Genomic DNA, 72,089 nt, shown 5'->3' on the forward strand with positions numbered 1-72,089 from the left:
AAAAGAGCCTACATTTTACAGCATGGCAAACAAAACATATTCATCTATCGATTTAAGCCTTGCATCTAGCACGCTCGTACCATACCTAGAGTGGAACGTGATTAAGAATCCATATGGGAGCGACCATTTTCCCATTGTCATAAAATTAACAAAAGCAGATGAGTGCTCTCCACGGGTCCCCCATTGGAAAGTCGAGTCAGCCGACTGGAAGCGTTATAAAGAACTCACGCGCATGAACTGGGAAGACATCTCTACACTTCCTATCGATGATGCAGTGGCGTATTTGACAGCGTTTATTGTTGATGCGGCGTCAATATGTATCCCCGAAACAAATGGATCGCCTTCTAAACGACGTGTTCCCTGGTGGAATGATGAATGTAGAGAAGCACGAAAAAAACAAAATAAGGCTTGGAATCACCTCCGTGACTCTCCGACTACAGAGAATCTTATCAGCTTCAAGAAAATAAAATCTGAAGGAAGAAGAACACGCCGCCGTGCCAAAAGGGAAAGCTGGCAGAGATACATCTCTAGCATAAATTCTTATACAGATGAAAGAAAAGCTTGGACAAGGGTAAACAAGATAAAAGGTCGTGAAACTCATCCTCTACCATTAGTGAATACACAAGAAGACACTCTTGAGGCCCAAGCTGATTCTCTAGGGGAACATTTTGAATACATTTCCAGTTCATCCCATTATTCAGATACATTCCTGAGACACAAGCGACAAGCAGAGCGACTGCCTCTGGATCGGAAAGGAGAAAGAAATGAACCTTACAACCGTCCGTTTAACATGGCAGAATTTCAGGCTGCACTAAATTGTTGTAATAAATCGGCCCCCGGAAACGATCGAATAGTTTACGAGATGATAAAACACTTACACCCCGAAGCACACAAAACACTCCTATCGCTTTTCAACGCCATTTTCTCTGCCAGCTATATTCCGTCCGCCTGGAAGGAAGCAATCATAATACCTATTCTTAAAGAAGGCAAGGACCCGTGTTCGGCCAGCAGCTATAGGCCTATAGCCCTGACAAGCTGCTTATGCAAACTCTTTGAGAAAATGGTAAATCGACGCCTGATCCATTATCTTGAAATCAACAAAATAATAGACCCCTTGCTGTGCGGTTTTAGGGAGGGTAGATCCACAACTGATCACCTTGTCCGCATCGAGGCGAATATCCGAGATGCCTTCGTGCACAAACAGTTTTTATTATCGGTATTTTTAGATATGGAGAAGGCATATGACACAACTTGGCGTTTTGGAATTCTCCTTGATCTGGCTGGAATAGGGAGTCCGAGGCAACCTGTTGAACGTGATTCAAAGCTATCTATCTAACCGCACGTTCCGTGTTAGGGTTGGCAATATCCTATCTCGTCCATTTACTCAAGAAACAGGTGTACCTCAAGGTGGTGTGCTGAGCTGTACTCTCTTCGTTGTGAAAATGAACTCGCTCCACACTGTCGTACCTCGTACAATGTTTTATTCCGTGTATGTGGATGACGTGCAAATAGGTTTTAGATCATGTAACATTTCTATCTGTGAGCGACATGTTCAGCTTGGGTTAAACAAAGTATGTAAATGGGCTGACGAGAATGGATTTAAACTGAACCCTCAAAAAAGCACTTGCGTTCTTTTCTCGAACAAGAGAGGTATACTACCTGACCCCTGTATTCATCTTAATGGACAGCGGCTATCTGTGAGCCATGAACATAAATTTTTAGGCCTCATTTTAGATTCTAAATTAACATTTATCCCCCATTTGAAATATCTGAAAGCGAAGTGTTTGAAGACAATGAATCTACTGAAGCTATTGTCCCGGACATCATGGGGAAGCGATAGATGCCTTTTGAGCCTCTACAAAAGTCTCATAAGGTCGCGCCTCGACTACGGAGCTATAGTATATAATTCCGCTGCACCCAGTGCTTTGAAGATGCTAGATTCCGTTCACCACTTAGGCATCCGTCTTGCTACAGGTGCCTTCAGGACTAGTCCTGTAGAAAGCCTGTACGTTGAATCAAACGAGTGGTCACTACATCTCCAAAGGACTTACTTAAGTTTTGCCTACGCCCTGAAGGTTGAATCAGATAGCCAGCATCCATGTCATTCTACCATTCGCGACTTGTCCACGGCCAGGCTGTTCCGTAACCGCCCGGCCACTAGGCCTCCTCTGTCACACCGGTTGGAAGCACTTTCAGAAGAAACAGGCGTCCCTCTTCTAAAGAATGTCCTAATGCCTCCTACTAGGCTTCCACCACCTTGGGAGTGGCAGACCATCCAGTACGATATCTCTTTCGTAGAAATATCAAAATGGGCACCTGAAGCACACATACATTCGCATTTTCTTGGACTTCGGGAGAAGTATTCTTGCAGTGAATTTTATACGGACGCCTCCAAATCGTTTACTGGTGTTGCTTACGCAGCTTTGGGACCAGTCTCTTTCAGTGTCCGGGGCACTAAATCCACATACAAGTATTTTTACAGCAGAAGCATACGCAATCCTTTCAGCAGTCAAACACATAAAACAAATGAATATTACAAAAGCAATTGTGTTCACAGACTCATTGAGCGTCGTTAGAGCTCTAATGAGTCTACGAAAACACAAGAATTCAGTTTATAACGAACTGTACAGCTTGATATGCTCAGCTTACAAGGACAACCAAGTAATCATAATATGCTGGGTACCTGGCCATAGAGGCATTAAAGGCAACGTAGCTGCAGACGAAAGTGCCACTTCAGTAGTCCTTGAACATACGAATAGAAACATAGCCATCCCTTCCACTGACCTAAAGCCTTTCTTGCGCCATGAATTACGAAAATATTGGCAAAGGCAGTGGGATAATCAAGTGCAAAATAAGCTACATGAAATCAAGCCAAGAATTGGGAGATGGATATCTCAGAAAACAACAAGACACAAGGAAGTGCTTCTTTGCAGGTTAAGGATAGGACATACCTATGGAACACACTCGTATCTCCTTACAGGAAGTGATCCTCCGACATGTGATAGGTGTGGCGACATACTTACAGTTCTCCATGTCCTTATCCAGTGCCCAGAAATAGAAGCTCAACGTAAAAAGTACTTTTATCCCGCGTATCGTGAGTACATCCCCCTTCACCCAGCATTCTTTCTTAGCCATGAGCCGCTTTTTGATTTTAATGCCGTCTTAAAGTTTTTAGCAGATGTAAACACGTTACAAGTCATCTGGCCAGGGTATCTGTAGCGCAGTCTCGACTTGCAGGCTGCAGCTGCAGTGCAAAAACATTTTACAGCACGTGCCTCTCAGTCCTTGATTTCAAGGACCTCGTGAGGCAATAGTGCTATTGCATATACTTTATTATGTCACCGCTTTGTAACGAAACCTTTACGCTCATACCTCACATCATTAGTTTTTGTCATTATTTTAACGCTCATATATTTTACGCAATTTATAGCGATTTGTTTTAGGCCTCTTTACAGCCACCTTTTATGTACCATTTGCATCCTACTGTCCACTCCATCCATAATGCATTCAGAACCCATCACCATGTGTCATGGCGCTCTTTGGCCATAGCTGGCCCTTGCGCCATTAAACACTACACATCATCATGAGTCTCTTGAACACACAGCACCTTTGGATTGTATCTATGGAGGAGTTCTTTGATATCGTCTAGGTTATGGAGAAGTCCTCTAACGTTCCATTGGAGTATTTGTGTTTGCATAATAAGAAACGTGTTAATTGTGCTGTGCGTTGAAGAGACGAAAATTAGCTCATGGGGCCTTTCCCAGGCGCCATGACACGAAGCTTGTCTTTTTTAGAGTGGTCGATAGAATCGCGCCGCTCCTTAGGCGCTGGATGCGCCGTCACGGTCGGTGTTACGTCCATCGCCTCTTGCGAGCCGCTGGACGTACGCTCTTGCGAGCGCTGAGTTTGACGAGAGGGCTTCGTCTCAAGAGACGATACCCTTGAGGCCATCAGCCCAGAGGTCGATGGCCCCTTCTTCTGAGGCGGCGGAGCAGTGCTGGCTGCAGCCGCCAAGGGGGCAGGTGGCATCACCGCCGGCTCACTCTGCGTGGGCCGGACGGCCGCCGGGAGCCGTTGTGGCGCTGCCCCCTGACGCGCCACTTCGGCAAAGCTGTTCTTTGGCAGGTAGGGTACCCGCCTGCGTGCTTCTTTAAATGAAATATTCTCTTTCACTTTCATGGTTACGATTTCTTTTTCTTTTTTCCATGATGGGCACGACCGCGAGTACGCGGCGTGCTCTCCATCACAGTTCACACAGTGAAGGGTGTTTTCACTTGACTCGGCGAGGTGTTCAGTAGCACTGCATTTTGCACAAGTTTGCCGACCTCGGCAGTTCTGTGAGCTGTGCCCGAATCGCTGGCACTTAAAGCATCGCAGAGGGTTCGGTATGTACGGTTTGACCCGGAGCTTGACATATCCTGCCTCGATTGTCTCGGGGAGGACGCTTGAGCCGAAGGTGACAATAAGGTGCTTTGTTTGAATTTCTTTCCCATCGCGTCTTATCGTAATCCGTTTCACATTAATCACATTTTGCTCTTTCCATCCTTCTAAAAGTTCGGCCTCGGTTAGCTCCATCATGTCTTCATCTGAAATAACGCCGCGGATAGTGTTCATAGTTCGGTGTGGGGTCACGGTCACTGGAATGTTCCCAAAAGAGACAAGGTTCTGTAGCTTTTCATATTGCTTCTTATCATGCACTTCCAAAAGGAGGTCACCACTAGCTAGCTTCGTGGCCTTGTAACCGGGGCCTATAGAATCGCACAGACATTTCGCTACAAGGAAAGGTGAGATGACTCTGACGTTCTTTTCTGGTTTTTCAGAATGTATCACATGATACTTTGGAAAGCTTTTCACGTTGAAGGCCATAAAACTGGAATACTTCGGTGCGCCCTCGCTTATGAGGGCGATCAGGGAGTTTCGGGAAACAATTCTCCATAGAAAGTAGTCAGTTTTCGGCAGCAACGCCAGTCACCCACCGTGGAGCCCAACAAGGGGACGCCGCAGGTCTTATAAAAAAAAAACCAGCGGTCGCCAACTGTACGTTGCCGCTATAACCAAATATGTACAGCCAAGGTTGGTTGTACCACACAAGGTTAACCCTCGCTGCCAAGAATACCAGAAGTAAAAGAAGTGAGGAGGTGACAGGAAAGATTGAAAGTGAGAGGGAAAAACGAAGATTGCAGAGAGAGAGAAAGACAGGAAAAGGCAACTACCGATTTCCCCAGGGTGGGTCAGTCCGGGGGTGCCGTCTACGTGAAGCAGAGGCCAAAGAGGTGTGTTGCCTCCGCCGGGGGGCCGTAAAGGTCCAAGCACCCGGCATCGGCTCAACCCCCAGGATCCCCCTTTCCCCGGACACGGCTAAGCCACGTACGGTTAAACGCGGGAGGGGCCAACCCTCATGTGCTCGGGTCCGTGGTGTCGCAACACACCAAACGCCTGCTGACGCAGACGCCCCTGCGGGGGCCTAGATGCTTTGTAGCCTGGTCCAAAAATATCAGTCAAAGACTTTGAAACAAGGAAAGGTGACATTGATCGTACCGATTTGTCTGAGGTTTCAGAGTGAATAACATGAAATCGGGGGAAATTCTGTGTTTGTCGTCCAAAAAACTGGAACACATCTTCGGTGCGCCCTCTTTTCAGACGGCGATCAGGGAGTAGGGGGAATTGTTCAGCCATAGGTATGGAGTTTTTCGGCAGCGACGCCAGCCACCCACCAAGGAGCCCAACGAGGGGACGCTGCAGGACCTGGAGAAGACAGGTCCTGCAAAACGCCAGCTGTACGCCACTACTATAACCAAATACGTATAACCAAGGGTGGTTATAACACACAAGGTAACCCTCGCCACCAGGAATGTTGGAAGTAAATGGAAGAGAAAAGACGACAGGAAAGATTAAAGGTGAACGAGAAAGACGAAGATTGAAGAGAAGGACAGGAAAAGGCGACTGCCGATTTCCCCCGGGTGGGTCAGTCCGAGGGTGCCGTCTACGTGAAGCCGAGGCCGAAGAGGTGTGTTGCTTCCACCGGGGGGCCATAAAGGTCCGAACATCCGGCATCGGCTCAACCCCCAGGATCCCCTTTTCCCCGGACACGGCTAAGCCGCGCACGGCTACACGCGGGAGGGTCCAACCCTCATGTGCTCGGGTCCGTGGTGGCACAACTCACCAAACGCCTGCTTGCGCAGACGCCCCTGCGGGGCCGTGTGTTTCCTGAACACACAGCACCCTGGGACTAAACTTGCGGAGGAGTTCTTTAACGTCATCAAGATTTTGGAGGAGACCTCTGACGTTCCAGTGAACTATTTGAGTGCCCATATTAAAAGGAGTGTTGTGCTGTGTGTTTAGGACAAGAAAGTTAGCTTACAGAACCCTTTAGAGGCCCTGTAATGCGGGGTTTCTCTTTTTTGGAGCGGTCGAGAGATTCTCGCCGCTCCTTAGGCGCTGGCTGCGCCGTCTGGCTAGAAGATGTGTCCATCGGCTCTTGCGGCGCGCTGGACACCCGCTCTTGAGAGCGGTTTGTTCGTGTTGAAGGCCTCGTCTCGAGGGACGAGACCCTGGAGGCCACCAGCCCGGAGGTCGATGGCCCCTTTTTCTGAGACGGCGGAGCAGCACTAGCTGCAGCCGCCGAGGGGGCGGATGGCGTCACCGCTGGCTCACTACGCGTGTGCCAGACAGCCGCCGAAAGCCGTTGTGGCGCAGCCCCCTGACGCACCACTTCGGCAAAGCTGGTTTTTGGCAAGTAGGACACCTGCCTTCGTGCCTCTTTAAACGAAATGTTTTGTTTGACTTTAATTGTAACAATTTCCTTTTCTTTTTTCCAGGATGGGCAGGACCGCGAGTATGCGGCATGTTCCCCATCACAGTTTACACAGTGGAGAGAGTTTTCACAAGATTCAGAAGTGTGTTCGTGTGCACTGCATTTCGCACAAGTTTGGCGGCCTCGGCAGTTTTGCGAACTGTGGCCGAATCGCTATCATTTGAAACATCTGAGGGGATTTGGCACGTATGGTCTAACACGAAGTTTAATGTACCCGGCCTCGATGGAGTCGGGCAGATCACATGAACCAAAAGTGAGCACAAGGTGCTTAGTCTGAATTTCCTTGCCGTCTCGTCTCATCTTAATCCGTTTAACATTGATGACATTCTGCTCACTGAAGCCCTCCAAGAGTTCAGCCTCAGTCAGCTCCATCAAATCTTCGTCTGAAACAACTCCGTGGGTGGTGTTCATAGTACGGTGCTGAGTTACTGTTACTTGGACGTCCCCAAAGGACACTAGATTCGGCAGCTTTTCATATTGTTTGCGATCGTGGAGCTCCAAGAGGAGATCACCACTTGCCATCCTCGTTGCCTTATAGCCTGGTCCTAGAGCCTGAGTTAGAGATTTCGAAACAAGAAAAGGGGAGATTGTTCGAACTTGTTTTTCTGGTTTTTCTGAGTGGATGACATGAAATCGTGGGAAATCTTGTCTTTGACGTCCAAAGAACTGGAATACATCTTCGGTGCGCCCTCTTTTTTGACGGCGATCAGGGAGTGGTGGAAAAGGGCTAGCCATAAGAATATCTGGGTTTTCGGCAGCAACGCCAGCCACCCACTATGGAGCCCAACAAGGGGACGCTGCAGGGCCTGTGAACACAAGACCTGCAGACGCCAGCTGTACGTCACTACTATAACCAAATATGGAATACCCAAGGTTGGCTACCCACACAAGGTTAACCCTTGCCGCCCAGAAAATCAGAAGTAAAAGGAAGCGAGTAGGAGACAGGAAAGATTGAAAGTCAGAGAGAAAGACGAAGATAGAGGAGGAGGACAGGAAAGGGCGACTGCCGATTTCCCCCGGGTGGGTCAGTCCGAGGGTGCCGTCTACGTGAAGCAGAGGCCAAAGGAGTGTGTTGCCTCCGCCGGGGGGCCGTATAGGTCCAAGCACCCGGCATCGGCTCAACTCCCAGGATCCCCCTTTCCCCGGACACGGCTAAGCCGCGCACGGCTACACGCGGGAGGGTCCAACCCTCGTGTGCTCGGGTACGTGGTGGCGCAACTCACCAAACGCCTGCTTGCGCAGACGCCCCTGCGGGGGATGCGGGGTCCTTGCCTTGTTTATAAATTGGGATGATAATGGCTTCTTTCCATGAGGATGGAATATGTCCAGATGACCACATGGTATTGTAAAGACACAGAAGCGTGTTTAATGTTTCCGAGTGCAGGTTCTTGATCATTTCGTATATTATACGGTCACCACCTGGTGCTGAGTTGCTGCAAGAACTGAGAGAAGCCTTGAGTTTTGCAAGACTGAACGGACGGTTGTATGGCACTTCTGTTGCGCACTTTCGTTTGAGGCGCTCCCGCTCTGCATGTTCCTTGAACTTTAAGAAAGTAGGCTCATAGTGGGATGTACTAGAAATGCTTTCAAAATGCTCGCCCAGAAAATCGGCCTGATCTTTAATACTGTCACCTTGAGTGTTTACTAAGGGAAGTGGTTGTGTTTCCCGGCCTTTTAATTTGTTAACTCTGTTCCACACCTTACTCTCATCCTTGTAAGAATTGATGCTACTTATGTACCTTTCCCAACTGGCCCGCTTAGCACGTCGACGTATTCTCCTGCCCTGTGATTTTGCCTGCTTGAAATTAGTGAGATTCTCCGCAGTTGGAGAGTCGCGGAGCAGGCCCCAAGCTTTATTTTGTTTTTTCCTTGCCTCTTTACATTCGTTGTTCCACCAAGGCATACGACGCTTACTAGCAAGTCCGTTAGTTTGTTTTATGCATTTTTCAGCAGCGTCAATTATAAAACCTGTAATATATGCCACAGCATCGTCTATATTAAAAGAAACTAAAGCATCCCACTGTAAGTACGTAATCTTTTTAAACAGTTCCCAGTTCGACGAGTCGGTTTTCCATCGAGGAACCTGTGGAGGGCAGCCAGCTTGCTTTGTTAGATTTAAAACAATAGGGAAGTGGTCACTTCCGTAAGGGTTTTTTATGACCTTCCAGTCAAGGTATGGCATTAGTGTCGGAGAGGATATGGTTAGGTCTATTGATGAGTATGACTTATGTGTGGCGCTATAAAAGGTGGGTTCTTTTTTATTCAGCAGAACCGCACCAGAACATAAAAAGAAGTCTTCTACAGTACGCCCTCTTGCATCGCAGCGCGAGTCGCCCCACAGCATATTATGGGCGTTCAGGTCACCTGTTATTATGAATGGCTCAGGGAGCTGATTGACAAGCGTATGAAGTTCCGTAAGTGCCAAACGATGTTCGGGTGGTACGTACAGTGAACAGACTGTCACCAACCTGTCAAACAGTATTGCCCTAACAGCTACTGCCTCTAGATTTGTTTGAAGGTGGAGGTGTCGGCAAGCAACTGACCTCTGAGCTATGATGGCCACACCGCCAGACGCGGTCTGGCCATCATCGCGATCTTTGCGAAATACTGTTGTGATGTCAGGTTCTTCGGGAGTGAATTGTTACACTGAGGCAGAGCCTCCGTTCAGGAAAGACAAAGCCATTTTCTTTTTCAAAACAAACTTAATATTCAAAGCAAGGAAAGGTAGGAAACTTAATATTCAAAGCAAGGAAAGGGAGGAAAAGAAAAGAACACTAACCAGAACACAGAAAGTACATAAAAACCAAAAGTACAATTAACCCCGTTAGTCCACGCGAGAAGAGTCTCAATCAAAACAAAGAAACAAAAATCATCGAGTCTTAGTTACTCGGGCACTTGCGTTGACGGCGTGCACTAGCACTTGCGTTGACGGCAGTAGTGACGTGGCGGGCAGTGGCATGCGAGGGACGCGGACGCACGGTAGAGCCAACCCGGACGTCCGAGTCCAAGGTTGTCGGAGTCGAAGACCGACCAAGTCCGACCGCTACAGCTGAGCGGCGCCCGTACCGGTTCCCTGGTTCGCGGCTTCGCCCTGGCGCCTCTCGTCAGCGTCGTTCCAGGCCTCTGGTCACCCCCAGGTGACCTCTGCTCTCCGCACGGCAGCTCAGGACCAGCAACAGGAACGCCAACCGGAACAGGCACGCCAGCAAGAACAGCAACAGGAACGCCAACCGGAACAGGCACGCCAGCAAGAACAGCAAGAGGAGCAGGAACGCCAGCAGGAACACGAACGCCGGCAGCAGCAGCTTCCGCAGGAATAACCGGGCCTTACGCTCGGTGGATCCCTCCAGGGACAACCGGGGCCATGCTGGTTCTGTTGAGGCTCTCGGGTTCGGGTCTGGACCCCGACGACACCGACCTCGACACCAGCGATCCTTGCACCCCGTCTCCGAGCGATCTCTCTTCGAGCGTCCCAGTCTCTTCTTCTTCTTCCTCGTTCCTCGTACCACAGCCTGTGGTTTCGTGTCGACCCCTGATTGGTCGATTCTCTTTCTCCCTCGTCTGGTCGCTCGTGCCACCACCCGCCAACATCGTCGTCTTTGTCGGCGACTCGATGGTGTTTAATTGGAGCAGACGCTCCTACACAGTGCGTTGACGCTGTCTACTCACTCATGACAAAGAGTCCCCCCCGCGATAAGTTTTTTTTTCATAAAAAAAACGCAGTACAGAGTGAGGGGTATAGCGACACATGTACAATGAAGTTGCAAAGCGACACATGCACAATAAACACACACAGTAAAAAGGGTAGACCAGCTACGCTTGCAGTCTACTCAAAAAATCTGCGCCTACATTCTCAGAACCTTTTATGTGTTCTACTTTAAAAGAGTACTCTTGTAGGACTAGGCTCCACCGCAACACTCTACTATTTAGGTGTTTAGCGTGGGACAAGTACATCAAGGGTTGGTGGTCTGTTTGAATTATAAATTGAGTGCCATAAAGAAAAATATGAAATTTCTCGACTGCCCACACTAGTGCCAGGCATTCGCGCTCAATTGCGGAATACCGAGTTTCACGAGGAACCAACTGTCTACTTGCATAGCAAATAGGGTGTAGAACCCCGTTGTGCTCTTGCATGAGCACAGCTCCTATGCCTTTGTCGGACGCGTCAGAGCGGAGTAGGAATACCTTATTGATGTCGGGCGCCTTGACGCTAGGTTTGGAAGCCAGCGCGCTCTTAATAGTTTCAAACGATGCTTATTGATCGTTCCAGAGTCCTTCTCTAGTCTTAAACCTAGGAATTGGATTATCCGTTTCTTCCTCTTTAAGCACAATGAATGTCGATGCTTGGACTGTCTCTAATGGTTTGAGTTCTTCGTAGCGTTTCAACATATTGATGTGAAACAACTTCCTGCTGTTGCCAAGGTCCAACCAATAGTTGAAGTCATTTTTCTTTCCCGTGACGACAAAGGGTCCTTTCCAGTGCATCAGCAATTTGTTATGTTCTGTTGGGAGCAGTAGCAATGCTCGCTCCCCAACCTTCAGCTGTCTGCGACAACTCTTTCTGTCGTAATATTTCTTTTGTGATGCTTGTGCCTTGGCAAGGTTTTCATGCGCTAGTTTTAGCGTTTTTTCCAATCGTTCCCTTAGATCCAGTACATATCCGTAAGTGGTCTTCGCTTCCTCATCGAGTTCATCTTTAGTCCACAGCTCCTTCAGGACGCTCAATGGCCCTCTTGCCTGATGACCATATATCAGTTCGAAGGGTGAGAACCCGAGACTTGTCTGCGGCACTTCTCTGTATGCGAAGAGAAGAGGCGCAAGGTATCGGTCCCACATCTTCGGTTGCTCTTGACATAGCTTGCGCAGCATTCCCTTTAGAGTGCCGTTAAACCGTTCAACCAAACCGTTGCACATTGGATGGTAAGGAGTAGAGCTGAGGTGTTTAATAGCAAGCAGTTCATTCACTTCTTTCATTAAAGATGACGTAAAACAGGAAGCCTTATCGCACAGGATTTCTCGTGGAAACCCGATCCTAGAGAACATTTCTAGCAAACCTTCAGCTACTGTAGCTGAATCAATAGCCGCTAGCGGTACAGCGTCAGGGTACCTCGTGGCGAAGTCTACCAACGTTAATATATAACGATTGCCTTTACTAGAAGTTGGCGACAAAGGACCTATGATGTCCACTGCCACTCGCTCGAATGGTGTATCGATGAGCGGCAAGCGACCGAGTGGGGCTTTGCCGAGTTTCTCTTTGGGAAACGTCCTTTGGCAGGAGTCGCAAGATCGAACATATCTTTTGATATCTGCTTGAACGCCGGGCCAGAAGAATGCACCAAGTACTTTCTCCGTGGTCTTCTTAATTCCTCCATGTCCGGACAATGCATTTTCATGCGCGAGTACCAAAACTTGGCTACGAAGTTTCTTTGGGACCACAGCTTGTTGTACCGTCTTTCCGGGACAAAACTGGTAATCGCGATACAAGATCCCTTTATCCATGTAAAACGACTGTGCCGTTGATCCCACGCCAGGAAACGTTTTGCCGACCTTCTTCCTGCAGACGTCTAAACTCGCATCTTGTTCTTGTTCCTTTTGGAACACCTGCCTGGATACTTGAAGCAAGTCCAAGACGGTCGTGCGCTGCTCAGTCGCGACTTTCGCTCCCACCATAACTGGGTTGTGCTTTTCTCCACAGTCCGTCCTTCTACTTCCAGGGAGGTTACTGGTGCTGCTAGGAGGCTTCCAGGCTGGGTCGGGATCTGTCGGGTCCCGTGATCCTGTAACATTCCCGACTATCACGTCGTATAGTGGGGTTCTCAAACATTTCACGATGGCAAGACCTGAAAAATATGGCGAAGAGATGTGAACCTTCGCTTCCGGCACTTCAATGGTACTTCCATCAGCGAGCAGCAGCGTTGCCTTGGTGCCGATCATCGCGTCATCCGGCACAAGAGACCGGCGTACGACGAGACTGTTGCTGCCCGTGTCGCGTAGTACCGATACCGTTTTTCCATATACTTCTCCTGGCAAAACAGGTAAGTTGTAGAGTCCCGTCGGTTGATTTGGAGACACTTCTGTCGCGTCTTCCCTGTCAAACTTAGGCTCTTCTTTCTTGCAATGAACTTCGACAGGTGAAGAAAGACAAGCCGATGCTTCTTTTGCATTGCCCCCTTTTCGTTTGCAGGACTGGACGTCATGTCCCGTTTTTTTTCGGCAGTACCCGCAATAGGGCTGGTTGACCCTTACGCGGCAATCTGATGCTTTGTGTCCTGATTTTCCACAAACAAAACATTTTATGCTCGACCTCACAGTTTGACCAGCGTCCTTTTCTTTGCTTTCATCTTGTTTCTCCCGGAAAACAAGCAAGTTGCTTTGTCGCTGGGCTTCCATGAAGTGGTCAGCCGCTTCTGCGATTTTCTCAACCGTCTGACAGTTCCGCTCACGAAGAAACAGTGAAAGACGACTATGGCAATTATTCAAAAGCTGTTCAGCGACTATTAAGTCCCGAATAGCGTCAAAAGATTTCCCCTGGACACTCATCTCTACCCATCTGTCGAAAAAACTGAAAAGCCTAGTAGCGTACTGCTTAGCAGTCTCATTATCGTAGGGCTTACTCCGACGAAATTTTTCTCGATAGCCTTCGGCAGTACAACGAAAGCGCTGGAGCAATGCCATTTTGACCTTGTCATAGTCCATCGACTCCTCAGGCGACAAGCGGCCAAACACTTTCAATGCTTCGCCATCCAGACACAAACTCAGTGCCGTGGCCCATTTCTCTTTAGGCCATTCCTGCCCATTGGCGACACGCTCAAATCTATTTAGATAAGCGTCTAAGTCGTCTCGATTCTCATTAAACACAGGAATTAAGTTGTGAGGGTTCACAAAAGATAAGCGACTTCTTTCCGACTCGCGGCTAGGAGTTGCCAATTCTGTGCCACCTCCTGCCTCGGCTAACTTAAGGCGTTGCTCCAGTGCCCTCTGTTCAAGCTCTAAACGCTGCTTGGTTGCCTCGCGCTCCGCGAGCCGTTCCTCACGTGCTTTGGCAGCCTCCTCCTGCGCCCTGTCGGCTTTCTCATCTACCCACTTTCGCAACTCCGCGCCCTGCAGACCCATACGCTCGCCCAACGCCGTAAGCTCTGACAAACTCATCTCGATGACTACACGGTAATGATAACTGGAAGAAATGGCTTTGTCTTGTCCTGTCCTAGCGGACGCCAATTTTGTGATGTCAGGTTCTTCGGGAGTGAATTGTTACACTGAGGCAGAGCCTCCGTTCAGGAAAGACAAAGCCATTTTCTTTTTCAAAACAAACTTAATATTCAAAGCAAGGAAAGGTAGGAAACTTAATATTCAAAGCAAGGAAAGGGAGGAAAAGAAAAGAACACTAACCAGAACACAGAAAGTACATAAAAACCAAAAGTACAATTAACCCCGTTAGTCCACGCGAGAAGAGTCTCAATCAAAACAAAGAAACAAAAATCATCGAGTCTTAGTTACTCGGGCACTTGCGTTGACGGCGTGCACTAGCACTTGCGTTGACGGCAGTAGTGACGTGGCGGGCAGTGGCATGCGAGGGACGCGGACGCACGGTAGAGCCAACCCGGACGTCCGAGTCCAAGGTTGTGGGAGTCGAAGACCGACCAAGTCCGACCGCTACAGCTGAGCGGCGCCCGTACCGGTTCCCTGGTTCGCGGCTTCGCCCTGGCGCCTCTCGTCAGCGTCGTTCCAGGCCTCTGGTCACCCCCAGGTGACCTCTGCTCTCCGCACGGCAGCTCAGGACCAGCAACAGGAACGCCAACCGGAACAGGCACGCCAGCAAGAACGGCAACAGGAACGCCAACCGGAACAGGCACGCCAGCAAGAACAGCAACAGGAACGCCAACCGGAACAGGCACGCCAGCAAGAACAGCAAGAGGAGCAGGAACGCCAGCAGGAACACGAACGCCGGCAGCAGCAGCTTCCGCAGGAATAACCGGGCCTTACGCTCGGTGGATCCCTCCAGGGACAACCGGGGCCATGCTGGTTCTGTTGAGGCTCTCGGGTTCGGGTCTGGACCCCGACGACACCGACCTCGACACCAGCGATCCTTGCACCCCGTCTCCGAGCGATCTCTCTTCGAGCGTCCCAGTCTCTTCTTCTTCTTCCTCGTTCCTCGTACCACAGCCTGTGGTTTCGTGTCGACCCCTGATTGGTCGATTCTCTTTCTCCCTCGTCTGGTCGCTCGTGCCACCACCCGCCAACATCGTCGTCTTTGTCGGCGACTCGATGGTGTTTAATTGGAGCAGACGCTCCTACGCAGTGCGTTGACGCTGTCTACTCACTCATGACAACTGTATAGTGTGTTAGGAAATTTGTATTTGATGTTTTTAAGTGTGTTTCCTGAACACAGAACAGCCTAGGATTAAATTCTTGTATTATTTCCATGATGTCGTCTAAGTTGTTTAGAATGCCACGGGCATTCCAATGAATAATTTGTACCGCCATCTTATTGAAGAGAGGAGTGTTCTGTGTTCAGGTGTGTAGTGTCTTAGGTAACAGGACCGTCGTCCGGCCCTGTTATGGGTTTTTTGTTTGTTTTGGCGCGCTCGACAGATCCACGCCGGTTCTTCGGCACCAAAGGTACCGGTGTTGTTTCCATCGCCTGCTGGGAGGCACTGGATGCCCGCACGTAAGGGCTGCTTGTTCGTTTTTCGGACCTCGCCTGATGAGGCTTGGTCTTGAGACCCGACGTACCTGGGGTAGCGGGTCTCTGTGGCTGGGTGGGTGGAGCAGATTGGACTGCTGCCATCACCGGGGCGGGGGGCGCCACAGCCGACCGCTCGCTGTGCGCGGGCCGGACAAGTGGCGGAGGCCGGTGCGACGCTGCCCCCTGACGCGTCGCATCGGCATACGTTGTGCTGTGGAATGGTGAGCACCTTTTACGCGCTTCTTTGAAAGAGATGTTCTCGCGCACTTTGAGAGTGATAATTTCTTTTTCTTTTTTCCAGTTAGGACAGGATCTGAAGTAAGCTGGATGTTCACCATCACAGTTTACACAGTGAGGTGTCGCTTCGCAGTTATCTGAGGCGTGACCTTGGACTCCACATTTCGCGCATGTAAGTCTACCACGGCAGCTCTGCGAGCCGTGGCCAAATCTTTGACATTGGAAGCATCGTCTTGGATTAGGTATGTTTGGTCTGACAGCTATCTTAGTGTATCCGGTTTCTATTGTTTGTGGCAGATCGCAAGTGGCAAAGGTCAGGATCAGGTGTTTTGTAGGAATTTCTTTATTGTCTCGTCGGATAATAATACGCTGTACGTTGGTTACATTTTGCTCTTTCCAGCCCTCCAATAGTTCGGTTTCGGACAAGTCAATGAGATCTGCATCAGAAACTACTCCGCGTGCTGTATTCATAGAACGGTGAGGTGAAACGGTAACAGGAATGTCTCCAAATGCCACAAGCTTGTTGAGTTTATTGTGCTGCTCTTTATCACAGATCTCAAGCAGGAGGTCCCCGCTCGCCATTTTGGTGACTTTGTAACCTGGGCCAAGGGCGTCAGTCAAGCCTTTTGCGACTAGAAAAGGGGATACGGTTCTTGCTGGTTTTTCGGTCTTCTCACTGTGAACTACTTGGTAACGGGGAAAAATTTCTCTTGGTCTGAATAAGCTTAATAGTTCTTCGGTGCGTCCCCTCTTGTGAGGGTGACGATCAAGTAAACGGGGAAATGCAGGCGTTCCCATACTGGTTTGGTTTATTTCGGCGGCAATGGCGGCCACCCACCACGGAGCCCAACTAGGGGACGCTGCAGCACTTAACGCGTAAGGCTGCAGGCGCCAACCGTACATTGCCACTATAACCTAATATATTATACCCAAGGGAGGGCACATACACAAGGTTAACCCAAGCCGCCTGTGAAAATTAGGAAGTGACGGAAGAGAAGAGATGATAGGAGGTAAAGAAAGGAGATAGGAAATGATGATGATGTATGGTGTTTAATGGCGCAAGGGCCAAGTATGGCCAAAGAGCGCCATGCCAGTGTTTGTGAGTTTGCAGTGGAGCGATGAATTCTGAGAAATAGATGAGGCGTGGCTGTAAAGAGGCCTAAAATAGTCGCTGTAAAGTGCGTAAAACATACATGTATTAAGATCATGGCAATGGCTAATGAGGTGTGCTATGAAAATGAAGAATGCATTGAGGGAGAATGATACGATTTACAAAATATAACAGATGCAAGAATTGGCCAGAAGCACAATTGCCTAAACAAAGCCCTTGAAACACAAGGGCCTGAAGGCACGTGCTATAAAAATAAACTATCACAGCAGCATCCTCTGGAGAGAGGATGCGCTATGAACTTATTGGGCTAATAACGTGTAGTACAACATCGTTGTACTACACGTAGTACTGCCGTGAAGATACTCTGCCGTGAAGATACTGGTTTCAGGATGTAAAACGTCATATTCAGAAAACGATGGGCCAACAGCCGCGTAAGAGACGCCGGCTTGTGATTTCGACGCATCCGTGTAAAACTCTGGGCAGGTGTACTTCGACTGAAGCTCTCGAAAGTGCATATGTATGTGCGCCTCTGGGGCGTGTTTTGTTACATCTACAAATGATGTGTCGCATTCAACGATTTGCCATTGCCACGGCGGCAACAGCTTTACTGGAGCCATCAGGCAATTTTCGAGGATTGGGACATTCATTTCATCGAAAAGTTTTCTGACCCGCATTGAGAAAGGCTCTCTCACTGAGGGTCGATTATGGAATAGTGCAGCAGATGCCATATCGTTAAGATGTTTGTAGCAAGGATGTCGAGGGTTAGACTGTACTTTGAAGAAATATGTGAAACTGCTGTATGTTCTTTGTAGGTGAAGGGACCACTCATTTGATTCTACGTATAGACTCTCAATAGGGCTTGTTCTGAAGGCGCCTGTGGCTAATCGGATACCCAGATGGTGGACGGGATCCAGTATTTTTAGCGCGCTTGGCGCGGCTGAGTGGTATACCATGGCACCATAATCCAAACGTGATCGAACAAGGCTCTTATAGAGGTTAATTAGGCACTTCCTATCACTTCCCCATGTTGTATGAGAGAGAATTTTCATTAAGTTCATTCTTTTTAGGCATTTTGCCTTCAGATATTTGATGTGCGGAATGAAGGTCAATTTTGCATCAAGTACAATACCTAAAAACTTGTGCTCCTTGTTCACAGGTATTCGTTGCCCAGACACTTCGATACTGGGATCTGGGACTAGTCCTCGCTTTCTTGTGAAAAGGACACAGGAACTTTTCTGGGGGTTAAGGTTAAATCCGTTTTCGTCTGCCCATTTAGACACTTTGTTTAGGCCTTGCTGTATCTGTCGTTCACAAACTGCGAGGTTACAGGATTTAAAGCCTAATTGCACATCGTCTACATAGACAGAATATATGATTGCTGGAGGTAGTGATGCACGGAGCGAGGTCATCTTAACAATGAACAACGTGCAACTGAGCACTCCTCCTTGAGGTACACCAGTTTCTTGTGTAAATGGGCGGGACAATACGTTGCCAATTCTGACTCGAAAAGTACGGTTAGACAGGTAGCTTTCTATAGTGCTAAGCATATTACCTCGAATGCCCATGTGCGACAGGTCTCGTAAGATACCGTACCGCCATGTCGTATCGTACGCCTTTGCCATATCGAGAAATATAGACAAGAAATACTGATTGTGTACAAAAGCATCACGGATATTTGCTTCGATGCGAACGAGGTGGTCGGTTGTAGATCGGCCTTCCCTAAAGCCACATTGAAATGGGTCAAGCATTTTGTTAGACTCTAAGAAATGTACAAGACGGCGATTGATCATTTTCTCAAAAAGTTTGCAAAGGCAGCTCGTAAGTGCTATAGGCCGGTAGCTGGTCACCAATGATGTATCATTACCGTGCTTTAAAATTGGGATGACAATAGCTTCTTTCCATTTAGCTGGAAAGAAGCTATTGAACCCAGCGGCCCAGATAGTATTAAAAAGTGTGAGTAGTGTGATTTCCGTGTCGGGGTGCAAGTGCTTAATCATATCGTACATGATTCGATCCGGACCCGGTGCAGAGCTCTGACATGCTGACAAGGCAGCTTTAAGTTCGGCAACGCCAAAAGGACGATTATAAGGGTTATTTGGGCTGCATTTTCGGTTTAGTGGCTTACATTCTTCTATTGCTTTGCACTTCAGGAAGCTCGCTGAGTAGTGGGTGGAGCTAGACACATGCTCGAAGTGTTGACCAAGCGCGTTGGCCTGGTCTTCCAACGTGTTTCCTTCTTTATCCACCACGGGCAACGGATGAACTTGTTGTCCCTTAAGCCTCCTTAGTCCGTTCCATACTTTTGCCTCCTGTGTGTATGAATTGATGCCGGACAGGAACTTCTCCCAGCTTGCCCTTTTAGCTTGCCGTCGCGTTCGCCTTCCTTGTGATTTTATGTTTTTAAATTCCATCAAATTTTCTGCAGTTGGGAATCGGCGAAGTATGCCCCACGCTTTATTTTGTTTTTTACGCGCCTCCTTGCACTCATCATTCCACCATGGAACTCGTCTTCGGGATGAGCGACCGCTTGATTGTGGAATGAATTTATTTGCTGCCTCGATGATAAAATCGGTAAAATACGCTGCCGCGTCATCTATACTAAATTCGCTGATAAAATCACGGGATATAAAAGTCGATTCCTTAAAACGTTTCCAATCAGCAGAGGCTAGTTTCCATCTAGGTACATGTGGAGGGGAGTCACCTTGCGTTACTAGGCTTAGAGTTAATGGAAAGTGGTCACTTCCGAATGGGTTTTTGATTACATTCCATTCTAAGTCAGGAAATAGGGAAGCACATCCAATCGCCAAGTCTATCGATGAATAGGAATTGTGGTGAGGATTATAATATGTTGGCTCCTACTTATTAAAGAGGCATGCACCGGAGTTTACTAAAACGTTTTCTACGAAACGGCCTCTCGCGTCGCATCGTGAGTCTCCCCACAATGTATTGTGGGCGTTAAAATCTCCCACGAGTATGTAGGGCTCGGGAAGTTGATCGATAAGATTATAAAAGTCTGTTTTCTCGAGGTGATGATTTCGGGGTATGTAAATAGAACATACCGTGACCAATTTGTTAAATAGGATAGCCCGAACAGACACTGCCTCAAGGGGCGTCCGAAGGGCGACGTGTCGACAAGCTACGGACTTGTCGGCAACTATTGCTACACCGCCGGAGGCGTTAGCCTCGTTACGGTCTTTTCGGAAGATGGTGTATTGACGAAGGAAGTTTGTGTTTGTAGGTTTCAGATGTGTCTCTTGAACACACAGCAACTTTGGATTATGTTTGTGTAGGAGTTCTGTAATGTCGTCGAGGTTGTGAAGAAGTCCTCTGACATTCCACTGAAGTATTTGTGTCTCCATAATGACAGATGTGTTCGTGCTGTGTGTTTAAGAGGTGAGGATTAGCTCACGGGGCCCTTTGCAGGCGCCGTGATACGAGATTTTTCTTTTCTGGAGCGGTCGAGAGATTCTCGCCGCTCCTTAGGCGCTGGTGGCGCCGTCTGGCCGGTTGTTGTGTCCATCGCATCTTGCGAGGCGCTGGACACGCGCTCTTGCGAGCGGTTAGTTTGACGTGAAGGCCTCGTCTCGAGGGACGAGACCTTGGAAGCCACCAGCCCTGAGGTCGATGGCCCCGTGTTCTGAGATGGCAGAGCAGCCTGAGCTGCAGCCGCCGAGAGGGCGGATGGCGTCGCTGGCGGCTCACTGCGTGTGAGCCGGACAGCCGCCGGAAACTGTCGCTGCCCCCTGACGCGTCACATCGGCAAAGGTATTTTTGGGCAGGTATGATACCCGATTACGTGCCTCCTTGAATGATATGTTCTCCTTTACTTTGATTGATACAATTTCTTTTTCTCTTTTCCAGGTAGGGCACGACCGCGAGTATGCGGCGTGCTCCCCATCACAGTTTACACAGTGGAGAGAGTTTTCACATGATTCAGAGAGGTGTTCGTTCGCACTGCATTTCGCACAAGTCTGACGGCCTCGGCAGTTCTGTGAACTGTGGCCAAATCTTTGGCATTTGAAGCAACGGAGAGGGTTGGGGATGTACGGCCTTACTCTGATTTTAATGTAACCTGCCTCGATGGTTTCTGGCAGCACACTGGAACCGAATGTGAGTATTAAATGCTTAGTGTCAATTTCTTTACCATCACGCCTCATTCTGATCCGTTTTACGTTGATTACATTCTGTTCTTTCCATTCTTCCAGAAGTTCAATCTCGGTAAGCTCCATGAGATCAACATCGGAAACTACACCGCGGATGGTGTTCATGGTGCGGTGTGGGGTCACTGAAACGGGTATGTCCCCAAGAGACACTAGGTTAGATAGTTTTTCATGTTGCTTTTTGTCGTGAAGTTCCAGAAGAAGGTCACCACTTGCGTGTCTGGTCGCCTATAGCCTGGGCCAATTGTCTGAGTTAGACTTTTGGAAACGAGGAAAGGCGAGATCATTCTCGTTGTCTTTCCTGGTTTCTCACAGTGAATTACTTGATAGCGGGGGAAGTTCTCGGTGTTACGGCCAAAAAATTTAAATACTTCTTCGGTGCGCCCTCGTTTCTGAGGGCGATCAGGCAGTTTGGGAAAGGATCTATCCATCCAAATTAGCAGTTTTCGGCAGTAACGCCAGCCGCCCACCATGGAGCCCAACAAGGGGACGCCACAGGTCTTATAGAAAACAAGTCCTGCGGACGCCAACTGTACGTCACCACTATAACCGAATATGAAGTAACCTAGGTTGGCTCCTCACACAGGGTTAACCCTCGCTGCCAAGAAGGTCGGAAGTAATATAGAAGAGAGTAGACGACAGGAAAGATAAAAAGGCGAGAGAGAAAGACGAAGATTGGAGAGAGAAACAGGAAAAGGCAACTACCGATTTCCCCCGGATGGGTCAGTCCGGGGGTGCCGTCTACGTGAAGCGGAGGCCAAAGAGGTGTGTTGCCTCCGCCGAGGGGCCATGAAGGTCTAAACACCCGGCTTCGGCTCAACCCCCAGGATCCCCTTTTCCCCGGACACGGCTAAGCCGCGCACGGTTAGACGCGGGAGGGTCCAACCCTCGTGTGCTTGGGTACGTGGTGGCGCAACTCACCAAACGCCTGCTTTCGCAGACGCCCCTGCGGGGACTTGTGAAATTAAGCGAGTGCCTGCCCATGCAGACAAGTTGACAACTGACGTCTGCGACCTGATCGGTCCGAACAGGTGAGTGAAGTCTTCCATTATTAACGCATACCCCTTCGAATACTCGACGTCTTTAGTAGAGGTTCACTGTGGCAGTAAGCGTCGTCAGCACGAAAGCAATGTGAAGTGCCTCGTCATTACACTTTGACTTGCGTTAACTATAATACTATACGCGCGCGATCGTACATGGTTCTTTATGGCAGCCTTGCGCATCTGGCGGCGTCAAAGCCGGCTACCACGTCAGCAGAAGCGCAAGTGCCCGCGCTTAAGCCACCCAGAGTGACCCAAAGTGGTCGGCGCTGACTGATTGATGATGTGTGGCGTTTAATTGCGCAAGGGCCAGCTGCCAAAGAGCGCCATGACAAATGGTAATGAATTCTTTATGTATTATGAATGAAGTGATTAAATTGAGTTGCTAATGTGCATGTTATGTGGCTGTAAAGAGGCCTAAGAACGGGTCGCTGTAAACTGCGTAGAATAGAATGACAATGATTCATGACAAAATAAAAATGAGCATAAATGTTTCACTACGAAAAGGTGATATAAGTGACATACAAGGACTACTGCCTCCACAGGGCTCTTCAAGTAGAGAGCTGAGAGGCGTGTGGTAAAAGACTTATGTCACTGCGGCTACAGCCTCGAAGGCGAGGCTGTGCTACGCATGACCTGGCCAAATTATTTCTAAGATGTTAACGTCATCTAGAAAGCTAAAAACTGTGTTTAAGTTAGGTGCTGACTATTTCGGAAAATTGTTCGATCTCGTTCTAATGGAGGGGTGCTTCTTTATGAACATTGCGTGGCAGTAAGTTTTAATAAAAGGAAAAAGTGGGCGCTATCGCATAGTTCTGAGCCGTTCTGTACCAGGACGGCAGTCTTACAGAGAGAGTGCTCCTACAATAAGGCATGTACGAGGTATTCAGTTGGCAAAACTTATCAGGCGCTAATACGAGCCGAGGAGGCAGTGAGGGAACCTTTAGAAACAAGTGAAAACTGAACGTGCGTGGTTTTGATTGTGTAAGGCAATTACTGTGTAAGACAACTACTGTGTTTATGTAAGGATTGTGTAGGCGCGGAATGCTTGATCGCGTAGAGAATCGGCCTTTGAGGATTATTCGTTCTCGCAAAATTGGCTCCCAGTGGCAGATCTATTATTCCAGTTTAAGAAATTCAGAGAATAGCCTTTAAAAATAGTGTCAAAGTGTTTATTGACAGGATTGAGAGGTCGAACTCGGTGCGGCAGTCAGAACCCTGCGAGCAGTCAGGACAAGCCCCGTGCGTAAAAACACTGGTGATGCGCCTGACTGACCGGCACTTCGTCGTATTTCATACACCGGAGATGCACCTGGCTAACCGGCACTTCTTCTTCCTTACATTTGTCCCCCGGAGAAAAAGACGCAATCCTGGCGATCTAAGCATACGGTAACATAGAGGGATCGTAGAAGGGCTTGAGCCGATCTACGTGAACCGTTTCGCGACCGCGACGGCGCTGATCAGAGGACGGTGACACAGGCTCGACGACATAATTCACTGCGGAAGTTTGTGCAATTACACGGTAAGGTCCGTGATATCTTGGGAGCAGCTTAGGAGAAAGGCCGGGAGCTACAGGTGGAACCCACAGCCAAACCAACGAATCGGAAGGGAAGCTTGGGGGAACAGAGCCACCACGACGGAGCTTCTGTTGTGTCTGATCTGCGGTGGTAAGACAACGGGCGAGTTGTCTGCATTCTTTAGCATGCTGCGCAGCTTGAGACACAGGAACACATTCCGATGAATCAGGCTGGTAGGGTAGCATGGTATCGATGGTGCAGGAAGGTTCACGGCCGTACAGTAAGAAAAACGGAGAAAAACCAGTGGTAGCTTGAGTGGCAGTATTATATGCGAACATGACGAACGGAAGCACAGCGTCCCAGTTGGAATGGTCGGACGCGACGTACATGGCGAGCATGTCGCCAAGAGTACGGTTGAAACGCTCCGTCAGCCCGTTCGTCTGTGGATGGTATGCGCTAGTGGTCCTGTGAATGATGTGACACTCCTTCAGAAGCGACGTCACGACTTCAGATAGAAATGCGCGGCCTCGATCACTGAGAAGTTCCCGAGGGGCTCCGTGACGAAGAACAATATGCGGCAGTATGAAGGATGCAACATCTTGGGCAGTTGCAGATGGAAGTGCAGCGGTTTCTGCATAGCGTGTGAGGTGATCCACTGCAACGATAATCCAGCGGTTGCCAGCACCACCACAAGGAAGCGGGCCGTAAAGGTCGATTCCGACCCGATCAAAAGGACGAGATGGGCAAGGAAGCGGCTGCAAGGGTGCGGCAGTGGAAGTAGGGGCCGACTTTCGGCGCTGGCAGTCGAGGCAGCAGCGGACGTACTTCCGAACGAACTTGTACATGCCAGGCCAGTAATACCGGAGCCTAAGGCGGGTGTAGGTCTTTAACACGCCACCGTGTGCACATTGGGGATCAGTGTGAAACGATGCGCATAAATCAGCCCGAAGATGACGCGATATTACTAGGAGCCATTGCCGACCCTCGGGGAGATAATTGCGACGGTATAGGAGTTGGTCGCGAATAAAAAAGTGATGCGCCTGCCGCCGTAGAGTCCTAGACGCCGTAACAGTGGTAGGACCAGAGAGAAACTCCAAAAGTGAAGAAATCCGCGGGTCTTTGCTCTGCTCAGAGCGCATGTCATCGATGGCAAGTGCTGAGAGGACAAAGTTGAGTGGGCAAAGACTGTCAGGATCAGGGTCAGGTGATATTGGCGAGCGGGAGAGAGCGTCGGCATCGGTGTGCTTGCGTCCAGAGCGGTACACAACCCGGATGTCGTGCTCTTGCAAACGGAGTGCCCAGCGTGCGAGGCGGCCAGAGGGGTCTTTCAATGAGGAGAGCCAGCACAGCGCATGGTGGTCCGTTACTACATCAAATTGGCGGCCGTATAAATAAGGTCGAAATTTCGTAAGGGCCCACAGTATGGCTAAACACTCCTTTTCTGTAACAGAGTAGCTTAGCTCCGACTTTGTCAGCATGCGGCTAGCATAAGCAACGACGTATTCCCCAAGACCACTTTTGCGTTGGGTAAGAACCGCCCCAAGGCCGACTCCACTAGCATCTGTATGGACTTCAGTTGGGGCATCGGGGTCAAAATGCCGCAGAATAGGAGGAGAGGTGAGCAAATGGCGAAGGGTCGTGAACGCGTCATCGCATGCTTTCGACCAGGCGGATAGGGCGTTGTCTCCAGCCAGCAGTTGAGTCAAAGGGGCGATGATCATGGCAAAGTTCTTCACAAAGCGGCGAAAATAGGAGCAGAGGCCGACGAAACTGCGTAGTGTCTTCAGATTAGTGGGCTTGGGGAACTCGGCAACTGCACGGCGGAAGCACGCCTTCTTTGTATACGACGTGACCTAAGATGGTAAGCTTACGAGCAGCAAAGAAGCATTTTTTGATGTTAAGTTGCAGGTCAGCCTTAGTCAGGCAGCTTAATACCTCTCTTAGTCGTTGGAGGTGAGTCGAGAAATCGGGTGAGAAGACAAGGACATCATCTAGGTAGCACAAACACGTGTGCCACTTCAGACAGCGCAAGATACTGTCCATCATACGCTCGAACGTAGCGGGCGCATTACATAGGCCGAATGGCATGACATTAAATTCGTATAATCCGTCCGGTGTAACGAAGGCGGTTTTGGAGCGGTAAGCCTCTGCCATGGGGACTTGCCAATATCCAGACCGCAAGTCCAAAGAGGAAAAGAACTCGGCACCTTGCAAACAGTCAAGAGCATCGTCTATGCGCGGTAGGGGATATACGTCTTTGCGCGTAATTTTGTTAAGACGTCTATAATCAACGCAGAAGCGAATAGAACCATCTTTCTTTTTTACGAGGACAATAGGCGATGCCCACGGGCTATGGGACGGCTGAATCACGCCACGCCGAAGCATATCGCTCACTTGTTCGTCGATGACGCGGCGTGCAGAAGCTGAGACACGTAAGGACGCTGCCGGAGTAGGGCGTGCGAACCGGTGTCGATGCTGTGCGACACTGTGGTGGTGCGGCCGAGAGAATGTTGATGGCAGTCGAAGGAGGCGGCAAATTCGCGTAGCAGGCTGACAAGTTGCGCGCGTTGTGTGGTTGTCAAATCACCGGAGATTGACGGTTGGAAGCACTCCAACGGCGGTCGAGTCGCATTGTCGAACGCGGCGAGGGATGTCGAATGCGCGGTGTCGGGAGCATCGAAGAGCATTGAAGAATCCACAATTTGCATCGCGGAGAGTGCCTCGGTTACGCTCAAAGTAACCGGCAGGAAAGACACATTGCACACACACATCACACCACGGCCAGCACTGATGGCGATGACGGCAAAGGGCAGCAGAAGGGAACGGCGACGGGCGAACAAGTTACATGGCGTGAATAAGACGGTTGCGTCACGGGCAGATATGCAAGACACAGAGACGACGGCGGCGGACTGAGGAGGGATATCGGTAGCTTCGGCCACAATCATTTTTGTAGGCGTCACAGGATCTTGGTCCATGGCTGCAGCGGAAGGAAACGATAACTCCACCTCGGCGCGGGCGCAGTCAATGATGGCATGGTTAGACGAAAGGAAATCCCAGCCTAGAATGACATCGTGGTAGCAGGACGGCAGGACAACGAACTCAATGACATCAAGAGATTCCGCGATTACAACATGAGCAGTGCAGGCTCCCAAAGGTTCGACAGGCTGTGCGCTCGCAGTACTCAAATACAGTCCGGAAAGCGACGTCGTTACTTTCCCTATCCGTCGGCAAAGTCCTGCGCGTAACCCCGAGATTGCTGCGCCCGTATCGACCAGTGCGAATGTTGGAATCCCTTCGACGTATACCTCAATTACGTTGCAGGGGTGATTTCGAGGCCTTGGGTAAAGCGAAGGATGCAGTTTTCGCCTCGGGAACTGCGACACTTAGTTTCCCTGAGGCAGAGGGCTTGGCCGCCGTCTCATCGGTGAGATGGAACGACGGCGTGGGGATGGCGAACGACGAGTCGTGTAGGGAACAGGGGTTTCATCTGGCGGCACAGGGGATTGTAGCTGTCGAGGGGCGTAACTGTTCATGGGTCGGCGGTAATCATAAGTAGGCTGCATAAGGCGTCGACAAAAGCGGGCAACGTGTCCCGGAATACCACAATGGTAGCAAATTGGGCGGTTGTCGGCTGTGCGCCAAGGATTTGGCTGGCGTTGTAGCTTTGGTGCAGGCGGCGAGAAGGGAATCGGGGGCGGTGGCGCAACAGCTTGGAGAGGTGGACGTGGAGCGAAGGGCGGCCGTGGAGCGAAGGGCGGCCTTGCAGCGACGTCAGCGTATGTCAAGGGCGCCGCGACTGTAGGCGGTGGAATAGCAGCTGGCAGGCACTCAGCGACTTGCTCCTTGATGACGGTCTGTAACTCCCGTGTCAGTGGGGAGTGTGGTTGCGCGTTCGTAAAGGGCACCAGGGAAAGCTGCCGAGCAACTTCTTCTCGCACGAACTCCTTTATCTGGTGTATTAGAGGCGACTCGTCAACACCTAGCGTCAGACCTGAGACAGGGGCGAATTCTGAGGGCGGGTGTCGTGTGACAACTCGCTGCCTTCGAAGTTCGTCGTAACTTTGACACAGCGCAATGACAACAGACACTGTGGTCGGGTTCCGGGCGACCAACATCTGGAAGGCGTCGTCCTCAATTCCCTTGAGGATATGCCGGATCTTATCGGCGTCTGGCATCGTTGCGTCGACTCTGTTGCACAGATTAACGACGTCTTCGATATAGCTGGCGAAATTCTCACCTGGTTGCTGGGCGCGTCCGCGCAGGCGTTGTTCGGCCTGAAGTTTACGTACAGCAGGACGACCAAAGATTTCCGTGATGTTGGTCTTGAACGCCGACAATGTCGAGATGTCGGATTCGTGGTTCCGATACCACAAGTTCGCAACGTGGCTCAACTAGAAAATTGCGTTGTTGAGCTTTTCCCTATCGTCCCAGTGGTTGTGCCTGCTGACTCTGTCGTACGAGGCGAGCCAGTCCTCGACGTCCTGGTCACCGGTACCCGCAAAAATCGCAGGATCCCGCTGACGCTGCACGCCAGGACAGACGACAGTTGGTGCCGTGACTGCAGCTTCTTGAGCTGGATCGTCAGGCATGGTTCGAGAAGACTGGGCTGGATCGTCCGGCATGGGCCGAGATTATTGAAGGGTTCGGCTTCGAAGTTCCAGCGTGGATGCAGTCGTACCCAGCACTCTCCACCAAATGTCAAGGTGTTTATTGACAGGATTGAGAGGTTGAACTCGGCGCGGCAGTCACAACCCAGCGAGCAGTCAGGACAAGCCCCGTGCGTAAAAACGCTGGTGATGCGCCTGACTGACCGGCACTTCTTCGTCGTATTTCATACACCGGAGATGCACCTGGCTAACCGGCACTTCTTCTTCCTTACAATAGCAACAGTTTGCTCAAGTGGCAATAGATTGACAAAATGGCTTTGTATGTAGTTTGAATAATGTATTCCAAAATGTATGATCATGCTTAGCCACACAACTTATTTCTATTTTCACAACAGCCGTGATCTGCACCTCTGTGGTAGTTCTTTAACGTGTGACACTTTGTTCAGCGTCCTCATGCCGCTCCCGCGCCCTAAAAGTCATTCCTGTGTCAAATTATGAGCCCGAGCTCCTTCGCAGTGAAGCCAGCACACATTGCCATGACGAAAGTTAAAACGCGCATGAGAGCGCCAGCAACTAAAGTGGGTAGACACTCACGTGTAAGAAAAAGCAAGCTGCATATTCGCTTGGCGCATCGCTCATCGAAACAATTCGTTTTCGCGGCTCTCGGCAAAAGAAACGCGCCGACTGCGGTTTAATGTACCGCGGTGTCACGGCGCCTGTAAACAAAGTAACTTGCACCGTCTGCACGCCTGTAAGAGATCTAACGGGGCAGTCATGGCCCGGTGGCACTTTGAGGGACTAGGAACAGGACATAGAGCGTGTTATCTTAAGCCACCATCGTGCGGCAGTGCGCTCAAAGAATTAAAATAACATGACGTGTGGACGTTGTTCACAAATGTAGCGCCCGCATCTTTTTACATGAAACGTCTTATCTGCTTTATATTTTTCTTTGATGGCAATAATAATGTAGCTGCAGAGATCACAAGTGTCTGGTTATTCGCCACCGATGATTATACTGTGATATTTTTGTTTGTGTTCTGCTTCTCTTTTATTTCAAAAAGAGAAAAGTTGACGGCGCAGTAATGATGACATCGCAAATTGGACAGCGCAAACAAAAATATCGCAGTATAGGGGGTGCATCATCGCACAGCACGATCAAACCGGACGGCGCGCCCTATACCTTCAGGCTTGTTATGCTTCGGCCACGCGCTCCGCTGTTCGCATTTCTTTTCATCGTGATAGTACGTATGCCATGTGTATTCGCGTATAGCTTGTAGACAAATGTAGGTTGATCGTACAATATTCGTTGCCACGTGAGGGTATAAAACTATTCGCATGCTGGTCGGCCCCATATTCTGAAGAAATGTATTTCTAATTTCAAGAAGACGCATACCTTTATTGCAGCGCGCACTAAATGATATTATGGGTAGCTGAAAATTTTTACAGCTCATTGCCACAGGCGGCGCCGTCATTCAGACTTGGCAAATCCTATTTTGTGTGTGGTGTGTGTGTGTGTGTGTGGTGTGTGGTGTGTGTGTGTGTGTGTGTGTGTGTGTGTGTGTGTGTGTGTGTGTGTGTGTGTGTGTGTGTGTGTGTGTGTGTGTGTGTGTGTGTGTGTGTGTGTGTGTGTGTGTGTGTGTGTGTGTGTGTGTGTGTGTGTGAAAATTTGGGTTTTTTACCGCGGGATAATTCTTCATGCTTCCAGAAATGGTCAAGATCCTTTGTCTTTTTAAAAATTGAGCAGCGTTCCTACGCGCTTCACCAACTCTGAATATGAATATTATACCAAACTTTGTATGTTTATGCGAGCGTGTATTCAGAATGTTATTCATTTCCCTTGCAGACTGTTCAAAAGCAATGGAAAAATATCTGATCAGGAAATGGAAAGCCCCCGGTGAAGAATGCGAGGAGAGCCGTCCCTCATCCAGCATTTCCAGTTCAGTCGCTCAAGCTCCACCGCGCGCTGATGACACCAGCACACCAAGCTCTGTGTGCACTGCAGAAGCCAGTCCTTCCAAAATTCGACCCATCGGCGAGGTTTCGGATGCACCATCTACAGAAAAACAAGGGCAGCGCTTCCAGCCTACCCGGAAAAGTACCTACAAGTGGTCATCTTACAATGTCCACAGTGACGAGGCGTTTTGCGAGATCTGTTGCACAGCATCAGAGATGAAACTGCCGCTCCCTAACACTTCCCAAGACAAGGATTCTTACCTGGCATTTGTGAAAAATGGTTTCTCAAACTGGAAAAAGGCAATTGACAGATTTAAATCCCATGAGAGATCTAATTTTCATAAGGAGGCATGTAATGCCGTGGTAGCTGCAAAAGGCAGCGCGAATGTGGCATATTGACACGTATAGATGTTTATCTTTCACCGGTGGCCGCTTTCCACCGGCTAACAAATGTTAAACGTTATCGCTCGGCGCAGGACGCGCCTGTATCGGAAGTTTCTAGAACGTTATCGATGCTTCTTTCCATTGCCTGTTTTCACCGACGCTTCTGTTATCTGATTGCATGACTGACGCGAATTGTCTAGAACTTTCTGGAAGGCACGCGGGCATCAGGGATTAATCTAGAACCTTCGATGACTCAGGTATAAAAGCCGACGCGTTTCGCCGCTGATCAGATTTTCGACGATCGCCGACTGTGTTTGCCGTTATCGTTGTGCTTTGAGTGTACCTTGTTTTTGTGGGCACAGGTTCGGCCAATAAACAACCAGTTTCGTTGTACACAGTTTTACGACTGTTTTCTTCAGCGTCACTACTACGCGCCAAAGGAAAGGCGAAATGGACGACGCCCGACAGGCTCTCCTAGCAACACTGTCGTCACTACTGTACCTGTCGACCCAAGGCTTAGCAATACGTGGCCACGAAGACACAGAGAGTAATTTGAGGCAGCTGCTGGAACTCCGGGCTAATGATATTCCTTCATTGCGATCGCGGCTTTTAAGAACAAAATACAAATGGATTTCTCACCAGATTTTAAACGAGATGGTGGAACTCATGGCACATGACATCCTTCGTTCACTCAAAGTTCGTGCGGCAGAGCACTACGCTGTCATTATGGACGAGACCGCAGACATTTCTGTCAAAGAACAACTTTCAGTTTGTTTTCGGGTGGTCACAGAAAGCCTGGAAGTAGAGGAGCTGTTCTGTGGGTTTTTCAACACGACGGACAGCACAGCGACGAGCCTCTTTGCTATATTGAAAGACATTCTTTGTAGATTTAATCTGCCAATTGAAAAGTGCCGCGGGCAGTGCTATGATGGTGCGGCAAACATGAGAGGAAAGCACAGAGGAGTACAAGCTCTCATGCAAGAAGAGGAACCTCGCGCGCTATATGTACACTGCCTAGCGCACATCCTGAATTTGGTTTTGCATGATGTCGGCCAGAAAGTAGACATGTGCCGTGATTTTCTTTACGCCGTCACTGAACTGATAAACTTCGTGACCTGCTCTCCAAAGCTCGTTGCTTCTTTTCAAGAGATTCAGGTAGAAGAGGATGTGAACTTGCGAAAATTCTGCCCGACAACGTGGACGCTAAAGGCTTCATCACTGCGATCAGTTCTTTCAAATTATAGCAGTCTCATAACATTTTTCTCTAAAACAGCATCTGAAGAGCGAACTGAGGCCGGTGCGAAAGCCAGCGGATTTTTAAGGATGCTGTTCAAGTTTGAATCGTTTTTCATGTTGACGCTTCTGACAAAAGTGTTTTCACGAATGGAAGCACTGAATACCGCCTTACAAAAAAGAACGCTCAGGTGTGACCAAGCGGAGAAAATGGTGAAATCCGTCACTGCAAGCGTCGCTGAACTGAGGCAAAGTTTTCCCTTGGTTTGTGAGGAGGTGTTGGCAGAGGCAGGAAAAGTAGGAGTAGAGGACCCGTGTTCCAGCTGCTAGGCGAAAGAAAACTCCCCACCGCGCTATCAAGAAGGTTCCTCAGCTCACATGTTCACATCAGCGAAGGACATGTACCGCCAGAGGTACTACGAAGTACTTGACACTGTACTGTTTTCGTTAAGCGACAGATATCCACCTGAGATGTGGCAGCATTTGTCACACATTGAGCAGTTTGCCACAGGAAAGCAAGACGAAGCATACATAACAAAGTTCTACGGTGACGACCTTGAACGAGGACGGCTGATTTTGCACAGAGACATGCTCATTGACATCGTAAGCCAACAAAAGCCGGCACCATTGCACACATTCGAGGACGTCGTGCAGATGTTTTCGGGGGAGAAGGGCGAACACCTGCGAAACTTTTGCCGGAAATGGCCAAGCTAACAAAAATTGCGTTGACCATACCGGTCTCGTCAAGCGCATCCGAGAGGTCCTTTTCTTGTCTTCGGCGACTGAAAACGTACCTGCGGTCGACTGGACAAGCCCGTTTGAACCATCTGGCCATTTTGCACACTCAAAAAGAACTCTCCCGCAAAATCAATTTAAATAAGATTGCCGACGACTTCATTGCTAGAGCAAGTAAGTGCCCGAATGAACACATTTTCCCTCAAGGTGAAACCATCCCATCAGACAACGAAATGATGTCTTTAGGAAAGAGAAAGTTGCCAACTCACAAGTTAAAGCTAACCATTTGGCTAAGAAAACAAAGCAAAAAGTAATTTCCAGGAACGAAAACGGGGTGCATGACAGGGCAAGTAGGGTGAGGCCTTTTGGGTACCCAAAGACGCTTCGTTGCGCTATTTCTAAAGCTTCCCAGTCTATGCTGTGCTTTTTCCTTATTAATATTTATTTGTCATATGCTGCATTACCTGCTCAAGAACGCAATCCACGCTCTTACTACTTCCTCTCGTGCCCTTTCCCACTGTTGAGATATCATTGCCTTATTTATTTATTTCTTAATATGACTGTGTATTTCTGCGCCTGATAATTTATTACTCTATAATCATTTATTCCGCCGCCGGGAAATAAATGAAACCAGTAACATAAGGCATGCTTTGACAAGTAAATAAAGTATTGCGTCATGGAGTCACGTTGTTTTATGCTAATAATTGTAGTCATAAGTTCTGTACAGAAATTGTTATATATTGTGTATGTTTTATATATGTTATGTCTTATCTTTTCAACTGACCTTTAGTCAGGAAAATATTTCTTGACTGTGTCTTTGTATATTAAAATTTTCACAAATCGTTACATGGCTGTTTTCATTTATGTGTAGTTGTGCGACTTATAGGCACAAAACACGCATATCTCCCTAACTGAATAACTTAATCGGCTTTTCGCATGACTCATCCGAGAGACGCGAGTCTCTGTGGTACGAGGGGACTCAGGTTATGAAATTGAACTATGTATATATGACCGCTTAGGCAAGCTGGTCGGGCCCCAGCCCCCCCCCCCCCCGCCCACCCCCGGGAAAATGAGAACATTCCGCCTATGTCCCTCGGTTATCCATCCTACGCATTACATGGCCTGCCCAGCTCCATTTCTTCCACTTAATGTCAACTAGAATATCGGCTATCCCCGTTTGTTCTCTGATCCACACCGCTCTCTTCCCGTCTCTTAATGTTAGTCCTAAGATTTTTCGTTCCATCGCTCTTTGTGCGGTCCTTAACTTGTTCTCGAGCTTCTTTGTTAACCTCCAAGTTTCTGCCCCATATGTTAGCACCGGTAGAATGCAATGATTGTACACTTTTCTTTTCAACCACAGTGGTAAGCTCCCAGTTAGGATGTGGCAGTGCCTGCCGTATGCACTCCAACCCAAATTTATTCTTCTGTAAATTTCTTTCTCGTGATCAGGGTCTCCTGTGAATAATTGACCTAGATAAACCTACTCCTTTACAGACTCTAGAGGCTGACTGGCGATCCTGAATTCTTGTTCCCTTGCCAGGCTATTGAACATTATCTTTGTCTTCTGCATATTAATCTTCAACCCCACTCTTACACTTTCTTGGTTAAGGTCCTCAATCATTTGCTCTAATTCGTCTTCATTGTTGCTGAATAGGACAATGTCATCAGCAAATCGGAGGTTGCTGAGATATTCACCATTGATCCTCACTCCTAAGCCTTCCCAGTCTAAGATGATGATGTGTGGTGTTTTATGGCGCAAGGGCCAGTTATGGCCAAAGAGCGCCATGTCAGTGTTTGTGAGTGTACAGTGGAGCGATGAATTCTGAGAAGTAGATGAAGCGTGGCTGTAAAGGGGCCTAAAAATAATCGCTGTAAAGTGCGTAAAATATAAAGGTACTAAAATCATGGAAATGACTAATGAGGTGTACTATGAAGGGAAGAATGCGTTGAGAAAGAATGACACGACATTTAAAATATTTAAGATGCAGCAATTGGTAAGAAGCACTACTGCCTATACAGAGCCCTTGAATCACAAGGGCCTGGAGGCATGTGCTATAAAAACTACCATCACAGCGGCATCCTCTGGAGAGAGGATGCGCTACGAACTCATAGGGCTAATAACATGAAGGACCACATCGTTCAAGAAATCGACGACTGCTTTGTCGTTAAAAAGCGGTTCTTCACCAAGAAACATGATGGGATGAAGAGGCAGATGATATCGGTACGCTTGAGGAAAATGTTTCTTTCTCTCTGTTTCAGCTTCCCGACGCTCCACGAGGACGTGGAGGACAGTCAGCCTCTCACCACATCTACCACAGGTTGGTGGTTCATCACCAGTAAGCAAAAAATTGTGGGTGCCATATGTATGTCCTATTCTGAGACGACAGAATAGGACATCAGTTCGTCGTGTTTTCGTTACGGGAGGCCAGAAACCTAACTGTGGTTTAATGAAGTGAAGCTTATTATTTCTTTCCGCGTCCCATAAGCGTTGCCAGTGGCTTCGCAGTTTCTTTCGCAGGAAAGGCTTCAAATCTGTTGCGGGAACAGCAGCTGTAGGGAGATGTAACGCCTGAGATGTAACTGATGTGGCCATTTGGTCTGCTCGAACATTACCCTCAATGCCTCTGTGGCCCGGCACCCAGCATATAATCACATGCTGGTTAGAGATATATGCTTTACACAGGACGGAATAGAGCTCATTAAGTACAGAGTGACTTCAATGCTTTCACGACACTTTGGGAGTCTGTAAATATCATAGTTTTTTGAAGTTTTGATCTCATTATATACTTTACAGCCGATAATAGTGCATAGGCCTCAGCCGTAAAGATACTTGTCTCCGGGTGCAGTACACCGGATTCCGAAAAGGATGGACCGATGGCTGCATAAGATACCCCGGCATGTGACTTGGAAGCGTCTGTGTAAAACTCTGTACACGAGTATTTAGATTGGAGTTCTCGGAAATGCATTTTAATGTGTGCCTCTGGCGCGTGTTTCGTAACTTCTATAAATGATATGTCACAATCTATGAGCTGCCACTGCCACGGAGGTAACAGTTCCGCTGGCGCCATAGGACGATGATCAAGCAGCGGAACACCCATTTCCTCACTAAGATTCCTCACACGCAAAGAGAATGGCTTTCTCGCTGCAGGTCGATTGTGGAAGAGTGTGGCAGCAGTCACATCGTTTATTGTTGAATAAGACGGATGTTCAATATTTGCTTGTACTTTCAGAAAATATGTAAAACTGCTGTATGACCGCTGCAGATCAAGCGACCACTTATTCGACTCTACGTAGAGGCTCTGGATTGGACTTGTCCTGAAAGCACCAGTCGCGAGACGGATGCCCAAGTGGTGAACGGGGTCTAGGATTTTTAATGCACTTGGCGTTGCGGAATTATAAATTATAGACCCGTAATCAAGGCGTGAAAGGACAAGACTGTTATACAAGTTTAAGAGACACTTTCGATCACTGCCCCATGTTGTGCGCGATAGAAGCTTTAGGAGGTTCATTGTCTTCAGGCACTTTGTCCTCAAGTACTTAAGATGAGGGATAAACGTCAGCTTGGAATCTAAAATGATTCCTAGAAACTTATGCTCGCTCCTCACAGAGAGCGTATCTCCTTTTATTTCAATAGTTGGGTCTGGCGTTACACCTCTCTTGTTTGTAAAGAGTACGCAAGTACTCTTCTGTGAATTAACTTTGAAGCCATTTTCATCTGCCCATTTAGACAATCTGTTTATTCCCAGCTGTATTTGTCGTTCACAGATGGCAATATTACATGACTTAAAGGCTATCTGCACATCATCGACATAAACGGAATAAAACATAGTGCGTGGGATGGCTGTATGCAGGCCGTTCATTTTTACAATAAATAGCGTGCAACTAAGCACACCCCCTTGCGGCACACCGGTCTCTTGGGTGAAGGGCCTAGAAAGAGCGTTACCCACTCTTACACGAAATGTGCGGTTAGACAGAAAACTTTCGATTGTGTTTAGCATGTTGCCACGGACACCCATCGCCGAAAGATCTCGAAGAATTCCGTAGCGCCATGTCGTATCGTAAGCCTTTTCTAGGTCCAGAAATATTGAGAGGCAAAACTGCTTATGTATAAAAGCATCTCTAATATAAGATTCAATGCGAACAAGGTGATCTGTTGTGGACACACCTTCTCTGAAACCGCACTGTAAGGGATCGAGTATTTTGTTGCTTTCAAGAAAATGGATGAGGCGCCGGTTAATCATTTTCTCGAAGAGCTTGCATATACAACTTGTCAAAGCTATAGGCCTATAGCTACTGGCCGAAGAAGGTTCCTTGCCATCTTTGAGGATAGGAATTACGATTGCTTCTTTCCATGCAGTCGGAATGTAGCCGGCAGAGAACATGGTGTTAAAGAGTGACAGTAGTGTTTTGTGGGTTTCAGGGTGTAGGTGTTTTATCATTTCATATAGTATTCTGTCACTTCCTGGGGCAGAATCGTTACAACAATTCAGTGAAGCCTGAAACTCCGCCGTGCTAAATGGGCGATTGTATGCTGCATTGACTGTATCCTTCCTAGCCAGAGGCTGTCGCTCTGCTTGTCACTGGTATTTTACAAATGTGTCTGTGTAATGGGATGTACTGGAAGTATGCTCGAAATGTGCTCCTAGACAATTAGCCTGGTCCTCAAGAGTGTCTCCTTGTGTGTTTACTAAAGGTAGAGGATGAGTTTCGCGGCCTTTTATTTTGTTTACCCTGTTCCAGGCTTTGCGTTCGTCTGTATAAGAATTGATGTTGCTTATGTATTTTTCCCAACTTTCCCGTTTAGCACGTCGGCGTGTTCTTCTACCTTGCGACTTAATCGCCTTGAAGTTAATTAGGTTTTCTGCGGTTGGGGAGTTACGAAGCAGATTCCAGGCCTTGTTTTGCTTTTTCCGGGCTTCCCTACACTCCTCATTCCACCATGGAATACGTCGTTTCGATGGCGACCCATTTGTTTGGGGTATACATACTGATGCAGCATCAATAATAAACGCTGTAAAATATGCTACTGCATCGTCAATACCAAGTGCACAGACATCGTCCCAGGGCAAATGTGTTGCTTCACGAAACCACATCCAGTCGGCTGAGTCGACTTTCCATCTAGGAACATGTGTAGAGCACTCAGCTTGTTTTCTAAGGCTTAGTACAATGGGGAAGTGATCACTTCCATAAGGGTTATTAATAGCATCCCACTTCAGATATGGCACAATTGTACTGGACGCTATGCTTATGTCTATGGAAGAAAATGTTTTGTGTGTCGGGCTGTAGAATGTTGGTTCTTTTTTGTTAAGCAAGCAGGCATTTGAAGAGAGTAGAAAGTTTTCTATTAGTCGTCCTCTCGCGTCACAGCGAGTCGCCCCACAGTGTACTATGTGCGTTTAGATCACCAACGACTATGTAAGGGTGATGGAGTTCATCAATAAAGCTTTGAAATGTTGTTCTAGACAGTTGATAAGTTGGGGGGATGTATATAGACGCGATGGTGACTAGTTTATTGAATAGCACTGCTTGGACAGCAACTGCTTCAAGAGGGGTTTGGAGTTGCAATTTACGACATGCAACACCTCTGTCAGCTATTATAGCTACACCACCTGAGGCTGTAACAGCCTCGTCCCGGTCTTTCCGGAAAATAACGTATTGCTGGAGAAAGTTTGTTTGTGTAGGTTTAAGATGTGTCTCCTGAACACACAGCACCTTTGGATTGTATTGGTGTTAAAGTTCTTTAATGTCATCGAGGTTGTGCATTAGGCCTCTCACGTTCCAGTGTAATATTTGTGTATCCATATTGTTTGTGTTTTTGGGCTGTGTGTCAAGAGACGAGTCTAGTTGGCTTATGGAGCCTTTCCAGGCCCCGTAATCCGGAGTTTGTCTTTCTTGGAGCGGTCGCGAGAATCGCGTCGCTCCGGAGGCGCTGGATGCGCCGCCTGGCTTGGGGTTGTGTCCATCGACTCCAGAGAGCCGCTGGACTTCCGCTCAAGCGAGCGGGGTGTTTTTGGGATGGGCCTTGCCTCGAAAAGCAGGGCCTTGGAGGCCACCAACCCAGAGGTCGATGGGCCCTCCTTCAGAGACGGCGCAGCAGCGCTGGCTGCTGTCGCCTGGGGGGCTTGTGGCACAGCCACAGTCACACTCTTTGTGGACCGGGCCGATGCCGGAGTCTGCTGCAGCGTTGCCCCCTTTCGCGCTGCACCAGCATACCCTGCGGTATGCAGGAAGGAAACGCGTTTCCGCGCTTCTTGAAATGAGATATTCTCTTTCACTTTCAAGGTAATGATATCTTTTTCCTTCTTCCACGTAGGGCATGATCGGGAATATGAGGCATGCTCACCGTCGCAGTTTGCGCAGTGGAGAGTGTCAGTGCAGTTGTCGGAAGCGTGTTCTTGTTTGCCACATTTTGCGCAAGTAAGCCGGCCGCGGCAGCTTTGCGAGCCATGGCCAAATCTCTGACATTTGAAACATCTGCGTGGATTTGGAATGAATGGTCTTACTCGTGTCTTTGTGTAACCAGTTTCGAGAGAGTCGGGCAGTACACTCGTCGCAAAGGTGAGAATGAGATGTTTTGTACGGATTTCTTTGTTGTCACGTTTGATCATTATTCTTTGCACTTTGATGACATCCTGTTCCTTCCATCCTTCAACTAGTTCTTCTTCGCTCAGATTCATGAGATCATCATCAGATACCACACCTCTGCATGTGTTCATTGAGCGATGTCGGGTTACCGTGATTTCAACATCACCAAAAGCAAGGAGATTTGAAATCTTTTCATGTTTAAGTCGCCGCTAGCCATTTTAGTGATTTTGTATCCGGGACCCAGCACGTCTGTGAGAACTTTTGCAACGGTGAAAGGTGAAAGGGTTCTGACTGTCTTTTCGGCACATTTGCTATGCATAACATGGTAGCGTGGGAAGGATTCCTTGCGTTGGACAAAAAATTGAGTTTCTTCGGTGCGTCCTCTTTTCGAAAGAGGGCGATCAGGTAGTCGGGGAAAGGTACTTAAAGCCATAAATACTTTGTTTTCGGCAGCTACGCCAGCCGCCCACCACCGAGCCCAACAAGGGGACGCTACGACACCCGAAGGAGACGCAGACGCCAGCTGTACGTAGCTACTATAACCTAATATAAATATCCTAGGTTGGATAGAATACACCAGGTTAACCCTTGCTGCCTGCGAAGTCGGAAATAAGAGGAAGAGAGGAGAAGACAGGAGAGATGGAAAGAGAGAGAGAAAGATGAAGGATGGAGAGAGAGAGACAGGAAAAGGCAACTACCGATTTCCCCCGGGTGGGTCAGTCCGGGGGTGCCGTCTACGTGAAGCCGAGGCCAAAGGGGTGTGTTGCCTCCGCTGAGGGGCCTTAAAGGTCCAAACACTCAGCGTCGGCTCAACCCCCAGGATCTCCTTTTCCCCGGACACGGCTAAGCCGCGCACGGTCAGACGCGGGAGGGTCCAACCCTCGTGTGCTCGGGTACGTGGTGGCGCAACTCACCAAACGCCTGCTTGCGCAGACGCCCCTGCGGGTCCCAGTCTAAGAGCTTGAATACTTCTAAGCATGCAGTGAATAGCATTGGAGAGATTGTCTCCTTGCCTGACCCCTTTCTTGATACGTAACTTTCTACTTTTCTTGTGGAGAACCAAGGTAGCTGTGGAATCCTTGTAGGTGTTTGCCAAGATTATTCACGTATGCCTCTTGTACTCCTTGATTACGCAATGCCTTTATGACTGCTGGTATCTCTACTGAATCAAATGCCTTTTCATAATCTATAAAGGTCATATAGAGAGGTTGATTGTATTCCGCAGATTTCTTGATTACCTGATTGATGACATGGATATGATCCATCGTAGACTATCCCTTCCTAAAGCCAGCCTGTTCTCTTGGTTGGCTGAAGTCAAGTGTTGCCCTGATTCTATTAGAAATTATCTTGGTGAATATTTTATACAGTACTGAAAGCAAGCTAATGGGTCTACAATTCTTCAATTCTTTAACGTCTCCCTTCTTATGGATTAGTATAATGTTGGCGTTCTTCCAGCTCTCTGGTACACTTGAAGTTGTGAGGCATTGCGTATAAAGGGTCGCAAGCTTTTGAATTATATCTCCTCCATCCTTGATTAAATCGACTGTTATTCCATCTTCTCCAGCAGCTTTAGAAAGTTACTTACCTTAGAAAGTTACTTTTTCATAATTGCATTATTTGTTTAGCCTGCTCAACCCACTTCCTTCCGTAATGCCTTCGAGTGCTGACGGCGCAAGAGAGAGAGAGAGAGAGAGAGAAAGAAACGTTTATTGTTCAAACAGTGTCCCGAGCGAGGCCCGGTATCACCCGGAGGTAGGAAGGTTCCTTAGTCCAGGAACCCTGTGGCTTCGGCTGCCCTCTTGGCCCTGGCGACGAGTTGTCGTTGGTCTTCCAGGTCCCCGAGGGCGAGCTTGGCCTCCCACGTTTTGAATAGGTGGTCTTCGTTTGCTTGTGGTACTCGGTTAGCGATTATTTCCGGCGGCAGTTTGCTGTCTTCATGCCACGGCCATTCCAAGAGCAAGTGTGCCAGGGTGTCGGGAACGTTGCAGAGTGGGCAGAGGTAGCTGTGGAGTGTCAAGTACAGGCGGTGCATTATAGTTCCGTGAGTGTAAGTATTGCTTTGTAGGCGTCTGAGGACCACGCTTTCTTCTTTGCCGAGGTTTGGGTGTGGTGGAGGGTACACGCGGCACTTGAGCCTGTGGTGTTGCAATATCACCGAATAGTTGTTTGGTACGGCTTCCGCCTCTTCTGCCGCGGGTCGGAGGGCGTGTTGGGCGAGGGGAGCCGGGCTGACTTGCTCGCGGGCAGCGGTGTGAGCCGCTTCGTTCCCCTCTAGTCCCTCGTGTCCGCGTACCCACGTTACGCAGGTGTATGGGAGCGGACTGCTACGTCGCTGTAGTACCTTCAGTGCATCAGCCGAGATGCGGCCCCTCTAGAAATTTCTACAGGCGGCCTGAGAGTCGGTGAAAATAACTGCTGCGTCTGTGCATGTGGTGGTGGCGAGAGCGATTGCCACTTCATCTGCCGTTTCCGGGTTGCGTGCCTTGATGGTTGCCGATGCTAACTCGCGGCCTCGGGAGTCTACGACGCTGAGAGCGTACGCGTTTCGATGCGGATACTTGGCCGCGTCGGTCTAGCGGGCATCTGGGTCGTGCTTGAATCTTCGTTTGATGGCGTTGGCTCTCTAACTTGCCTTCTACTCTTCTGGTATATGGGATGCATGTTGCGCAGGATGGATGCAATGCAGAGGGACTCTCGAATGTCCGATGGGATTCGTTCTTTGTTGTCCGTGTGTGCGACGTACGTCTCGCTGTAGTTCAGGTGTCGGAGTACTGATCTCCCGGTGGGTGTAAGCTTGAGTCGTTCCAGTTGGCTGTTCTTGTGCGCTTCAGCGAGCTCTTGCCACGTGTTGTGGATGCCCATCTTAAGCAGACGTGTAGTAGAAGCCATGGGGGGGGGGGAGTCCCAGGGCGACTTTGATTGCCTTCCTTATCCTGATGTTGATCTGTTCTATATCTGCATTCTTTAAAGCCAGGTACGGCATGCCGTATGTGATACGGCTGGTGAGCAGTGCTTGTATTATTCTTAGCATGTCTTGCTCCTTGAGGCCGCTTCATTGGCTTGAGATCCTCTTGACGAGGTGCTTGAGTTGCGAAAGGGTGCGTTGAAGTCTTGGTAGGCTGGCCGCTCCGGATCCGTCCTTGTGAATAAGGTGTCCCAGTATTCGTAGCGTATCGACTTTCGGGATTGGGGTCCCATTGAGGGTGATGCAGGGGTCGGGCTCTTCGTAGAGGGGTGGCCTGCCTCTCGTTCTTGCTTTCAGGACGAGATGCTCAGATTTCTTGGGCGCGCAGCGGAGGCCACAGTTTTGGAGATAGCTTTCGATGTTGTTTACGGCTTCTTGTAGGGCGCTTTCTTGCCTTCCAATGTTCTCAGCTCTGGCCCAGAGCGTGATGTCATCACCGTACATCGCCTGATGCAGATGTGGTATGGTCTCGAGGAGTTTGGGTAACTTTATCATAGCCACGTTGAAGAGTAGCGGTGAGATGACCGACCCTTGCGGGGTGCCTCTGTTTGGAAGTTGGAAGCTTTCGCTGCGGAAGTTACAGATCCCAACGGTTGTCATGCGGTCGGTCAGAAAGTTTCTGACGTACGCGTAGGTTCTAGTGCCCCAGCCGGTGCCTTCGAGGTTGTTGAGGATCGCGTCGTGACTGACGTTATCAAAGGCTCCCTTGACGTCTACTACCAGTATGCAGTAGACGTCAAGACGTCAGTTGTAAGAGTATGTCCTGCATTGAAAGGTGCTGCCTGAAGCCGAACATGGTGTCCGGTAGGTGGCCGTTATTTTCGAGGTACTGGGTAATGCGGTCATGCTCCATATGTTCGAAGAGCTTCCCCACGCACGAGGTGAGGGAGATCGGGCGTAGGTTCTCCAAGCTGAGATGTTTGTTGGGCTTGGGCATCATAGTGATCTCCGAGTGCTTCCATACAGCAGGCAGTTCTCCTTTCTCCCGGCACTTGTTGTAGTACCGGAGGAGAGCCGCAGTGGCCTGCTGCGGTAGGTTGCGTAGATGCTTGTTGGCAATCCGGTCTTTGCCGGTGCTGGTAGTTCGGCCTGCGTGAAGGTTCGGTCGAGTTCTAGATTCGGGTTTCCAGCGTATACTTTGCTGCTAGTTGACGCGCGAGAAGGTGCGTCTTCACAGAGCTTTTGTATTTCTCGGAGGAGGTGTTCTTCTGATCCGTCGTGGTTGTGGATAAGACTGTGGAGATGTTGCTTCTGTTCCGCTTTGGTAGGTTCCGTGGCTAGGAGTGCACATAGGAGGTGCCAGGTCCTTTTGGTGCTCAGAGTCCCCTGTAGCTTGTCACAGAAAGCGTGCCAGTTCTGCCTGGCGAGTTGGTCTGCATATTCTTGAGCCTGCTTGGTAAGGAGAGCGACGCGTGTATTTAGCTTTCTGGTGAGTTTTTGTCGCTTCCATCTCTTGAGGAGGGCACTTCTGGCTTCCCAGAGGTGGAGGAGATGCGCGTCGACCGCGGGCGTATCGGCATCGAGTTGTATGACCTTGATGTGGCGTTCTGCTATATCTAGCACATTTTTGAGCCACTCGTCAATGTCAGTTATAGTTGCTCCGGAATTTAGGTTGTCCCTAAAGGATTTCCATTCAGTTAGTCGTGCAATTCCGGTCTTGGCCTGTCTACGGGTGTGTGCTACATCTAATTGGTGGATATGGTGATCGCTCCCTAGGGTTTCCGGAAGTCGACTCCACTCTGCCCAGGGGACGTCCGCCGTAAAAGTAAGATCGGGGTTCGTGTCCCTGGAGACGCTGTTTCCAGTTCTCGTGGTCTGGAGAGGACGATTCCACAGGGTGAGTCTGTGTTGTTGGGCAACATCGTGCACTCTGATGATGTGTGATGTTTTATGGCGCAAGGGCCAGTTATGGCCAAAGAGCGCCATGCCAGTGTTGGTGAATGTGCAGTCGAGCAATGAATTCTGAGAAGTAGATGAAACATGGCTGTAAAGGGGCCTAAAATTTCACTGTAAAGTGCGTAAAATATACATGTACTAAAATCATGGCAATGACTAATGAGGTGTACTATGCAATGAAGAATGCATTGAGAAAGAATGACACGATATTTAAAATATTTAAGATGCACTAATTGGCAAGAAGCACAACTGCCTAGACAGAGCCCTTGAACCACAAGGGCCTGGAGGCATGTGCTATAAAAAAACTATCACAGCGGCATCCTCTAGAGAGAGGATGCGCTACGAACTTATTGGACTAATAACATGTAGCACAACATCGCTCAAAAAGCCAAGGATTGCATTGGCATTAAAAAGTGGTTCTTCACCAATAAACATCATGGGATGAAGAGGGATATGATAGCGGTATGCCACAGGAAAATGTTTTCTTCTCTCCGGTTCGGCTTCCCGACACTCCAGCAGGACGTGGAGGACGGTCAGCCTCTCACCACATCTACCACAGGTTGGTGGTTCATCACCAGTAAGCAAAAAATTGTGGGTGCCGTACGTGTGTCCTATTCTAAGACGGCAGAATATGACGTCAATTCGTCGTGTTTTCGTTGCTGAGGGCCGGAAACCTAACTGTGGTTTAATCATGTGAAGTTTATTACTTGTTTCAGCGTCCCACAAGCGTTGCCAGTGGCTTCGCAATTTCTTTCGCAAGAAAGGTTTCAAGTCTGTTGCAGGAACAGCTACTGTATGATTACTAGTGTGTGATGTCGCTGATGTGGCCATTTGGTCTGCTTGCACATTACCCTCAATGCCTCTATGGCCCGGCACCCAGCATATTATTACATGCTGGTTTGCTACATACGCTCTGCATAGGGCGGAATAGAGCTCAATGAGTACAGGATTTTTGTGCTTGCAAAGTGACATCAGGGCTTTCACAACGCTTAGAGAGTCTGTAAATATAACTGTTTTTTGAAGTTTTGTTTTCGTTATATGATTCACAGCCAACAATAGTGCATAGGCCTCAGCCGTAAAGATACTTGTTTGTGGGTGGAGTACACCGCATTCGGAGAAAGATAGGCCGACGGCTGCATAAGAAACCCCGGCATGTGATGCGTCAGTGTAAAACTCTGTACACGAGTACTTGGATTGAAGCTCTAGGAAATGCATTTTAATCTGTGCCTCTGGAGCGTATTTCGTGACCTCTATGAACGATGTGTCACACTCTATGAGTTGCCAGTGCCACGGTGGCAATAGTTTCGCTGGAGCCATAGGACATTGTTCAAGCAGCGGAACACCCATTTCCTCACTGAGGTTCCTCACACGCAAAGAGAACGGCTTTCTCGCTGCAGGTCGGTTACGAAAGAGTGTGGCAGCGGTCACATCGTTTATTGTTGAATAAGAAGGATGTTCAATGTTTGCTTGTACTTTCAGAAAATATGTAAAACTGCTGCATGACCGCTGCAGATGAAGCGACCACTGATTCGATTCTACGTAGAGGCTCTGGATTGGACTTGTCCTGAAAGCACCGGTCGCAAGGCGGATACCCAGATGGTGAACGGGGTCTAGTATTTTTAATGCAGCTGGCGTTGCGGAATTATACACTATAGCTCCGTAATCGAGGCGTGAGCGGACAAGACTTTTATAGAGGTTCAGCAGACACTTTCGATCACTGCCCCAAGTCGTACGCGACAGAAGCTTTAAAAGGTTCATTGTCTTCAGGCATTTTGCCCTCAGATACTTAATATGAGGAATAAATGTAAGCTTCGAATCTAAAACAATGCCTAGAAACTTATGCTCGCTGCTCACAGAGAGCGCATCTCCTTTGATTGCAATACTTGGGACTGGCGTTACGCCTCTCTTGTTAGTAAAGAGTACGCAAGTGCTCTTCTGGGGATTTACCTTAAAACCATTTTCATCTGCCCATTTGGACAACTTGTTTATTACAAGCTGCACTTGTCGTTCGCAGATGGCAATATTGCATGACTTGAAGGCTATCTGCACATCGTCGACATAAACAGAATAAAACATAGTGCGTGGGATGACTGTGTGCAGGGAACTCATTTTTACGATAAATAGTGTGCAACTAAGCACGCCCCCTTGTGGCACACCGGTCTCTTGGGTGAATGACTTAGAAAGAGCGTTACCCACTCTTACGCGGAATGTGCGATTCGATAGGTAACTTTCGATTGAGTTTAACATGTTGCCACGGACACCCATCGCAGAGAGATCTCGGAGAATGCCGTAGCGCCATGTCGTGTCGTAAGCTTTTTCTAGGTCGAGAAACACTGAGAGGCAGAGCTGCTTATGTATAAAAGAATCCCTGATATAAGACTCAATGCGAACAAGGTGGTCTGTTGTGGACATACCTTACCTGAAACCACATTGCAAGGGGTCTAGTAGTTTGAAAAAATGATAAACAGGCGCTTAATCTGTTTCCTTGAATATAACAAATAGTTTGCACAGGCAGCTTGTTAGCGCTATTGGCCTATAGCTGCTGGCTAGGGATGGGTCTTTGCCTTGTTTAAGCACGGGGATGACTATAGCTTCCTTCCACGAAGACGGGATATACCCATCCGCCCACATGGCATTGAAAAGATACAGGAGTGTTTTCAGAGTTTCAGGATGTACGTACTTAATCATTTCATATATGACACGATCACCACCTGGCGCCGAGTTATTGCAGCAAGCGAGGGATGCCTTAAGTTCAGTTAAAGTAAATGGATAATTGTAGGCCTCACTCGATGATTCTTTACGTTTAAGGGGCTGGCGCTCTTCGCGTTCTTTGATCCTCAGAAATGTTTTTGTGTAATGGGACGCACTGGATACATGTTCGAAGTGTTCGCCCAGACAGTCTGCCTGGTCTTCCAGGCTCTCACCTTGGGTACTGACTAAGGGGAGTGGGTGTACCTCCCGGCCTTTTAATTTATTTACTCTATTCCACACTTTTGTCTCATCAGTGTAAGAATTTATACCGGAGATGTACTTTTCCCAACTCTCCCTTTTAGCTCGTCGACGCGTTCTTCTACCCTGGGACTTTATTTGTTTGAAAGTAATCAAGTTTTCGGCAGTTGGTGAGTCGCGAAGTCGTACCCAAGCCTTGTTTTGATTTTTCCGGGCTTGTTTACATTCTTCATTCCACCACGGAATGCGACGTTTATTCGCTAGTCCATTAGTTTGACGGATGCATTTCGTGGCAGCGTCAATTATAAAGCCTGTAATATACGCCACAGCGTCTTCTATATTAAAGGAGGCAATATCATCCGTGGTTAAATACGTAAGTTCTCGGAAACGTTCCCAGTTAGCTGTGTCAACCTTCCATCGGGGAATGTGTGGTGAGCTTATATCTTGTTTCGTTAAGTTTAATATAATAGGGAAGTGGTCGCTCCCAAAAGGGTTCTTGAGAACGGACCACTCTAGGTACGGCATTAGTGTGCTTGATACTATAGTTAAATCTATGGAGGAGTATGTATTATGCGCCACACTGTAGTATGTTGGCTCTTTCTTATTAAGTATACATGCTCCTGAGGAAAAGAGAAAGTTTTCGATTAGGCGACCTCTCGCATCGCAACGAGTCTCCCCACAATGAGTTATGTGCGTTTAAATCTCCGACAACTATGTATGGAGCCGGAAGTTCATCTATGTAGTTTTGAAATTCGGTTTTATTAATTTGATAACTTGGAGGGATGTATATAGAACTGATAGTGACTAGCTTGTCAAACAGCACCCCTTGGATAGCAACTGCCTCCAGGGGCGTGCGAAGTTTTATTTCCCGACAGGCAACACCTCTGTCAACTATAATAGTAACACCACCGGATGACACAACAGTGTCATCGCGGTCTTTGCGAAAAATAGCATACTGTGTTAGGAAATTTGTTTGTGTATGTTTGAGGTGTGTTTCCTGAACACACAGCACCCTGGGACTAAACTTGCGGAGGAGTTCTTTAACGTCATCAAGATTTTGGAGGAGACCTCTGACGTTCCAGTGAACTATTTGAGTGCCCATATTAAAAGGAGTGTTGTGCTGTGTGTTTAGGACAAGAAAGTTAGCTTACAGAACCCTTTAGAGGCCCTGTAATGCGGGGTTTCTCTTTTTTGGAGCGGTCGAGAGATTCTCGCCGCTCCTTAGGCGCTGGCTGCGCCGTCTGGCTAGATGTGTCCATCGGCTCTTGCGGCGCGCTGGACACCCGCTCTTGAGAGCGGTTTGTTCGTGTTGAAGGCCTCGTCTCGAGGGACGAGACCCTGGAGGCCACCAGCCCGGAGGTCGATGGCCCCTTTTTCTGAGACGGCGGAGCAGCACTAGCTGCAGCCGCCGAGGGGGCGGATGGCGTCACCGCTGGCTCACTACGCGTGTGCCAGACAGCCGCCGAAAGCCGTTGTGGCACAGCCCCCTGACGCACCACTTCGGCAAAGCTGGTTTTTGGCAGGTAGGACACCTGCCTTCGTGCCTCTTTAAACGAAATGTTTTGTTTGACTTTAATTGTAACAATTTCCTTTTCTTTTTTCCAGGATGGGCAGGACCGCGAGTATGCGGCATGTTCCCCATCACAGTTTACACAGTGGAGAGAGTTTTCACAAGATTCAGAAGTGTGTTCGTGTGCACTGCATTTCGCACAAGTTTGGCGGCCTCGGCAGTTTTGCGAACTGTGGCCGAATCGCTGGCATTTGAAACATCTGAGGGGATTTGGCACGTATGGTCTAACACGAAGTTTAATGTACCCGGCCTCGATGGAGTCGGGCAGATCACATGAACCAAAAGTGAGCACAAGGTGCTTAGTCTGAATTTCCTTGCCGTCTCGTCTCATCTTAATCCGTTTAACATGGATGACATTCTGCTCACTGAAGCCCTCCAAGAGTTCAGCCTCAGTCAGCTCCATCAGATCTTCGTCTGAAACAACTCCGCGGGTGGTGTTCATAGTACGGTGCTGAGTTACTGTTACTTGGACGTCCCCAAAGGACACTAGATTCGGCAGCTTTTCATATTGTTTGCGATCGTGGAGCTCCAAGAGGAGATCACCACTTGCCATCCTCGTTGCCTTATAGCCTGGTCCTAGAGCCTGAGTTAGAGATTTCGAAACAAGAAAAGGGGAGATTGTTCGAACTTGTTTTTTTGGTTTTTCTGAGTGGATGACATGAAATCGTGGGAAATCTTGTCTTTGACGTCCAAAGAACTGGAATACATCTTCGGTGCGCCCTCTTTTTTGACGGCGATCAGGGAGTGGTGGAAAAGGGCTAGCCATAAGAATATCTGGGTTTTCGGCAGCAACGCCAGCCACCCACTATGGAGCCCAACAAGGGGACGCTGCAGGGCCTGTGAACACAAGACCTGCAGACGCCAGCTGTACGTCACTACTATAACCAAATATGGAATACCCAAGGTTGGCTACCCACACAAGGTTAACCCTTGCCGCCCAGAAAATCAGAAGTAAAAGGAAGCGAGTAGGAGACAGGAAAGATTGAAAGTCAGAGAGAAAGACGAAGATAGAGGAGGAGGACAGGAAAGGGCGACTGCCGATTTCCCTCGGGTGGGTCAGTCCGAGGGTGCCGTCTACGTGAAGCAGAGGCCAAAGGAGTGTGTTGCCTCCGCCGGGGGGCCGTAAAGGTCCAAGCACCCGGCATCGGCTCAACTCCCAGGATCCCCCTTTCCCCGGACACGGCTAAGCCGCGCACGGCTACACGCGGGAGGGTCCAACCCTCGTGTGCTCGGGTACGTGGTGGCGCAACTCACCAAACGCCTGCTTGCGCAGACGCCCCTGCGGGAAGTGTGCAACTAAGCACACCCCCTTTGCGGCACGCCAGCCTCCTGGGTGAATGTTCTAGATAAAGCATTGCCCACTCTTACGCGAAACGTGCGGTTAGACAAGTAGCTTTCGACTGTGTTAAACATATTACCGCGGACCCCCATCGCAGAGAGATCTCGCAGAATCCCGAAGCGCCATGTCGTGTCGTACGCTTTCTCTAAATCTATAAATACAGAAAGTAAAAACTGTTTATGAATAAACGCATCTCTGATGTTTGCCTCGATGCGAACAAGGTGGTCTATTGTCGACCTACCTTCTCGGAATCCACACTGGAAGGGGTCTAGTATTTTGTTAATTTCTAGGAAACTGATTAAACGTCGGTTTATCATTTTTTCATATAGCTTGCACAGGCAGCTTGTTAGAGCTATTGGCCTGTAGCTGCTGGCTAAGGACGGGTCTTTGCCTTGTTTAAGAACCGGTATGACTATGGCTTCTTTCCATGAGGACGGAATACAGCCAGCCGCCCACATGGCATTAAAAAGAGACAGGAGTGTTGTCAGTGTTTCGAGGTGTAAGTACCTAATCATTTCGTAGATGATATGGTCGCCACCTGGCGCTGAGTTGTTGCAACAAGCGAGAGATGCTTTAAGTTCGGCTAAGCTGAATGGTCGGTTGTAAGCCTCATTTGATGAAACTTTGCGATTAAGGGGCTGCCGCTCTTCGCGTTCTTTGAACTTCAGGAAAGATTGTGTATAGTGCGATTCACTCGATACATATTCGAAGTGTTTGCCTAGAGTATCCGCCTGGTCTTCCAGGCTATCACCTTGGCTATTTACTAAGGGTAGGGGATGTGACTCCCGACCTATTAATTTATTCACCCTATTCCAGACTTTCGTTTCATCTGTATACGAGTTTATGCTGGAGATGTACTTTTCCCAGCTCTCTTTTTTAGCACGTCTGCGCGTTCTCCTGCCCTGCGATTTTGCTTGTTTAAAATTAATCAAGTTTTCGGCTGTTGGGGAGTTGCGAAACAATCCCCAGGCCTTGTTTTGCTTTTTACGTGCTTTTTGGCATTCCTCGTTCCACCAAGGCAGGCGACGCTTATTAGCTAGTCCATTAGTTTGTTGTATGCACCTTTCTGCAGCGTCAGTGATAAAACGTGTTATATACGCCACAGCATCGTCTATGTTAAGAGACGCAATGTCATCCCGGCCTAAATATGTTATTTCTTTAAAAAGTTGCCAGTTAGCAGAGTTAACCTTCCATCGGGGAACATGTGGCGAGCAACCATCTTGTTTTGTTAAGCTTAGTATAATTGGAAAGTGGTCGCTCCCAAAGGGGTTCTTCAGAACGGACCACTGCAGGTACGGAATTAGTGTACTCGACACGATACTCAAATATATGGAGGAGTATGAATTATGCGCCACGCTGTAGTACGTTGGCTCTTTCTTATTAAGTAAACATGCTCCCGAGGAAAAAAGGAAGTTTTCAATTAGGCGACCTCTTCCATCACAACGCGTGTCTCCCCACAAAGTGTTATGTGCATTGAAATCTCCGAGAACTATGTATGGCTCCGGAAGCTCATTTATGTAGTTTTGAAATTCCGTTTTATTAAGTGGATAGCTGGGAGGGATGTATATGGAACTAATAGTGATTAGCTTGTCAAACAACACCCCTCGGACAGCAACTGCCTCTAGGGGCGTACGAAGTTTTAATTCCCGGCAGGCAATACCTCTATCGACTACAATAGCCACACCACCGGAAGACACGACTGTGTCATCGCGGTCTTTACGAAAAATGGCGTATTGCCGGAGAAAGTTTGATTGTGTAGGTTTAAGGTGTGTCTCTTGAACACACAGCACCTTAGGATTAAACCTGTGTAGGATTTCTTTGACGTCATCGAGGTTGTGTAGGAGTCCTCTGACGTTCCATTGTATTATTTGTGTATTCATGTTGGAAGTGTTTTTTTGTGCTGTGTGTTTAAAAAAAAGAGACTAATTTAACTTACAGAGCCCTTGTCGGGCCCTGTGATGCGGGCTTTTTCTTTTTTGGAGCGATCGCGAGATTCTCGCGGCTCCTTTGGCGCTTGCGGCGCTGTCTGGCAGGTTGTTGTGTCCATCGCCTCTTGCGAGGCGCTGGACACGCGCTCTTGCGAGCGGTTGTTTTGACGGGAAGGCCTCGTTTCGAGGGACGAGGCCCTTGAGGCCACCAGCCCGGAGGTCGATGGCCCCTTCTTGTGAGTTGGCGGAGCAGCGCGAGCTGCAGCCGCCGGGGGGGCGGATGGCGTCACTGCCGGCTCACTGTGTGTGGGCCGGACAGCCGCCGGAAGCCGTTGCGACGCTGCCCCCTGACGCGCCACTTCGGCAAAAGTTTTCTTTGGCAGGTAGGATACCCGCCTGCGTGCCTCCTTGAACGTTAGATTTTCCTTTACTTTAATTGTTACAATTTCTTTTTCTTTTTTCCAGGATGGGCACGACCGCGAGTATGCGGCGTGCTCCCCATCACAGTTCACACAGTGGAGAGAGTTTTCGCATGATTCAGAGAGATGCTCAGTGGCACTGCATTTCGCACAAGTCTGACGGCCTCGGCAGTTCTGCGAACTGTGGCCGAATCTTTGGCATTTGAAGCATCGAAGAGGGTTTGGCACGTATGGCCTGACACGTAATTTAATGTATCCGGCTTCAATGGTCTCGGGTAGAACACTAGAACCAAAAGTAAGGATTATATGTTTTGTCTTTAGCTCCTTGCCATCGCGCCTCATCTTGATTCGTTTTACAGTCAAAACATTTTGCTCTTTGAATCCTTCCATAAGTTCATCTTCGGTGAGCTCCAACAGGTCGTCATCAGAAATAACACCGCGGGTGGTGTTCATTGTGCGGTGCGGGGTCACAGTCACAGGAAAGTCTCCAAACGACACTAGATTCTGTAGTTTATCATGTTTCTTATCGCGGAGTTCCAGGAGGAGGTCACCGCTGGCCATCCTCGTCGCCTTGTAACCTGGTCCTATAGTCTCTGTCAGAGTCTTTGCAACGATAAAGGGTGAGATCACTCTCACGGTCTTTTCAGTTTTCTCACTGTGTACCACGTGGTAGCGTGGAAAGTTTTCAACTTGTCGGCCAAAAAATTTAAAGACTTCTTCGGTGCGCCCCCTCTTTTGGGGGCGATCAGAAAGCGCGGGAAAAGAATTAGCCATAAAATATTCATGTTTCGGCAGAAACGCCAGCCACCCACCATGGAGTCCTACTAGGGGACGCTGCAGTGCCTGTAAACATAGGCCCTGCAGACGCCAGCCGTACGTCACCACTATAACCGAATATGAAATAACCTAGGCAGGCTACTCACACAGGGTTAACCCTCGCTGCCAAGAAGATCGGAAGGAATATAGAAGAGAGGAGAAGACAGGAAAGATTAAAAGTAAGAGAGAAAGACGAAGGTTGGAGAGGAGGATAGGAAAAGGCAACTACCGATTTCTCCCGGATGGGTCAGTCCGGGAGTGCCGTCTACGTGAAGCCGAGGCCAAAGGGGTGTGTTGCCTCCGCCGAGGGGCCATAAAGGTCCAAGCACTCAACATCGGCTCAACCCCCAGGATCCCCTTTTCCCCGGACAAGGCTAAGCCACGCACGGTTAAACGTGGGAGGGTCGAACCCTCGTGTGCTCGGGTCCGTGGTCACTGAGCGTCTGAACTGCACGCTTACAGACATGCTATCGAAGTACGTTTCAGCCGACCACCGTGACTGGGACCTGGCTCTACCTTACATTACCTTTGCATACAACTCTTCCCGTCTCGAAACTGCTGGCTTTTCCTCGTTTTACCTCTTGTATGGCCGAGAACCGACGCTACCACTAGACACTGTGCTTCCATCCCCCACAGCTTTAACTAGCGATTATGCCCGTGATGCAATCGCCCGTGCTGACCATGCTCACCAACTTGCGCGTGCTCGTCTGCGAATGTCTCAAGAAACACAGAAACAACGCTATGACCTCCGTCACCGTGATGTGCATTTTGCACCCGGCACCCTCGTGTTTCTTTGGTCACCATCGCGTAAAGTTGGCCTTTGTGAAAAACTGCTCTCCCGTTTTACAGGCCCATATCGCGTGCTCTGCCAAGTGACTGATGTCACCTACGAGATCGTTCTAGGCACGCCCACTACATCCTCCGTTGTGACCACCAGTGATATTGTCCACGTCGCCCGACTCAAACCCTACAACTCTCCAAGCGCATTTCATATTTAACAGCACTGTGACGGCGCTTTTGCCGCCGGGAGGGTAGTATTACGATATCATCGAAAAATGTTCAGTAGACGAGCCGTCGCGAGAAAAACGATGAAGTGTGTCTGTGCTCTTGGTGCAAGAAAGACAGTGTGGGCCTGGCTGTCTGGCTCCAGTGTAAATAGCCTGTAAATAGTCTCTTTTGTCTGTGTCCTTCCACACATAACAATATATATGAGAAAAATATATAGGGGGTGATTAGGGGGTTGAGGAGTGGTGGGCGGCTGAGAATCCCCCCTGAAATAAATTTCTGGCTATGCCACTGCTGTCGGTTCATAGCGTGTTGGAGAAAGCTTTGCACACACTGCACTGAAGATGAAGAGGACTTCTGTGCCTCCAAAATCCCGTCATGTCCACGGCGTCACATTCTGCCTTGATTTTCAAAAACTTTTCCTGCACAAGACCACCGTGACAAAACAGCTTTTCTGTGAAAGACCTCTAGCATTTTTGTAATATCAGTGGTATGGTGAGTTTCACTGCGAATGTTTGCACTTAGCACACGTGAGCCGTCCCCGGCAGCTCAGAGATCTGTGGCCATCCCTCTGGCACTTGAAACATCTCTGAGGGTTTGGTATATATGGTCTGAAGCATATTTTGATATATCCTGTTTCAATGTACTCAGGAAGTCTGCTCGAGCCAAATGTCAAAATCAGGTGCTTTGTATAGGTATTTCTTTGTCATCACAGCGTATCTTTATTCTTTGCACATGGATCCCATTACGCTCTTTCCAACCTTCTAGCAATTCCACTTCACTAAGGTCGATGAAGTCGTCGTCTGAGACTACCCCACGAACAGTGTTCATGGACTTTTGCTGCAAGGCTGATCGGAATGTCTCCAATTTTCTCAAGAGTTGTCAATTTGTCGTGTTGGTTTTTACTGCAGATTTCGAGAAGCAGATCTCCACTTGCAATTTTTGTTGCTTTGTAGCCTGGGCCAAGCTTTTCTGCAAGACATTTGGGCATAAGGAACGGGGAAATTACTCAAGCTGATTTTTTTTTCTTGTTCACAGTGCAATACATGGAAGCGAGGTAAGTTTTCTTTGGTTTGGCCTAGGAACTGAAACGTGACATCTGTGCGCCCTGCCCTCTCTTGAGAGGGTGATCAGGTAGGGGAGGAAAGGGAGTACCCAATACTTAATTTCTCGTTATTCCGCAGCGATGGTAGCCACTCACCACAGAGCCCAACAAGGGGACGCTACAAGGTTTTAGTAACACTCGCAGACGCCAGCTATACATCACTGCTATAACCCAATATAGTAGAGCCAAGGTTGGATGAACTACACCAGGTTAACCCTTGCTGCCTGGAAGATTGGAAGTAAAATGAAGTAAAGAGAAGACAGGACCAATGGAAAGTGAGAGAGAAAGACGAAGGCTGGAGGGAGAGAGAGAGACAGGAAAAGGCAACTACCGATTTCCCCCGGGTGGGTCAGTCCGGGGGTGCCGTCTACGTGAAGCCGAGGCCAAAGAGGTGTGTTGCCTCTGCCGGGGGGCCATGAAGGTCCGAACACCCGGCTTCAGCTCAATCTCCAGGATCCCCTTTTCCCCGGACACGGCCAAGCCGCGCACGGTTAAATGCGGGAGGTGCCAATCCTCATGTGCTCGGGTCCGTGGTGTCGCAGCACACTAAGCGCCTGCTGACGCAGATGCCCCGCGAGGAAAAAAAGTTCATTTAGTTCAATAGCAATGCCTCTTTAGAGCCCTGCCATCTGAAGGAAAAGTGTAAAGGATGCTGCATGGAAACAAAGCAATTGTGCGAAATGGAACATAAATTGTGCGAAATGGAACATAAATTCACTTTACAGTGCTCTCCTCAAACCATATCCTCGCAAAATTACTGTGTTCGAGGAAAACCTTCTGCAACTTGTGAAGAGTTGCAGGAAATGCCACCTCCTTGCACAGTCATCACTACAGGTATAGAAATCACTTTTGTCATTCAAAGCTGACAGCACGCTTTTCTGGAATGGAACTTTTTTAAGTGATGCCCAAGGGTGTGCCACGCCTCCTTCATTGTTTTGCCTGCCATAAAGGAGAAGTGTTTGCTGCATTTGTTCTGCCACGAATGACGTTTTCTGTGTGAATGATGTGATGGGCTGCAGGTGAATAATTAGGTGCAGCATCTCGTAAGCCCACGCAGATGCACATGGTGTCCCCACATGCACCGGAATCATGTGAGAAGATGGGGTTTATGTCGCTAGCATCCTGTGGTCATGAGTTGAATAGATTAATGGTGCGTCTACAAACAGTAGTGCACCCACAATCTCTGCCAGGGGGGCTTCAATTTTTGTGGGGGGGGGGGAAGCAAGCACTTTGCATAATATGCAATTTCTTCAGCCAGAGGAATCCAAAATCAAATAAAATCCCGAATATTATAATTATAATGAGACCAAGGAAGATGACGATGTTTATTTCTTCAGGGTTTTACTCAAAGTAATTTTGGAGTGAATGAATAAATACAAGACAGCGATAGAGTGTTTTTGTGATTCAGACAAATTTGACCTCAAGCCACCTCCTGAATTGTAATGACAATGTGAACAGAGCACTCAAGGTACACGTCAGTCGGGTGGGGCGGAAGCGTGGGAGGAGGGGATACAACACCCAACCCCTTTTCGGAGCGCCACTATCTACAGATGACTCACACCTATCTCCTGAGTTGAGACCAGCTACCATTGCTCTGAACTGCTGCTGGAAAAAGGAGCCCATCCTAGCATTGTAAATAAATTTTTCCAGAAATGATACTAGGGAGCTATCCGTCCTGGCCCTGCTAAGTTCCTTTGCCTGGCGGCCACTAGAAGGGTGTACGACTAGAACAAGATCCATTCTATGGTGTCATCTGTCAGTGCCATAACTGTGGTCCTTCTTTCTTGCCTTTGCAAATGTCTGCATCAAAGGAATTCAGACATTTTTTGCATGTTGCAAGTTGTAAGGTGAAAATATTTTTTAGGTCCAACCCTAAAGACTTGACAGCACAAAGGCATTCGATAATGTCACACGCAACGGTACTCAGTAGAATAGGGGAACTTGGCCTAGGAAAAAGAATGTAAAACTACATTCGCAACTTCCTAACGGGCACGAAAGTATAGATCTCAATAGAAGACCTAGTTCCGGATGAGATCGCGATAGGTAGTGCAGGTACGCTGCAAGGTTCGGTAATATCACCGATGCTATTCAATCTAGCACTAATCGGGCTACCGGTTAAGTTGCAGCAAATTGAGTGAATCAATCATACTTTATATGCGGATGACATCACCTTATGGGTGAGGAAAGAAAACGACAGATAAATAGAACAGACGCTTCAAACAGCGATCAAACGATACCTAGAAGGGACAGGGTTACCTTGCTCAGCAGAGAAATCGGAACTGTTATTGTACAGACCGACTCGCAGAGGTCGCAGGCATAGCAACTACAGAGGAGATTACAATTATGATGAAGAAATACAATTAAGAATGGCCGACGAAAAGGCCATACTCAAGGTCAACAAAATCGGGGTACTGGGGATGCTCATTGAGGCCAAGGGCAATAACGGAGAAACCCTCAGAAGATTGGAGGGAACGGTATCGCAAACTATGAGACTAATTAAAAGAATAGCCAACAAACACAGTGGGATGAGCAAGAACACAATTAGGCTAATACAGGCCTTTGTTAAGCAGAATAGTATATGTAGCACCGTACCTAAAATGGTACGCCACAGAGAAGATCAAATTAGAATGCCTCATTAGAAAAATATACAAACAAGCCATAGGATTACTGATCAGTACCAGCACGAACGAACTGTTAAAAATAGTTCTACACAATACAATCGTCGAGCTCATAGAAGCGCAACAAACAGCAAAATACGAACACCTCTCTAAGACTAAAGCAGGCAGACGCATCCTAGAAAGACTAGGCAAAAGATACCACACACACAGCACGGGATCAAGACGGACATCCCAAAGGAGATGAGGGAAACCATGATAATACCCCCCTTATCAAAAAACATGCACCCAGAACACAACAAAGAAGAGAGAGCAGAGCGAAAGAAATACAAAATGAATATGGCAAGAATAAGCACACAGTTTTCGTGGATGAGGCAAGATACAAGCGTAGACGTGGGTTTACGGCAGTCGTAATCGATTACGAGAAACACTAAAATGTGCATCACGACGCGCACCACAAACAACGAGACAGCGGAAGAGATAGCCATAGCACTCACCGTAGCCCAAACTAAAGCAGCCGTGATAGTGAGCGATTCCCAGATGGCACTAAGGAACTTTGCCAACGGTCGTATCTCCCCAGAGGCACTACGAATCCTACTTGCAGGAAGCCAAGCATGCAGAAGAAAGATATGCATAACATGGACACCTGCGCACACTCTTGCCTTACCAGAGGACAGCAATAACAGCTGGGCGGCACACGACTCAGCTCGAGGGCTTACGGACCGAACCGCGGTCGTGGGCAATGCCCTGGTATCCTCTGGACGCAACGGTGAGGCAGATGAGTGGGAATAGGAAGACAGAATGACCAGATATAACATCACAAAACACTACAGATTACAGAGGGGCATATTCCCGCCACCTCACCCAAAATTGAACAAAAAACAGTCTGTCGATTGGTGGCAGTTACAAACTAGAACGTATCCGAATTTTGCGCTCTCGCACATTATATGCCCGGATATATGCTAAACAGACAAATGCAACAAATGTGAATCCTTTAGCCCATCCCACCAACTCAGAGGACTATAATAAAGTTATTCCTCCTCCTCCGCATATTAAAAATGCTTTGGAAATTGAAGATTATATTTTTGGCCACACAAATACCTTGCTGGTAATTGAGGCTAATGGCCATAGAAATTTAAGAGGTAAAGGTGGTCACTCATCGTTGTTTGGGGATTGCTGAAAAGCATATATGAAAGGAGCAGTTCCATCTCATAGCACCTGATTTCCGTCACTTAATGCTGTAGCAGCATAACAGTAACTATAGTCCTACATTTTGCCATATGTAGGGTGCCGCATAGGTGTTTTCTTGCTTGTGCAGGTTTTTGGCTCTCTTGCTGTGGTGACATCAACATGCCAAGACGGCCATGTTTTGAGCTGGCACAGCCAGCCTAAGAAACGCTTTGCCATGGGAATATTGCTTTGGCTGCTGCAATTTTACGTACTGGCTCAAGTCCAACACAAGTCCTACGACTTTTCCAAAGTACTTGCATCGCATGCTTCAGTAAGCGTACATATGACCACCTACAGAGGGACATTGATTCCTGCTGTGCACCAGGTGAGCATGATTTGTCTGTAAATGCTTGTATCGACCACAAAATCCTAAACACCAAGATGGGTATGCCAGTATTCATGAAAATAAATTTCTGAAGTGTGTATTTCGATGCCCAGTCCTGAGAAAATGGACCATCTTATGTGGTACTACATTGCTGATTAGTGCAGTTGTATTGTTAGAAGCATTGCTTCAAGGTTCTTGCTTTTTCTCCTTCTGCCTAATTTCTGGGCCTAGAGAACTCTCTCCCTCTCTCTATATATATATATACATATACTCACACATATGTATATATATCTTCTTTGTTCATGGACACACCATGCCAAACAGCTCCGTAACAGTGTAGACTTACTATTCATTTCAGCTGTGGGAACGCAAACAGTCTCTCTTAAGCTGTCTAAGCAGGACGGGTGCTCAACTCGCAGGTGACAGCTGTGCAGATTCACCAGGCTATAGTGCAAAGTATGCAACTTACTCATTGCTGGACACTTCATTGAACCGTATAATTGACATACAGCTTGTGCAGGTGAGAATTATTTTTTTGTTTTCACTTGTGGGGCATATTGGCATCGAAAGGATTAAACTCTTCTCCTTCTCTTGACCTCCCATTGCAGTCAAATGAAGTTACCAGCAGTGGTGCAATAGAATTAGAAGGACTGAAGAGGGCACTAAACAGCCTTGAGGACCAGAAAGTTTCCGTGCGTGAGCTTGTGACTGACAGGCGCACCCAGGTGCGCAAACACATCAGACAAGATCAGCCTGATATTGCCCACCTCATTGATGCTTGGCATGTTGCCAAAGGTTAGTACCTCATTTCTTTCAGTGCATAATTGGTCTGCTGTTTGCTGGAAAGTTCTTCCTGCCATATGTAGACATGCCTAATGTTGCTCAAAAAACCTCTCGTCAGTATTTTTTCGGCTCATGTGTTTAAGCGAGCAGCAAAGCTGCTCTCAAGAAGCACATCAAGCAAGTTAGCAGATGAGAGGCTGTCACATTAGCAGAGTAGGGAGCTTTTTGGGCGTAAGTGCTGCCATCTTTGTGTTTTATACAGGGCTACTTTTTTGTAAGCTGCTAAAGGGGCAACCTTATTGCCAAAGAGACTACTATCATTTCTGATCATTCCAAGCATAGCCCTGCGGTTCGCTACATGCACATTGGTCATGTTGTGCATACATATTGTGTGCTTATTTTCAGGTTTTTATTATTGCACGCTGCTATCGTCTGCGTCATTTTTAAAGTATAAATCAAAGTGGTATCCTCATAATCATAGAAGACTACTTCTCAATTGCTTCATGGCTGTTTTGGTGATGCGATTTTGCCAATTGCTTTTAAACAGAGCAGTTAATAGTTGCCTACATTCCCGATTTTTTTTTTGGTCTAGGGCTGAAAAAGAAGCTGCAGGCTTTCTCCCGGTCATGGGGCTGCAGTGTGATTGAAAAGTGGGAGACCTCCATCATTAACCACTTCTACTTTTCGGTGAGGATAGCTTCAGCAAGAGTGACAACTGCTGACAAAAGAGGCAAGCTCGCAGTAGCCATTTGGCTGTCGCTCCTCAACCACATCCAGAACAAGCACTGTAGCCACAGTGAGGAATATGCTAACCGCGAGCATGGGGTCCTCTTGCTTAGAAAGTGCATCTTTAGATACTTTTCCATCAAGCCTAGTAACTTTCCATTTGATTCACAGCGATATCTTTTAGTATTCCTGTGCAGGAAGAATAACCCTTGGCAATCACTAATGACACTTTGAAACTTGATAATGATGATAGTGCGCGGCTGACGTATTTCAAGCAACAGGAATGTACACCTGCTCATTGCTCTACTCTTCAATATTTATTGTTGTAACTCTTCAAAATGTCTCTTCTTGAATTTCATGCTACCAGGTATTGACGTCTTTGACAAACTGTGCGACATAGTGAAAAATAATTGCCTGCTTGTAGACATCAAGCAGGCGTCACCATCATGCCAAACATTAAATTTGAAATCCTTCCATTCTGTCCTGAACTCGTTTGCTCCAAAGAGCTTCACATTTTCTTTTCATAGGATGCTGGCAACGTATGAAAGTATATCAATTTCTTCACATATTTCTCAGCAGTACATTGGTGTAATCAAGGGCTAGATATCATAAAGGGCAAGACTAATGTGTTCAGTGTACCTGCATTGCTGTACAAATGAACACTTTGTTGTCCACGCATAAAGGTATCAGTACCTGTTTACCAAAATCAAAGCAGGCAATAATATTTTCAGCCATGAAAGTTGGCGTAGTTCTGTGTGAAATTAGTGCAACTCCATGTGACCACAAGCTGGTTAATGGACTGTGCCGCCAACACTTTTGCTTTGCAGCACCCTTTTACCTTTCCCTTTAACAATAAAGGACTTTCAATTGAATTAAAATTCTGGAACAACACTTTCGCATGAATATCTGCAGTAACAGTCATGTCTGTGGTAAAAAAGTAGTGATGCTGCTTTACAGCATAACAAGGCAGAAGAGCAAGTACTAAGTTATCATGTGTGGCTCCAAAAACAGATGAACTGATGCTAAGAGCCTCCATAAGTTGATGATCATGGACTGCAGTTACCCAACTGACAAAAGAAAAAAATGGGCTGGGAATTTAGATGACAAATGCGCCGGGCTGAAGCGCATGGTTGCAAGCTCTGCACTAGGCAAAGTGTTCCATCTACTTAGTGTTAAAAGGTGTGCTTTCCTTGTAGCATGCATTCAGGCATGCTTTTCGCAAAACTGGAAACAAAGTATGTTCTCTTTAGCAGTTGTTTAGGTAGTGGTATGCACTTGTGATATTCTACATCTCTTTACACAGGTCAAAACTGGCTGCTTTGCACTACAATAAAAATGCGCTCAGGGTGCAACGCACAACTACTGTGGGAAAGTGGCAGTGGGCAGTGAAGTACCCGAAAGCAAGAAAAGGCAAGCCAGTGGCATGCCCAGTCAAAGAGCCCGCAACTTTAGGTGCGTACATTACTGCACAGGGAGGGCAAAACTTGAATGTCTACAATTCAGACAGCATACTTACTTAGCCCACTGTTTGCTGCAGATGCATGGGTCAAAGATTATGAGAAAAATCATATAGCATGCACTAATGCCTTGAAGCAGCTGTGGCATGTATAATCTGCTTCCAACACTACTATACACCACGAGGAACAAAAATGGCTGCACAGGTCGACACTAGCAGAGGCTCTCAGATACCGTATCTTCTGTTGTTACACCTGAGTATGAGTTCCATCCTTGTCTGAATGACAGCTTTGCAAAAAAAAAAAAGTCCCACATACATGCACTAGTGTAATAAGACAACTGTTCGTTCAGTAAGCAGTGCAAAACATACTGAGAGGACTTCTTTTAAAAATGCGCGATCAAAATACATGCTTGTGGCAGCTGCAGTATGCAGTCATTCCTCGAACTTTGGCCCACATGACTGTTTTTACCCCTTTTTGTGAGCCTCATTTAGCAGAGCAGCATTGGAGCTTTACATCACTCTGGGATAATTTTCTGCTCATTTTATTTACAGATATACAAATGACCACATGAACTCTCGGGTCTTATGTCCCACAACCACCATCTGATTATAAGGCATCATAGTGGGGAACTCCGGATTAATTTTGACCATCTGGGGTTCTTTAACGTGCACCCAATGGACGACACACAGGCGTTTTTGCATTTCACCCCCAACTAAATCCTGCGAACCCGTGCTAAGCAGCGCAATGCCGAAGCCACTAAGCAACCACGGCGGGTGTTCAAAAATTCTTCAGATAATGTTTGATTGTAAGAAATTTCATTTCTACTGCGTCCGCGTATTTTTCCCGATGTTCATTGCCGCTCGCACTCTGCATTGCTCTGTGGTATCAACAAAATACCCAATGGCACTTCGGCTGAGCACTAGATTAAAATACTTGCACTTTTTGCGCTAGCGCTCCTTGCTTTTAAAGCCATGACTGACTCTAGGCCTACGCAATTCCAGAGCGGCTGACGCTGAGGAAAATGATAGAGTCTAGTGTTGCTAGTGGCGGCATTCACTGGCTTATTTATTGAGGCTAGGGCCACTAGGGCACCCAACAACCCCATCAGCATAAGGAGTGGCTCTGCGGTTAACGAAATAGCGCATGTATAGGGTTTCCCTCCTACTTTCGTTATTTTTTTGCTCGATGAACTTCCAACTGGATAGCATTGGTTTGGATTCTTTTTGCCAATATGACCTGACAAAGCGCTGGATGTGGATAGAAACGGGACACAACTGCAATTTCCGGGAGATTTTCCTGTCAACATTACAACCGGAAGAAACGGTATAAATCCGGGAGACTTGGCAGGTAGGTTACGCATCTCCCAATTTGACCTCCCATCGCACTTACCACCTTGGGCATTGATGGATTCTTAAATTTTCTTCAAGTGGGAATTCACACAATGACAATTTCACTCTTGGAGATGGCCTTCTGTCTGGTGTTTCCATATACCGGGTGTTCAAAATTAAGCTTTACAAAATTTTTAAAAATCGGCTTTGGCAGGTAGCATAATTCTTATCGTTGAGCTGGGTTATTCGAAGACGCGGACATTAGTAGTATGAGAAATCGAAACATATGTTCAGCTAATTAACAAAACTTGACTAATGAACTTCTTGGTTAATTACTTTACGACACATTGCAATTTACGAATTGCAGCCAGTGAGTTTGCAAGACACATCCACTTTAAATGAATTTCCAGGATGACGCCAGTTTCAAGATATTATTTCCCAAAGTGTGGGACGAAATACATGGGCGTTCCAGTTACTTTTGTGCTTCAATGTATAAAACAGCATTTCGGTAAAAAAGTAAGTGGAACAGCAGTGCATATTTACGGCGAGTTTGATGGCGCATATCTCCGAACTGATGTCATCCTGGAAATTCATTTCAAGTGGATGCGTCTTGCAAACTCAGCAGCTACAATTCATAAATTGCAATGTGTTGTAAAGTATTTAACTAAGAATTTATTCAACTAATAAACACAAATTCACTAATTATGTGTTTCGATTACGTGCTACTAATGTTCGTCTCATCGAATAACCACGCTCAATGATATGAATTGTGCTACCTGCTAGAGGCGATTTCTAAAATTCCGTAAAGCCTAAAAATGAACACCCTGTAGAAGACAATATGCGTTTTTTACTCATAAAGGAATGTAAAATTACGGCACTCCATTACCTTAGTCTAGATGCCACTTCCAAAAAATTGATATCTTTCATACAAACTTTCTTCAGATTGCAAAAGTTTTTTCAGGGGCTTTCTTAGAGTACTGTGCTTTGTTTTTCTTGCTTCATGTATAGGGAAAGAATGCAGGTCACTGTGCTAGCAGGACAGCTGCTTGCAGGTATAGTTCTATGCTGTGCTTGCCGGCTGCATTGATTATCGAAGGGCTGTGGTGACCAGCTTAAGCAGCACAGTGAGCTGAGCTTTGGTAAATGTTTCATGCTCTGCAGGATTCCTGGCGAGAGGCCCTTAGGTTCAGGGCAAAGTATGAGCGCAGAAGGATGAGGCAAGAGGCTGGAGAAATGATTCCTGTGGCAGCTAACAGGCCATGCAAGCCTAGCATTCCTGAAGATGCTAAGAAAATGGTTGCAAGACCTTACGTGGTATGAATACAGGCATCAGATGAGCTTATGCTAGGTGCATTTGTTTGTACATCATCTAACAATGTTTTTTTTAAATTTTTCAGGCTACTGATCTCTGTGAAGCAGAGGATGCAGAAAGTATTGCGGCGCAAGTATCTGGCGTGCAGAAAGAGTTGAGGAAGGCGAGGCCAGACAACGCATACATCAGTGACAGCATGTCCAGGACGTTTTCAGCACGACGTGCATGGATTTAAAACGAAATACCTTCCATGGAGCAGGTCACAGACAAATACCCAGCATTGATGCTGGCCACTATGGCAAATTTTCCTCTTAAGGGGAGATGCAGCTGGAAAATTATTTTTGATTTTTTTGGTTCATTGTAGAGATTGTGATGCTAATTTCAAAACTTATTAGATTTAATGTGGCTCTTATAGCTCCCGAGTTCTAGGATCTACGAACAAAATACAGTGAAACCTCAGTAATATGTACCTGGTAGTGGTGGCAACATGGCATTACATGCTAAACGGTACATTGCCAAGTACAAATTAGCCTCTTCTGAGGTGGGGAAGCAAGCACTCTCCAGAACTGGTTAGTATATTTGAAGGAAGCTAATGTTGATGTCTCTTTTTTGCACTCCAAACTATCCAAAGGTTCAAAGCGAGTTTCACTCGCAAACAGGAATTTCCTTGTTGGGAACATTGCAAGATGTGCTCTCCATGACTTCCAACAAAATTCTTGAGGTGGCCAAGAAGAAGCGCCACCTGGAGCATTTCTTTGCCTCCCTTGATGAGGCAATGAGTGCCGCACAGCCTCTCCACAAAGGTACTTTTGTTGCATGGGCTGTGAGCATTTCTTAGTGGCAAATTAGTGCATCACTGTTCTTCAGTATACATTCTTAGAGTACCAGTTTAATGTGTAGTGTTGCACACGTACAATCGTAGTTGTGAACATCTCATACTAGAGGTTGGAATGCGCAACTATTTGACGAGACACACAGAAAAGAAACACACGGAAGAGTGCTACTTGCAACTATCAATTTATTCCCTTGTCAGTCGAAAAAATACTGGAAGATACTCAAAGGAGGAGAGCGACAAAAAAAACCTTACAACAGGGCCATCCACCAATACCGAGCCGGCTTTGTCACATCATCAATTTCTTCTGCACTCAACATCGCAAAAAAATGCTTACAGCACATGCATTGCGAGCAAACTGTACCCACGACTGACTGGGTGCTATTGCTGAGTGGCAACTCCAGTTTTGTAAACAGTGCTGGATGAATTGATAAACAGGGAACTTGTTAGCAGTTCTGGAGAGCAACTTTGCTGAAGCTCCTGAAAGTGCATTCTTATTCTTGTCATGACGAAACTAGCAGACATCAAAGCAGCTCAGTGCAAGAGCAGTGAACCAAAAGTGGAATGGAAACTTGTATTGCTGCTTCCAATTACATGCGTTTGCAAATTGACTTTTCAATGCACATCCGACTAGGTTAAAAAGGATGGAATAAGAATTGCACTGCACACTCGTGAAAAGAAAATGAAGCACCACCAGCCAATGTGGTGCTTCCAAGCTTGTACCAGGCTCTTTTGGATTTGCGCTTTGTGGCTTAGCAGTGAAGAAAACTAGTTTGGGTTACCCTGCATGCAATTGCACACTGAGCACTCAACATGTCATAGCTAGTTGGTCAGGGAAAGTTGAATTATTAGTACCATTGTACCAAAGCTTGTGCCCTCCTAATAGCGAGTCTTTTGTAAGCCAAGCACACTTTTATCACAAAGCACACACAGTGCTTTAAACTACTCATTTCTCGTGATGTTATGAATTTATTGAAGTATGCAATCAAAGCTGCGAAAGAAAGGTACAAGGCTGAATTTTCTATTCTAAAAGCCAGGTTTTCTTACTTGTGTGTGTATTGATCACCTCCGAGTTTTCTATTCTGAAGCCAAGTTTTCCTAGTTTTTGTGTTTTGATTGCCTGTTTGAATTATGCTTCAAAGTTGGAGAAAAATTTGTTCTTGTCAGGGATTTGAACCTGGGACCACTGACTTACCACTGCAGTTGCTCTACCAACTGAGCTAACCAGGAGGCTAGCTGTTTACAGCTCGAGAGCAAATTAATCAACTTGAAGGTAGCCATGACTGGCCAATGTATTATTACCTTATACAATGGAACCTCGATTATCTACCCAGCTTTTACGAGTAATTGATTTGGTCCCAGCAAAATGTATTAAAACCTCGATTATACAACACAATTTTACGCCGACCCGCATGGTATGATGCCTCTCTGGTACCGTCCAAGAAAAAATAACTGTTCTAAGCAGACGTAGGCTTCCACTTAAGCACGCTGCAGCCGCCTGGTAATTCAATAAAACTTGTCGCTGGGCAAGTTGGTTCATACTTCGAGGAAAACAAATAGACTGCGCAAGATTCAAACAAGGACAAAGTAAACAAGGACGGCTGGTAATGCTTGTGCAAAACGTATTTACCCACATGTAACGCGAGGGGCGACTTTCCAGTCACGTGAAATTAAAAAAATAAAACCGCTAATGTAACACAAGATGAACAGAAAAAGAAATAGTACCTTTATTCAAGAAATCGTAATTTGGAAACGATCTATTCACGCATCATGGTTGTCTGAAGAGGAGACGGAGCTTTCCTTGGGTGGTCTTTCGGGCGATCACTTTCGTACTTAGTTTCACTTTTGCAAAATTTTGCATGACTCGTCTCTGAAAGCATCTCCGACAAGTGTTTCTGGAGCTGTCCAAAGCTCGATGTCAATGCCAAGTGAGCTGTTGGCTGTATACTTCGAGGAGTTCGATGCATGGACGAGCAAGTCTCCAGAAAGCGAAACTATCTCCCAAAATGATTGCCCGACAATCATCATCTTCCATGCCGACGAGCTTGTTTGAGATGTAAGTACTTCTTAAAAGACCACACAGTCATTTAATTTGGGGTCAGTACCAGGCCACTTCAAGTTGCACAGAGCCTTCCCAACTGGCCTCGCATTTGAGGTGGGCCTGCCGCTGGTCCTGCCATCCGCAAATCGTTGACGTCTAGACACTGAGCCGCAGCGGACTTTCCCAGTTCCTCGGCCATCAAAATTGCTCGTCTCTCGAAGTGACAGTAATACTGAATATGCTGCATCACCATAATGCCACGAATGAACGGAGTCGAACCACAAAAGGCCGTAGGGTATTGCAGCACCGTAACCAGTCACAAGCACAGCGAAAACAGCGTCGATTCCAACCAAAAACAAGTTTTGACTTCGGTCGACTTGTCTACGGATTGGATCGAGCCGTAAGGTTACAGGTTGCCAACATAATGCAAGAAATCGTGGGATATAGTATATTTGTTTTAAAATGGTCAATTTTGTTGTTTGTTATTCAAATGTAACACAATGGTCAAGCAACGAAAATTATGAAAAAGTACACTCATGTTACAATCGAATCAATACCGTATTTTTTGAATAATTTACTCTACCTTCCTTGCAAGCAGTGCAGGTTCGTGCCACAGGCTTATTCAGGCGGTCTGTACCCATTTTTTGAGGAAGACGGTGTCACTGCCTATATTCTTAGTTTTGATTATACAATGCCCAGATTAAACAGCGGTTTTGTGTGGTCCCCTCAAGTCTTATAATCGGGGTTCCACTGTAATTGCATTGTAAATTGTCTTTCAATGCTTGTGTTCCTGTATGCGGTTTTGCAATCGGGGGTGCAGGGTGTTCATGCCTAATTAGTGAAAACGTTTCATTTCAGACCTGAAGCTTACAGCTTCAGTCTGTGTGCTTTCAAGCCTTGTGAATGAGAGGATGGAGGCTTTTATTTCCCCCTATGTAAGATTATCTGCAACTTGCATGCTGATAATAGACCTGTTTTGCATGCCGATAATAGACCTGTTGCATGAACCACTCATCTACGGCATGCCTCATAATCACATCTTGGCTTCTATGTGCAGTTTGAAGCAATCAAGATTAACAAAGATGGCCTTGTCCCTGCCCTGGCAACACAGATTGCCCTGTACTGGGCATTTGACATTGTTTTTGCGCCAAAAGCGCAAAAAACATTTGACTCAATATGCCGCATGGTCGGCATTAACAGCGGTGTGTGGCCAACTCCGCTTGTGCGTGTGGCACATACGTTGCTGCAATGAAAGAAATATAAAGTTTTATGTTGTTTAAATTGTCCATACTTTGTGTTACAAGCACACAAGCAGCGCTTGACCAAGCAGCTATTCTGTGTCTTAAAAGCATGTTCGAGATAAAAAAAAATTATTCCCAACCCAAGCAGCTCTGCTCATGTCTTGGGCCTCCGAAAAGCATGTTCGAGGCAAAAAATTAATCCCATAAGGAGTAACTACAGATATCGAGGACTAAACTGTTGATCCCCTGGGAGTAACTGGAAGGGTGAACAGTTTGTCCTCAGAAAGTAACTGCAAGGACCAACATTTAGTCCTCGGGGAGCAACTGGTGGGACTAACAATTAATCTTAGGGGAGCAACTGGGGAGACTAACATTTCATCCTCCAAAGAGTAACTGGAGGGACCAAAAGTTAACCTCCAAGGGAGTAACTGGTAGGAGACTAACCATTTGTCCCTTTGCCGTTGGTCCCTAAAGGGTCCCTAATGGTTGTGGCAACAAAGTTATTCCCTCAAAGGACTAACCCCTATACCCCCGTTAGTCTCTTTTGGCTTGGAGTGTATACGCCGTGAAACCTCTGAAGGCAAATACCTTGCAACCATTGCCGGAAGGGTCCAGGCTGGACCCTTCCATCGGGTTGTTCGCGCCATGGATCCTCAAGCGCGTAATCTAGCGCAGCTGGCCATGGCACTGGAGTCGGCATGGCTCAACATCCCAGTGAACACCTTCAGGAACCTAACTGACTGTCTTCCTGCACGTCTCGCAGCAGTCCACTCTGCGAAAAGTGGTTATTCTGGCTTTTGACAGGTGGTCACATTATAGTGACTGGACTGTGTATTTGCTCCAATATTCAATATAAACTTCTTAATCTGCACTAGTGTGTTATATTTTCTGCTTTTCCTCATCTTGTGCACTCATTCAGTCATTCCTTAGGTGCTTTACTGTCTGGCACCAGCTAACCTTTTTACACAACCATAGGACAGCTCTTATTTCGAAAATGCTTACTCCGGTTTCTTTCGATAATCCGTGCAGGATGAGGGCGGTCAGCGCTCCAAGAACACTCAGTCAGCCATGAATGCAGGCACATGCAGTGACCGATTGAATTGCATCAACCATGGAGTGAACTGCACCAAGTTCATAGATGCCTTAATCAGCAGCAAGTGAGTAGCATTAGAGATTAGTACAGCAGGGTGTGAACACAAAGCCCATAAATTCACTGCGCACATCAGCTTCTTCTGTCTGGCAACGAACTAGTGTCCATGAAGACCAGCAACTGCAGTGAGCATCATCAGAATGTGAAGACTGACCACGCGTGCGAGATTGTGCTCTGGACTGATACCTCGAGTTGGCTGGTGTGTTCGCAAGACATTTGTGATGTGATGCTACACAGAGGACGTCATTAATTCAAGCGGCTTCTACCTGACCAGGACAGCTCAGCCTGTATACATCTCTCGCTTGGCTTCAAGACATTTGAAAGTTGATGGTTCGAAGTTTAGATTGACCACCTCACCAGGCCAAATCGGTGTTTTTATTTTTGTCTTTGGCACATTTCTCACAAGATATTTTTATTCGAACTTCGTGATTTTTTTGTGTACTTTGCTTACTGCATCACACTTAATTAGTGCAGTGGATGTTCTGTTTCTGGCTTAGTTATTCAGTGAAGTTTTGGGGCAGCTGCCGGCCTTGCGAGACCATAGAGGCCACTTTAGTCCCCATGCTGTGTACCGTATTTTCCGGTGTACACCTCGCATTTTTTTCTTCAGAATTTTTTATTGGCTTGTCTTCTGGAACGGTGCGACTTATGTATGCTTTTTTTCCCGGAAAAACTGCCGTCAAAATCAGATTCGATGTTAAGTCAACCAGCGCACCTCGCGTATGTGGCCATAATTGCTGCGCATTTTGTGCGCGCTATCGAGGTGCTGCGTTTTCGTGATCGAGTTCCCGAGTGCCGTGCGATAAGGACGCAGCAGCAACGCAAGCGGTGGCAGGCTGACCGCGAGTCGACCGACCCAGAAGTCATTGCATCTGCAGATCGCTGTCAAGATAAGGCGCACACCACTACACAAACTACGCAGTTGCTACCAGAGTATACAAGCTGCCCACCCCTCCATCCCGCGCTGCCTCCCCGCTTTCCTTCGCACATAAAGCTACATACGGCTCGTGGGGACGATGTTATCTCCCCTGGACTTTATAGGGAACTTCGCGGCAACCACGACGGCAAAAATGCGCCTGGAGTGGAAATATATGGAGGTTGCGCGTCGAGGTTACGAAGTAGTCCTCTGACGTTCCACTGTAGTATCTGTGTGGTCATGTTGTAGATAATGTTTGTGCTGTGTGTCTCGTGTAAAAACACTAACTTAACCTACAGAGCCCTTGTCGGGCCCTGTGATGCGGGCTTTTTCTTTTTTGGAGCGGTCGAGAGATTCTCGCCGCTCCTTAGGCGCTGGCTGCGCCGTCTGGCCTGAAGATGTGTCCATCGGCTCATGCGGCACGCTGGACACCCGCTCTTGGGAGCGGTTTGTTCGCGGTGAAGGCCTCGTCTCGAGGGGCGAGACCTTGGAGGCCACCAGCCCGGAGGTCGATGGCCCCTTCTGGGATGGCGGAGCAGGGCTAGCTGCAGCCGCCGAGGGGGCAGATGGCTTCACCGCCGGCTCACTACGCGCGGGCCGGACAGCAGCCGGAAGCCGCTGCGGCGCTGCCCCCTGGCGCGTCACATCGGCAAAGCTGGTTTTTGACAGGTAGGACACCTGCCTTCGTGCCTCTTTAAACGAAATGTTTTGTTTGACTTTTACTGTGACTATTTCCTTCTCTTTCTTCCACGCCGGGCACGACCGCGAGTAGGCGGCATGCTCGCCATCGCAGTTGACACATTGCAGTTTGTTTTCACAGGATTCGGATGCATGTTCGTGGGCACATTTCGCACAGGTGAGACGGCCACGGCAGTTCTGCGAACTGTGGCCAAATCTTTGACACTTAAAGCAACGGAGAGGGTTCGGAATGTACGGCCTCACTCTGATCTTTATGTATCCTGTCTCTATAGTCTCGGGCAGAACACTTGTACCGAATGTGAGAACAATGTGTTTCGTTTGGATCTCTTTGCCATCTCGCCTCATCTTAATTCATTTTACATTGATCACGTTTTCATCTT

This window comes from Dermacentor silvarum, chromosome 4 (assembly GCF_013339745.2).
Source record: "Dermacentor silvarum isolate Dsil-2018 chromosome 4, BIME_Dsil_1.4, whole genome shotgun sequence".
In the NCBI taxonomy this organism is placed as follows: Eukaryota; Metazoa; Arthropoda; class Arachnida; order Ixodida; family Ixodidae; genus Dermacentor; species Dermacentor silvarum.